At 36.1% G+C, this 72,089-nt stretch overlaps 1 protein-coding gene across 3 annotated transcripts; it reads left to right on the top strand.

Moving 5' to 3' along the window:
- Positions 1–12,022: 12,022 nt before the first annotated feature.
- On the top strand, positions 12,023–38,875 carry LOC110611923 (endoribonuclease YBEY, chloroplastic). 3 transcript variants are annotated; one of them, XR_002487400.2, is made up of 13 exons: positions 12,023–12,600; positions 12,770–13,021; positions 13,103–13,198; positions 13,399–13,576; positions 14,001–14,084; positions 14,171–14,271; positions 14,483–14,575; positions 15,674–15,745; positions 16,138–16,257; positions 16,339–16,389; positions 16,845–17,033; positions 20,103–20,226; positions 38,412–38,714. XR_002487400.2 is itself a non-coding variant. In XM_021752491.2 (12 exons), the coding sequence occupies exons 1-12, from the start codon at positions 12,256–12,258 to the stop codon at positions 38,577–38,579; spliced, it is 1,749 nt and encodes a 582-aa protein (XP_021608183.1). In that variant the 5' UTR covers positions 12,024–12,255; the 3' UTR covers positions 38,580–38,875. The 3 variants fall into 3 exon arrangements, 2 of the variants coding, with proteins under 2 accessions (XP_021608183.1, XP_021608184.1); XM_021752491.2 differs by lacking the exon at positions 20,103–20,226 and having other exon boundaries at positions 12,024–12,600; positions 38,412–38,875; XM_021752492.2 differs by lacking the exon at positions 20,103–20,226 and having other exon boundaries at positions 12,024–12,600; positions 14,016–14,084; positions 38,412–38,875.
- Positions 38,876–72,089: the final 33,214 nt, after the last annotated feature.

A 72,089-nucleotide genomic window follows, 5' to 3' on the forward strand; every position in this document is an offset into this window, starting at 1 on the left:
AAATGCTAAGATACATCCTGTATTCCATGTATCGCTTCTTAAGAAACAGATTGGGACCAAAAGCGTTGTGCTTCCACAGTTACCTTTTTTTCATGAGCTTGGGGAATTAATTATGCATCCTGTAGCAATTCTGGACAGCAGAGTTCGACGCAAGAGTTGGAGGTGTTGGTTCACTGGCAAGGGTTGCCCCCCTCTGAGGCCTCGTGGGAAGAGTTAGCTAGAATTAAATCCAGCTTTCCAGATGTCCTGCTTGAGGACAAGCGAACTGTTTAAGAGGGAAGGAATGTCACGTGTCTTTAATTTAGCTTTTGAATAATTCTTACTTTGAATAAGTCTTGATTTTATTTGTATTTTATTTGGTAGTTGCTGCAGAATAGTAGTTTGTTTCCTTGTATTTAACTTAAAGTTATTAGCTTGTTGGCTATTTAAAGTGAATGAAATAAACATACCGGGGGAGAAAAAAACAATTATCAATACGTTACTTTGACGTAAAGGCCTGGTTTCCTCAATTAAACCATTTCTTCTTTTAATTTTTTCTTCATTATCAGTATAGGTTCTAAAAGTAAAAAGCAGTTTGTACCAACAACACTCATATCAGTCTTATCAGTCATGATTTTATTTCCCTTGGCATCATGGTATAGAAAGATAATATATGCATACAAATATCCTTCATGAGTATTCTCTAGTCGAAAACATGGAGGTGGTAGTCCAAGTTTACTGAGCACCTCACTCAAGATATTCTCAACATAAATTTTAATGATCATTGTGTCTAAAAGAAGAAGAAGAAAGTATTTGTAAAAGATAAAAAAAAAAAAACATTTAAAAACACATAAAAAAGTAAAAAACTACAAATATATAGCATAATGTCTATCTTTAAAAAGTTTAAAAGAATTGTTAATCCTATATATTGTTTTTTCTTTAGTAGCAGGCCTCAATGATGAGAATGTAAATTTTTTTAAAAATTAATTCTAAATGAAAATAATTTTTTCACTCTGATTTCATCTCTTATTTATCGTGTTGTCTTTAATATTTTATTTGAGTTTTATCAATCCAATTCATGAAAAACTATAGCCTTTATATATCGGTATGATATTGTTTCCTTAAACTAGAGAAAATAGCCAACTTTTTTACTGTATTTGTCTATTTAGATTTTCCTCAACATTGAGTCTCAAGAAAATCCTGTTTATGCAACACCTTTTAAGAAGCTGTTTTTTCTAGGATTTTCCACACTAAATAAGTTAATGAAAAATACATTCAAAGTATATGAAACAATAATCCAAAATAAAGGAAAATTTACTGCAAACTTTTTAATACATTAGTGCAATAGAAGAGGGGAATGCTGCAAACACTAAAAAAATAGAAATTAAAGAAAGAAGTTAAATGAAAGAATAGAATAATAAAACAAAAATGATAAAAGACATAAATTAAAAGAGATGGAGTTGTAGAGTTAAAGTCGAAAGATTACTTCACTTTGAAATGAACAACAATTAAACCCAACAACCTGGAAAAGAAAGCTACTAAAGAAGATGTAAACAAAAGACAGTAAATAACAATGAGAAGGGAGCTTAAAAAACCTAGAATTGAGAAGACATAAATAAGATTTAAAAAATGAGTGAAGCATGGTAAAAATAGTGAAAACATTATTGTTGATGCAGTAAGTTTGAACAATCCTACCACTTGAATGACATTATTGCGGCTGTTACTGTGCATTTACATCATTGCATCTCTTGAAAACTTAAAAGGTCTTGAACCCCATAGGCAATATAACCCCTAAGAGGGCAAACAAAGAGAATGATTACACTAATTTTACAGACCTATCCTATGTCTAAAAAGCTAAAATTGAACCTTCTCAATGCATGTTCACCCACTGTGGACTATGGAGATTTGGATAGACTCTCATTCTTTGACACTCATAACATAATTGTACAAATCAGGGATGTGTTATCTAAGAAATATGGTTTGGAATTCAAAGTTTTATTTCATGCACCACTTATGGAAATGAAATATTTCAATGGAAATGTGATTAAAAACAAAATACTTAAAGACATCACATTTTTCCTCTTAATTTTGATCTCATTAAACCATTAATTCCCATTCAGAATATTATATTCCATTATGTGCTACCTCTTTAAATTTATTATTAAATTTTCTTACCTTCCTCTTCAATCACTGATCACAAAAAAAAAAAAAAAAAGGAAATACTCCATTTATCATTAAAAATAATGTGTCAACTTGTGTGGCTGAGTAAATAATAGTTCTTTTGTTATCTCTATTTTTCTGCTCAATTGTAATGATGATGTGTGATCTAAACAGAAAATTTCTCCAGCCTGTCAAAAAGAAAAACATAAGCAGCAAAAACATATTATATAGTTTAATGGACAACAAAAAACGACGTCGTTTTTGACTGAGAGATAAAAACAAGAAAGTCCAAGTGAAAAGGCACACATTACGTCATTTTCTATTGAGAGGTAAGAGTAAAAAGAGTCAAATGAAAAGACGAAAATGAGTTAAAGGATAAGGAAATAAAGAGGAAATTAGAGGGCAAATCTATAATTAAGCTCACTCAAAATCAATTTGATGTTACTATACATCGTACTGTTGATAGGCAATCACCCTTTATTTATAGTATATTAACTGTTGCATTTACAAAATTATTATTAATTTATATTCTTTTATCTGAAAATTTGAATAAAATTTAAAAAAAAAACTTAAAAATGAGTAAAAATATAAACAGAATAAATTTATTTTTACTTTAAAATTCATAAATCATCTCCTTTATTAATTTATTTTTATTTTATTTGATTCACTGTTAATAAATATAATTTTAAAAAATATTTATTACTAGATATATATAATCAAAATTAAATTTATTTATCAAAAAATTAAATTAACATGTTTCTAAATTTTTAAATTATTATTATTTATTTAATTAACATGGAAATTAAAGTTTTAACAGTTTATTTAATACCATTTAAAAAAAACAGTATATTTAATAATATATACATTAAAATTAAATTCCTTTAAAAAGGTATAAAGCCTTATTTTCATGATTAATTAATTAATAATTACAATGAATTTTTATATATATATATGTGTAAATAATAAACTTAGAATACATTTGGTAACGCCGTAAAATTTCTTTTTTTTTTTTACAAATTAATTTTTTTTAATTTTTGTTATTTACTTCTTAAATATGGTTTCTATAAAAATAAATTTATAAATTTTTCTATAAAAATAAATAGTATATATATATATATATATATATTTTTTAAATATAATATTTAAAAAAAAATAAGAATATAAATGATTTTATAAATGGTTGCACATAAAAATAATAACAAATTATTTTTATAAAGTAGATAAATTACTAGTAGATCCCTATAATATAGAAAAACTCATTAATTAATCTCTTAATTTTAAAAAATATATTAAAATATCCTTATAATTTTAAAAGTATACTATTCATTCAGTCACTCTATTAATTTTAACCATTAAATATTGTAAAAATAAAAAATTATTATTTAATCTCTGTAATATAGAAAAACTTAATTAATCAATTAATTTTAAAAGATATATAAAAAATATCCTTAAAATTTTAAAAAATATAATAATTAATTTCTCTATCAATTTTAGTCGTGAAGAATTATAAAAAAAAGATTAAAATGCTCTTCATATGAAGAGATTATTTAATAGATATTTTATAAAATTGAGGGACTATTTAATAAATTTTATCATACCAAATAAACTAAATAGTAAAACACTTAATGGCTAGCTAATAGAAGGATTAATTAGTATATTTTTAAATATTTTAAGGACGCTTTAATCTTTTTTTTTTTAAATAATTAATCAACTCATAAGTTTTTTTATATTACATGTACTAAATGGTAAAATTTTCTTACAAAAACGTTTAAAATGCCTTCAATATAAAGAAAATAATTAGTAAACATTTTTATAAAATTAGAAAGTAAATTAATAAATTTTTTTATATTATAGAGATTAAATAGTAAAATATTTAATAACTAAAAGTAATAGAAGGACCGATTAGTAGATTATATTTTAAATTTTAAAAATATATATATTAAAAATTAAAAATTTAATAAGAATTAAATAGTAATTTTTTATAATATTAAAATAAAAATATATTTTATAAATTAATTGAATATATATATATATATATATATATATATATATATATATATATATATATATAATTGATGAAAATAATTTTTGAAATTATTCATGATAATTTGATAAAAGTTACAAATAAAAATAAAAATTTGATAGAATTTATAATAAGAATACAATATTTAAAGATTTTAGGTTGTGTTTGATAACACTGTACAATTTCTTATTTTTAATCAAAATTAAAAATATTTTTTTTATTATTTTTATTATTTAATTCTGGAAAAATATTTTCTAAAAATTATTTGCATAAAACTAATTTTATACTTTATTATATAAAAAAGTAAGTAACAAAATATTTTTTTTTGAAATATCATATAACTAATTTTATAAATAATTGCACATAAAAATAATATTAAATTATTTTTATAAAATATATGATATTATAATAACAAATTATTGTTTGGTTCCTTGATATGATAAAATTTATGAATTAGTCTATTTATTTTTCAAATACATTAAAATATTTTTAAAATTTAAAAATGTTTACTAATTAATCTCCATTAATTTTAATTATTAAATATTACAGAAATAAAAAATTACTATTTAGTTACTGTAATATATGAAAATTCACTAATTAATCATTTAATTTTAAAAAAGTATATTAAAATATTTTTGAAATTTTAAAAAATATATTAAAATATTTTTAAAATTTTAAAAAATATATTAATTAATCTCTCTATTAATTTTAACTATTAAGTATTACAGAAAGATTTAAATTGCCTTCAACACAAATAAATTAACTATTAGTTACTTTATAGTTTTTAATTATTAATGTAATAAAAATTTTATATAATTATTCATGCATTTTTTAAATCATATCCATTTATTTTGATTGATTCTCCTTAACTTTATTAGAAGTTTAAGTTTAAGTTTTAGAATTTTTTATTTTATTCTATTATTTGGTGTTTTTACTTAATATTTAGTGTTTTTTATAGGTAAAAAAAGTTTAAGCAATGAGGCATTTTGGAGAGAAAGTAAGGAAAGTTTAGAGAGATTTGGATAAAATAGACAAAAATATGAGGTAGTCCTATATTTTCTAGGTTGCCCATGTTTTGCCTTCGTACTCCATATTTTATCTTAGACAAAATTTTGAAATTCGAATTATACCGTGAAAAATATAGGTAGACCCGTATTTTTATGATTTACCCCATGTTTCTATCTCTTCCACATGTAACGCCTTATATTTTTACCATAAATCCTAATTTTCTAAGTTTTTCCCTATGGCTATGGTTTAGAAGTCTCAATGATGTATAAATACATCATATTTGAGAAACTAAAGGACTTTTTGTCCATTTTTAAATACATATATACGGCGAAAATTGTAAGAGATTCAAGGAGGAAGAATTGGAAGATTTAAAAGAAGAAATCCACATATCTAAAAGGAGAAATCCACACATTTAGAGTTTTTATTTCTTCTTTTATTCTTTTAATTTGTTATTCATAATTAATTTAAATGATTTTGGATAATTTTTCAATTGAGTTTATTTCTGGATTCTTGAACATGAGCTTTTGGTAGGGAACTTAATATAGTTTGAATTATTGATTTTTTTAAATTTATTTGAGTTAATTTTTTTTACTTTATCTATTATTCAATTCGTGAGATTAATATTGTTGAGTACTTACGGGATATTTGAATGATTTTATCTTAGATTAATATTAGGAGGGAGCGTTTAAGGATTGAAGAGACAGTTGAATATCACATGAGATTTGACTTGGGAGCCTTAAACAAAATAATCACAGCATTTAAAAAATTAATTAAAATATTATCAAATTATTGAGGGATAGTTGATAATCTTTAATTAATTAATTTGGTCTTATTATGGAGAGAGAATAAATTATTTTAGGATTATTTGCTCTAGATTTGATAATTAAAATTAGATTATTAATCAAATAAATTAATTAAATCAGATTCAAGTAAAATGAAGGTATTCTAATATTTAATATTAATTGTTTCTTGTTTAGTTTAATTTTATTGTCTTATTTTATTTTAATTTTATAATCATCTTCATAATTGATAATTTAAATAATATATATATATTAATACTTAATTTTCAATCTTGTGAGTATGATACTCTATTAATTTTTTATTATTTGAGACGATTTTATATACTTGTGAATGTCACTGCTGTCAATTATACAAGTGAATAATATATTAGTAAATAATATAATTTATATATTTGTTATACATGCATCTTTTAATTAAAATTTTATTATTCATAACTATATGTAAAATAATATAATGTTGAAATTTGTACATAATATATATTAATAATAATATTATTATTATTTAAATGTTATTATTATTATTTTTATTATTATTTAAAAAAAAATTCAAAAATACTATGATTTTATTTGAAAAATTAAGATTTGAACGATTGTTGAAACCAAAATTAAAATTTAAAAAGAAGCAAAACAAAAATATGAATTGAACGAAAATCATACTGAAATTATTTAGAATTATACTAGAATCATACCAAAATTTGGTTGTTAAATATAAAAAATTGGAGGTTTACTTTCAATTCTAGTTTTAGCAAGAATCATACTAGAATTGGAATCGAGCAACCTTAATCAAAATGAAGAGTTTGAAAAAGCTTCACATATGCATCTACGACATGATATGAAAATGGTTCATGCTAAAAGAGGGCATTTTCACTCAGTTTTTAAGCATGGTCTTTATTTTCAAAGGAAAAGAAGGAGAAAAAAAAAGAGGAGAAAAAAAGAGAGAGAGAAATGAAAATATCAAGAGAGAATGGAATTTAGAGGGGAGCAAGTGGTCCTTTCTTTTTAAATACAGGTCCTTAATATCCGCAAATAAATGGACAACTAGGAGTTAAATTTAAAAATCAAAAGACTTATGTTTAAGATTTGAAGCTTGCATTTATACATACGTATTCATTATATTTTATTGCATCTAGAATCCTTTCTTCGCAACATTCTTTAATCAAAGTTTGAAAACATGGTTGAGCAAGCTTAAAAATGAATTTGAAAAATGCTTGAACAAGCATCAAATGAAAGAATGAGTTTCAATACATACTTAAGCAAGTATAGACACAAGAAGAAATATATGCTTGAGTAAGTATAGAAAAAGAAATGTGATTGGAGATAGGGGAAGTATAAAAATATACCTTGTGATTACACGAATTTTTAAATTAGGGTCTAAGTTTACATTTGTGATAAAGTGATACCTTATGATAATATGTCGATAACAAAAAACAACATTTTTTTCAAAAGTTGTTTATATTTATTGACGTGGAAATAATAATAATAATTTAAAAAATATTATCATAATATTATTTTAATATTTGAAACTTTGAAAACAAAAATTTTCTATTTATCCCTTTTCTTTGTTAAACCTTTTATCTTCTTACCAACGGCTTCATCCTCATAATTCATTTTTATTTATCTACAAAACTAGGCTCTCATCATTCATTTGTGCAATGAATTCCAAATGAGAGACTTATACTTTTACTGTAAATCAGGGATCATAATTAAAGAATTATCTGTAAAAAAGAAAATAAATGTACAAGGGTAAGAAAGAAAAGTCGAGCCATCGATCATTCAATTCACTAATATCATCATGCTAATTTATTAGTTGGTGCCGAGGAGCTTCTCGTGAATGTAGATGATGAAGAAGAAATTATATACGAGTCTAGCAAGGCCACTATTAATTCAAAAACCTACCCAAGCGATCTTCTCATCTTCAATTCACCAAAACTAGTCCAATTGACATCACTAAATTTATGAGAAGGAAAGGAAAAAAAATTAGAGAAAGGAAATACTAGGAGTTAATTGTTCAAATAAAAAAGGAAAACTGCATTTGTTGTATTTGTTTATTTTTTAATACTCTATTCAACTCAATATATACATTGATGTGTTCATTTTTTAATACTCCATTCTACTTTATTTTTTTAATAAAAAACAAAGTTGCAATATATACTACAATGTATGGTCATTTAAAAGGATTATATGCCCATGAAGTGAAATATAATTCATTGTGCCTATGAGTTAATAAAGAAAGGCTCTACGAGGTATTTACTTGCTATTATTTTAATTAGATGGATGGTTCATGTGATGAAAATAATATCTCAGTTATCGTTAGTCCAACTCTAAGTTTTTTAACAATTTATTTGATAAAGTAGTAATCAATAGGCAAGAGAAGTTGTGATGCCATCTTTAATGGTAGACTGTTTTTTTTTTTTTCTTTTCAAAAGCAGACTGGTGATAAAATGCGAGTGTGATAGTTGTAGTTTACATAATAACTAGAAACAAATTTGACAAAGATGCACAAAAAAAGACGAAGATGTAGTTACGTGCCTTTGTTCATTTTGATATTATATAGTTTTTCCAAACAACAAGCTCATAACCATTTTTTTTAGTTTGGTAGTGACGACACCCAATAAAAAACAACCTCCATGGATGATGGCTGCACACTAAAAAGATGGTTGGAAAGAAGATGGTTGGAAAAAAAAAGAGATAAATAAGAAGAAATGGAAAGCGAGGTACTCATAATTCAAATAAAATGATTTTTTATTAAATAATTTATGAAACATCAACAATTTTAACAACGTTAATATGATAAACCTCAATTTGTTAACGCGTAACTATGAGAATCATTTTGACACAAATTGAATTTCAGACTGTAAAATGAAATTCCGATAAAATCACAAGGTATTTTTTATACTTTCTCCTTGTAGATATACTCGAGTGAGCATAAACATAAAAATGAATACACACTTGAGCAAGCATGAACAAAAGAAATGATATGGAAAGGTATGCTCGAGTAAGCTTACACCTAAGAATGCATTTGGAAATATGCTCGAGCGAGCATGAACAATATAATGAATTTAGAAACATGCTTGAGCAAGCACGATAATTGAATTTTGAGAATAGTCTTGAGCAAGCGTAGACCTAAGAATGAATTTAGAACATATGCTTGAATGAGCATGAGTGTGAGGATGAATACATGCTAGAGCAAGTATAGACAAAAGTATCCAGAAATGTGCTCAAGTGAGCATGAACATGAGAATACATATTTGTTTGAGCAAGCATAAAATAAGAAAAATGCTCAAGTGAGCATGGAGACAAAGTAGTTCCTACATCTTGCTGTCTTTGAGACACATCATACATCCCACAGATATCTCTAGGATACAAAATGCACCCCCAAACATCTCATATCATCTTATGTTTTGTTAAACTACATGAGGGTCAGATTTTCCTTCACGGAAGATGCATACGAACCTAGGAGAATCTAGATGTGAATCTTCAAAATCACAAAGTAGTTATTTTGTATTTTCTCAAGAGTTATAAATTACAAAGCACACCTTAGAGTTTCTCCACCAGACTTAGAATAGACCGTCTAAATTTTTTAGAACTACATGAGAGTCTGATTCTCCTTTACAAGAGATACATAGGAAACCTAGGAGAGTTTAGAAAGACAAATCACACAATCATTTTTTTTTTTCCGAGAATTTTAAGGTATAGAACATGTCTTAGAGCTTTTCCACTAGACTTAAGATAGGTAGTCTATTTCGAACTATGTAAGTATTTGATTCTTCTAGAATGGTAGATACATAGGGAGAACTTAGGTGCAAATCTCGAACACAATTATAGTCACTGTTGAATCAGTTGCACAAGTTCTAACATGTTCCAAGCAAGCCAAGTGAGTTAGAGAAGGTAGCGAGCTCAAACTTTATATTGCATTAGGATACTTTAATAAACCCAAGATAACATCTAGTCTTGGCTGAAGTGGGAGGCAAATTATAGATTGATTTTGTACCATATGTATATACACATTTAAAGTAATAAGGGTCCGGTGATGTGAATCACATTATAACCTACTACACTTAAAATTAATTTTTGGTGTTGTAGAAAATAATTAACTTAGGCAACAAAATTAAATTAAATTAATAAAATAAAAATAAAAGGGAGATTTTTTTCCTTTTTCATTCTCTTATCTATTTAATTTCATTTTTCTCCCCTAAAATAAATTAATTTATGCATTTCACCTCATATGCACGTAATTGAACTAGTAAATAAGGTAACTCACTTGCTAATTTTAAAAGCAATTTTGTCATGATAGAGATATAGTTTTGCATATTTAGAGTGATTTACACTTCAACATGAAAATGACTAAATAGTAATAACTTTAAGATAAGATGACTATAAAATTTGACTTTAAAAATGCATGCTTAGAAACCTAGTGAGATTTTTTTTAGCTATATGCTAAATATAAATATAAAAACTATGCATGATTAGGTTTTCCTCACTTTAGTGAAAATTGGTCAATGGCATGAAATGAGCTTAGAAACATGATAAATTAAGGCAACATGGTAACTCTTCTACCTTAAGTTAGGTAGAAACTTTGCATGCTTGGACTAATGAATATGTATGAAATGGATGTTTTGTATGATCCATGTGCATTTAATAATTGATTGTACATTGTCTGAAATGAATTTTCTAATAAATACTCAAAGACATGATATACGAATTAATATAGGGGGCCGAAACTCATTCTCAAGTAAAGTCCAAGAGAATAGTGCTTAACACATTTCCTTTTTCTTACCTACTATCCCGAACCTATACATTCAGTTATGAATTAAGAAGGATAGTAGACCCTTACTAAGAGTAGGTCGTGCACTCATTTTCTCGATTCCTTATTGAGCTAAAATATATGAGTGTGTCATGGTAATATCATGGGAAGACAAGATCTTAAGTAGTTATGGAGAATTTATACACACACATATATATGACAACTTTTTAAAATGTTGGTTGAACTAATTTTATTTTCATTTTTTTTATTATGCAAGCTGTGAAGACAAAATGACATCTTTTTCATTTAGTTGTGTTGTTTTCTATCTTTGCAAATTTTTTTGCCTTAGGCAAAGCTTTCCTTACCCTAAAAGAATTAAAGTCTATCATCTCCTTCATTCCACAATACGAGTGCTATGGTCACTTTTGGCTTAATATTGTTAAAGGAGACTTTTCATTCTGCCAATTCTCGATTTTTTTTGTATAGAAAGGAGTGAAAGCACAAGTTAAAATAACTATTGAATCTAATGATTTTTTTTTGTATGGAAAGAGGTGAAAGTACAAGTTGAAATAACTATTGAATCTAATGATTTTCGGATTAAATTGCAATTTAAATTTTAAAAAATTAATTCTTCTATTATTATTTATTTTTATGGTCCTTAGAGCCTTTTAGTGTATTGAACTCATTTGGTGTTGGGTCGAGCCTTTTACATCCCTAAATCTGTGGCCGATGTTTGAATGCAATGAATTTTAACTCTCAACAAGAAAAAAAGAAAAATTGTTCTCAAAGATTGTTGCATCGTTTTCTTCGTTACTCAAATCTTTGCTTTAACCTGTCTCCCTTGGCATTATTCGTATCAATTTCTATACATGATGACTATTTTAGGTTATTGGAGTAATTTACTCTTTTTTTTCCCGATTGCTTTTATATTTGATTTTCGTGTAGAACTAACATCGTGTTTTATAGTTTCTCTCTTTTGTCCTCCTCTTGGTGCTCTGCATATTCTTTTGAATATTCCAATTCCAACTGTTTTTTTTTTTTTTTTAAAAACAAAACAACACTACTTATATGTTCAGCAAATCAAGATAATACATCCATTACAATGTCTTGATTAAGGATGGGCTTTTTCAATTTTAGACTTTTAAATTTTGAATCAAATAGTAAATATTTTTAACATTTTAAACTATCAAAATTAATATTTTACAATATAGAAATTTTATTTTATTTTATTTTATTTATTTTATTTTATTTTATTTTATTAGGAAAAATGGGGTACTCATCAAGCTTTAAATGTAAGGTGTGAATTTATTGGATCGAGAGATATTTTTTGTTAAACAGAAGCAACTCAGGGGTGCCATGTGAACGTTTAAAACACTGCGAGGAGTTTGGCCGTTTGGCCGTTGAACCAGAAGCAAAGCCAACTCGCCAGGTGCCAACTGTCCTTCACGTCGCCGTTGAAACGGCCTTTATGCTCCTTCGCCTTTCTCTTCTCTTCTCCTCTCCTCCTCATTCACCATTCTCCCTTTCGTTCCTCAGTTCTAATGGCGCGTCTTCTCTCATGCTCCACTTCTCTCCATCTCTTCAATCCTCTCCCAACAACTGCAATCTCCTCCATTCACTCTTCTTCAAACCTATTCTTCTCTCCCAATTCTAACCGCTTCACCGTCCCTCGGTCGGAACGTTCCACTTTTGGTAAAGAGTTGCACGCTTTGTGCGGTGAAGGCGATGGGAGGCTTCTGCCGCCTGTAGGAGAAAGCGTTTGGGCGGGCCAGAGAGGATACCGGAAAGTGAGGAGGCGGGCGGTGCCGAAGAGTAAAGATGCAGAGTTGGCGCTCAATGTCAGCATTTGCATTGAAGAAGAGATGCCTAATGATCCTGAAATTTTGGTACATAAGCTACTTATCTAGTTTGTAATTCTTGTTTAGAAGATATAGCCTGGAAATTGTTATGGTTAGGATTTGTTTATTGAGAAAAGGAAGCATAATTCAAGCAAAATTATTGTCTTTCTTATTATGATTGGCAATTGGGCACATTCGTTTGTATTTATGTATGCAGAGGATAGCAGAATTGCTTCGTCTTAACGTGCCAATGGCAATGAAGGTAGCGTTTGATGGCTTAAAAGATTCAGCTTATAAAACGAGAGATATGGCTGTAAGTGATGTTGGAGGATACCAAAGTGTTGAGTTGTCTGTACTTCTTTGCAATGATAAATTCATTCGCAAACTTAATAAGGAGTGGAGAGGTGAAGACCATGCTACTGATGTTCTCTCCATGTCACAACATGTTCCTGAACTCAAGCTTCCAGTTGTAAGTAATATATCTCTCCACTAAGGAAGAATGCATCTAGATTGCAACAAGTTGATTTGTTTTTTTGGTACTTCTTTACAGCTTATGTTGGGTGACATTGTCATCTCTGTTGAGACAGCTGCACGACAAGCAGAGGAAAGAGGGCATGCTCTTACTGATGAAATTCGCATCCTCCTGGTGGGTGGCAAAACTAAAATTTCATTCCTTCACTACATGCACACATTTGCATCTGCTAGTGGCATGGTTTTTCGTTTTGCTATAAGTCCAATGAATATCACGAGAAGCGTCAATTACCTACAACTTTTTCTTGGTATCTTAGAGAATCACAGATTGACATTCATGACAGGCACCTAATAATTCCTTAATTCTTTTTGCAGGTTCATGGTTTGCTGCATCTTTTAGGATTTGATCATGAGATAAGTGAAGAGGCTGAAGCTGAAATGGAGAAGGTGGAGGAGCTTCTGCTAAAGAGTTCTGGGTGGAAGGGAAAAGGTCTAATTCAGAATGCATATGATGCTGAGACTACCATGAATCTTCAAACAGAAAATTTAGATGGTAATTATAATGTATTATTGTTTGTTGATAGAAGGCTATGCATTCTATGTTTATTTTGGAGCTATAAATGCTACAAATATTTTGGGACGTTCTCGTCGCAAGCTGAATCGGATACAATTCCTAAACCAGGATCGAGCCCCTTGGGTATTGTGGATCGCTAGTGCTTCGGATGGTTCCATCTCGTCTCGCACGAGTAGCTCTTGCCTCACAGGCCCACTAACTCCGCATAATTTTCTGACTCAGTGTGATTCTGATATCGATCGTAACAATCCGGTCCAAACTGATCCAAACAATATTTGGATCCATTTTTCACTTGGCTCAAGATAGTTAACTTAAATTGCTTATTAGTTTTTGCTAATTTATTTATAAACCCACCAATTCTCCAATAAACAATGGATGTGGAACACTAATGATAATCTTACAGTTTCCATGTTATCAGGAAGGAAGAGAGAAGGCAGTCTTCAATTCTATAAACCAAAATTCAGCTATATCTTTTGTGACATGGATGGTGAGATCACATTGATGGAGTTGAATGTTCTGCAGGTTTAAAATTTCGCTTCTGATGTTTTTTCCTTCTTTCTATCTGGATGCAAGGAACATTGCTGAACAGCAAAAGTCAAGTTTCCTTGACAAATGCAAAAGCTTTGAAAGAAGCATTGTCAAGGGGAATAAAAGTGGTGATAGCAACTGGAAAAGTAAGAAACTATGGGATCTTACCCCTTTCATTTCCAGTTAATTGATACCAGGAAATTTTCTTCGGTCATTTTACTAGGAAATTTATTTTGCTTGTGGTTATTTATTGCTGCAATGGCTGTTGTTCTCTTTGTTCTTTTTTTCCTTCACTGGATATGATGTGTATTCCATGAAGGTTCTAGCTGGTAGTTGTTGATTTGAAATCTGGAACAGGCCCGGCCTGCTGCAATAAGTATTTTGGAGATGGTGGATTTAGCCGGTAAAGATGGTGTTATCTCAGAATTCTCTCCTGGAGTGTTTTTACAGGTTTCCTTTTTTTTTTTTTTTTTTCCTTTACATTGATTTTTGTTATCTTCATGCTTTTATTTGTTTTCAACAGAAGTCCCATATTTTCAGTTGTACAGCTTGAACATCAAGATTTGTCAAGGACATTGTCAGACTGCATGTAGAGCTCTTGTTGTTTATATCTGTGTTTCCATTTTGATAAATACAATCATAAGCCTTAAGTTTTCTTAAATTCAACTTTTTATGGTACATATTTAGCTATTGACAAATTGGGTTACATGTTCTTGTATCCTGGTTCTCCAAGAGCACAATGTGACGATTGGTCTTTCTTGTACAAGTTGCCATCTAGACGCAAAAGAGGGCTTTACTAGTCTTCAGGCTACTTTATATCCCTCTTCTGGAAGCAAATATTGATTTCATTTGAGCTGAGGTGCTTGAAGGCCAATCACTTTGCATGGAGGAACCTATCAGTATTGGCGACTACAGCCTGAATGGATCAGTTAATTAGAATCTCTTTAACAATCTCCACTTCTTGAAAGGTCTAAGATATGAAATGAAAAATCTTGCATATTTCTTCTTTCTTGCTAATATTTCATCTTTACTGTATCAATACGGGCAACAGGTCTAACCTAGTTTGAGGTACACGTTTGCAAAAAATTAAGGTGCAAATTCCTACAGTAAATTAATGGCCTTTGGCATTCTGAATTTTTTTGTAAGAGGCCCAGTTAACCATATCAAATTCCTGGGAGCTGTAAAAACAAACAGCAAATTCTTGTATTGATAGATCTATGGATGCACAAACAGACAATGTGTCCTTAAGATGCTTCTTCTTTAAAGCTTTCTTTTATACTCTAAACCTCCTAGTTATACTCTTCCTTATATGCTTTAGTTTTACTTTCTACTTACATATTTCTTCTCCTTATTCTACCCAATCAAACAAATTACTTCTCGTAGATATATGTTAACACTACACTCTACACCAATAATGAAAATCCTCAAGGCCAGTGAGTAGCTAACATACTTTCTGCTTGCATGTGATGTTCTTTGTGTTTAGTCTAGCTGTTGATCTAATTTCCATTTAATGTATCTTATTTTCATTTCTTTTTTACTTAATTCCAGGGGCTGCTTGTTTATGGTAGACAGGGTCGGGAAATTTTTAGAAGAAATTTAGATCCAAGTGTTTGCAGAGAGGTACTAGTTTGCTTTCTAAAAGTTTATTTGATTTGCAGCTTCTGCCTAATGCATTCATATACTTCAGTTTTAGCATCAATTGAAATCTATTTTAATTGAGCAAGAAGCTTTACCACTGATAGTTAGGGCAAGTGGTTTGGCATGAAGCTATAAGTTCATGTGTGTTTGTCGCTTCTGCCCTTTTGAAAAACTCTTAAAATGCTGTGTAGTTAATAGAAATTAATTTTCATCTATTGAAGAAAAAATGGAAATTAATAAAGCTATCCAGAATATGTTTTGTGTGTTCTCTCTTCAGGAATCAGGATGGGGCTGTGACGTACACATGCAACCATGAATGGTTTTAGTATTTTCCTTCTTCTTGTTTTTGACCAGGTTGCAATTAACAATTGCAGGCATGCCTCTATTCTTTGGAGCACAAGGTTCCTCTTATTGCATTCAGCAATAACCGTTGCTTAACACTATTTGATCACCCGCTTGTTGAGTCATTGCATACCATATATCAGGAGCCAAAGGTGCATATATGGTAACACTACTCTTGATATTGCTTGAACAAGTTGCGTAATGTAAATAGTTAATGAAAAGAATCTTTACAGGCAGAGATCATGCCTTCAGTTGAACAACTCCTGGCTGCCTCTGACATACAGGTATGGTCACAAAAATTATTTTGTGCTTGTTCCAAAGCATCAGAAGGGTAACCGTATAGATGTATTATGCTCGATAGGTGCTCGTCAAATAGTTACATTTATAATGGAACAAGAAAAACAGGAGGGAGAAATACAAAGAATTAAGGTTGACTGTGTGGCAGATGGTTTGGGTTTATGGGTATTAACCGAGTTGTTGCATTTCCACTTTGAATTTGGTTATGTCCATAATCTGATTGTGATCCTTGGAAAATCAGTTCACATTGCAGTGCATCTAACGAAAATGCAAATAATTCGACTTTTACTTGTAAATCAGAATCCAGAACTGTGAGCAATGCGTTCTCTCTTATTTACATCTATGCTTGTACATGTGTGTGCACTTCAGAAAATGGATATAAATCAGGAGTTCAGGTGTTCATTTTACCCCCTTTTGACTTTTCCAATCTTTGGATTTACAGAAGATGCTCTTTTTTGACACTGCTGAGAGTGTGTCTACTTCATTGCGGCCATACTGGTTAGAAGCAACAGGGGGTCGTGCCAATGTTGTCCAAGCTGTTCCGGACATGCTTGAACTTGTTCCACGTGGAACGTCAAAGGGGAGTGGAGTAAAATTGCTGCTTGATCATTTGGGTGTCACTACAAAGGAGGTATTTGACATTTATGAATAGAACATATTCTTTTTATTTTTAATAAAAGTAAAAATAAATATCACCCGTGATAGTTGCTGTTGTTATCTTGCCATTATGGACTACATTGTGGTGCATGTTGTTTTGGAATTTTGATAGGCTTCAGTCATAAAAATACATCAATAACATAAACCTAACCATTGTCTCTGGGAGAAATGAAAGTATTCCAGTAGAACAACTTAAAATTTGCATGGTAATGTTGAAACATTCATGCTGAATCATCATTAAAGAAGATTATTAATTAAGAAAGGTTGTTGTATCTGCTTATATTGTATGATATTAGGAAAACAAAGTAAAAAAAGATGGAACATGAGGAATCAAGATTAATTTATCCTTTGTAACTTGTAAATCTGGCCATTTTAGGACAATTCAAATTTTCAGGTTCAATTAGGGATGAAACATTCAATTTAAGACCTTTTTTTTATACAAGTTAATTTATGATTAAATTTCAATTATTATCTACTTGGATAAGTTTAACACATATGTCTCTCAACTTTAAATTGTATTACAAAGATCTCCATACCTCAAATTAATATATATTGACCAATATAGAAGGTTCATAATTAGGAGGATTCAGATATTTGGGATCCTAATTATTCTTAATCATAGAAATTTTATTTTTTCAACATTTATTATAAATATTCCTAATTAGGTGTGTAGTAAATATTCCTAATTAGGTGTGTAGTAAATATTCTTAAATTAGGTCGATTTTTTATGTATAAATACTAAAATATTGTAAAGATCAATTTAGTTGGAATACAATACAAAATTTCTCTCAAAATTCTTCATGGTATTAGAGCCCTAAACCTGATGGTTGGGTTTCAATTTGAATCAATTTCAATTTTAGGGTTTTTGGAACCCTAACTCCTTGAATTGGTACTGCCACACCTAGGAGCCTCCCTTTGACTCATCGCCACCACCAACAGTGTCGCCGGCCAGTTCTCAAATTCTAACACCGAATCTTTGAGCACGTGAGCCTCATGCGCCATTGTGTTGGTGTGTGAGCTTCTAGTTGCGTCGGATTTTTCTTTCCAGGCTTTGTCGGTGATTCTTTTGCCTATTTCCAGCCACTTCCTATTGCTTCTTGGTTCTCTTGGTGTTTACAATTTCTATTGAGTTATTTTACAAGTTCTATTTGGTTAGATATATTGTTTCATTGTTGTTTTCTAGCCTGAGCAAAGTAGACATGAAAGCAGCTAGTGAGGGTAATGTAAGTGCTTCTCATAATGCTTCGTCTCTTAATAATATTCCATGAATTATTGATTTTGATGCAAATAGACACATGATGGGCTCTTCTAAAGACTTCCTTAATTATCTTCCATGTCTACAAAAGGACATTGTTAGAATAGTAGATGATTCTTTCACTCTTATCTCTAGAACCAATTCTATTTTTTATACCTCAAATATCAAGTTATCCTCTGTCCTTCATGTTCTTTATTTTCTTGTTAATCTTTTATATGTTAGTACTCTCACCAAAGCACTTAACTGTAAAATTAAATTTTTTTCCTAACTATTATGTTATTCAGTACCTTCAAACTGGAAAGAGGATTAACAATAGTAGATTGCACGATAACTTATATATGTTGAAAGGGAATCTGAGTTTGAATTCACATCAAGCTCTTTTTGGAAGTGTTAGAGTGTGAATATAATCTGTCCATAATCATAGGAGATTACATAATTATAGGTTAATTGATTGATAGAGGATTCTTAGGAATTGCCTTAATAAGACTTTGTAATTTGTATATATACACACTCACTTCAATGGAGAAATATACTGAAATTGCCCAAGTATTCCTTATCTTATTACATGGTATCAAAGCCATTCCCATAAAGATTTAATTTTTTTCTCTCCAGTCGTGTTTTAAATTTTTTGGAGATGTAGGGCTCATGTTCTTTTGGATTATCCATCTAGGGTAATATTTGTCTCTCACCGCCCACCTAGGGAGGACGCTGGAGTCGCCTTGCAGCCTCCTTGTCAAATTTGTGGTTTGTTTCCCATTTGATTGTTCGGTGGAGGTATTTTTGATACTGTTCATGTCGGGTATTGTTCACGATGACTACTGTTCACGATGGCTACTGTTCACTGGATTACTTTTTGTTATCTTCCTTCAATTCGTTTGAAGGCATAGGAGTATAGGGTTTTAGTTGAAATGGTTTATGACACTAAAACTCATATTATTAAAATTATCCCAACATCTTCAGTAGCGGCTGAGACAGTAAAACATGTCTTATTTCCTCTTCATTAAATGGGTCATTGATTCTGGTGCCACGGATTACATGACAAGTAATCCTTATATTTTTACTATTTCGATTTCATAAAACGCCTTCTCTTGTTATTATAGCTGATGGGTCAACTTATAATGTTGAGGGCTCTGGGACTGTTAAATCTACTCCTTCTATTACCCTATCATCTGTACTAAGTTTATCTAATATTGCCTTTAGTTTAATTTCTGTGAGTAAACTTACCAAAAACCTAAATTGTTGTATTTTCTTTTTTCCTGATCATTGTCTCATTCAGAAATTTATGACGAAACAGATTATTTGTAAAGGATATGTATCTGGGGGTCTCTACATTTTGCATGCATGGGTGCTTTAGTCCGTTGCCTACTCCAGTGTCGTGTCTCCGTTTGAAACACATTGTCGGTTGGGACACCCTTCTTTGCCGGTTTTGAAGAAGCTATGCCCTCAATTTCATGAGGTATCTTTACTAGAATGTGAGTCATGTCATTTTGCAAAACATCATCGAAACTCTTTAAGTCCTAGGGTCAATAAATGAGCTGAGTCTGCTTTTAAATTAGTTCATTCAAATGTTTGGGGCCATGTCCGGTTGGATCTAAGACTGGATTTAGGTATTATATCACTTTTGTGGATGATTACTCTAGAATGACTTGGATTTATTTTATGAAGCATCGTTCAGAAGTGTTTTCTCATTTTTCTGCTTTTTATGCTGAAATCAAGACTCAATTTAATGTTTCTGTGCAAATTTTGTTGAGCGACAATGCTAAAGAATATATGTCAAAATCATTCCAGGCTTATATGACTCAACATGTATTTTTCATCAATCGTCATGTGTTGATATACCCGCTCAATATGGAGTAGCTGAAAGGAAGAATCGACATCTCCTTGAGACTGCTCGAGCTCTGTTGTTTCAAATGTAAGTTCCTAAGCAATTTTGGGTTGATGTTGTCTATACTACATACTTTCTCATTAATTGCATGCCCTCCACAGTACTAAACGGTAATACTCCTTATAATATTCTCTTTCCTAAGAAACTATTATTTCCTCTTGAACCACGACTATTTAGCAGCTCTTGCTATGTTCGGGATGTTAGACCTCAGGTGACTAAATTTAATCCTAAAGCTTTGAAGTGTGTTTTTTAAGGATATTCTCGCCTTCAGAAGGGGTATTGGTATTACTCTCCAGACCTCAATAAACATTTGGTTGGTCTCAACAGATGTAGCCTTTTCTGAGCAAATTCCTTTTTATCTTGTTGCACAAACCTCACCTGATCAAGAGGAGGACGTTGAATGGCTCATCTATAAAATCATATATGATGGTGGGACCTCTTCGAGTATGCCTTCTATTGTACAATCCGATGGTAACATTCCTCCTAGTACTCAACATCCTGTTAAATCATTAGTTGTTCAAGTTTACTCTCGGAGACCAGTACCCGATGATACATATCCTGAACCAGAATCTTCTTCGCCATCTGATCCACCATCGAGTGACATTGACCTCCCTATTAGTCTTCGTAAAGGTAAACGACAGCATAAATCTACCTATTCTGTTGCTAACTTTTTGTCTTATGATCACCTGTCTCCTTTTTCTACCTCCTTAATTGTCTCTCTATATTCCATTTCTTTCCCTAAAAAAGTTAAAGAGGCCTTGGCTTATTCTGGATGGCGTGATGCAATATTTGAGGAGAATGCTCTAGATAAAAATCATACTTAGGAACTAGTTGATTTACCCTCTGGCAAGAAGGCTGTAGGCTGTAAATGAGCTTTTGCCATCAAAGTCAATCCAGATGGTTCCATAGCGAGGCTTAAGACCCTTCTTGTAAACCTATGACTTTGACTATTCTGACACTTTTTCTTCTGTGGCAAAAATGTCCTTAGTTCGCTTGTTCATCTCCTTAGTTGCTTCTCAGCATTGGCCTTTACGCCAATCAGATATCAAGAATGCATTTTTACATGGCGACCTCCAAGAGGAGATGTATATGGAGCAACCACCAGGGTTTGTTGCTCATGGGGAGTATGGAAAAGTTTGTCATTTGAAGAAATCTTTGTATGATTTGAAGCAAAGTCCCCATCCATGGTTTGGCAAGTTCAGTAAAGTTGTTCAAAAATTTTGATTGGAAAAAAGTAAGTGTGACCATTCAGTCTTCTATAAAAATTCAGATACTGGTATTATTCTCCTTATTGTATATATTGATGATATTGTCATTACCGGGAATGATAGTACAAGGATCTCTTCTTTCAAAAACTACTTGCATGCGAGTTTTCATATCAAAGACTTGTGTCAACTTAAGTATTTCTTAGGAGCCGAAATCTTGAAGAGTAAAAGGGAAATTTTCTAATATATGTTTTACAAAGGATGATAGAGACCCTTATAATGATCCAGAGAGGGGTACAGGAGGTTGGTTGGAAAACTGAACTACCTTATATTCCTAATATATGTTTCGCAAAGGATGACAGAGACCCTTATGATGATCCAGAGAGATACAAGAGGTTGGTTGGAAAGCTGAACTACCTTATGGTGATGACTCGATCAGATATTATTTTTGCAGTAAGCGTTGTAAGTTAGTTCATGTCTGCACCTACGGTGAAACATTGGGCCACTCTAGAACAAATTCTATGTTATTTAAAAGAGAATTCTAGACTCGATATACTCTACAGTGATCATGGGCATACTGCACTTGAGTGTTTTTCTGATGCTAACTAGGCGAGATCTAAAAGTGATAGAAGGTTGACTACAGGCTACTGTGTATTTGTTGGAGGAAACCTAGTATCTTGAAAAAGTAAGAAGCAAAATATGGTATCCAGATCCAGTGCCGAGTCAGAATACAGGGCCATGGCTCAATCCACTTATGAGATTCTGTGGATAAATCATCTGTTGAAGGAAGTTGGTATGGATGTTGCGTCACCCGCAAAACTTTGGTGTGATAATTAGGTTGCTCTTCACATTGCTTCCAATCCAGTATACCATGAACGGACTAAGCATATTGAAGTTGATTGTCATTTCATCCATGAGAAGATTCAAGAAAATTTAATCTCCACCAGTTATGTGAAGACAGGAGATCAACTTGGTGATCTGCTCACCAAAACTTTAAATGGGCCTCGAATAGAATATCTTTCTAACAAGTTGGGTATGATAAACATCTATGATCCAATTTGAGGGGAGCATTAGAGTGTGAACATAATATATACATAATCATAGGAGATTACATAATTATAGACTAATCGATTGATAGATGATTCATAGGAGTTGTCTTAATAAGGTCTTACTTCAATGGAGAAATATACTGAAATTGCCCAATTATTCCTTATCTTATTACAGGAAGAAATCAGAATGTCAACCAGAAAATCATATAGTGGCATCAATGGTTAGAACATCCATCCTTCTTTGTTTTAGAGAAACTTTATCCTAATTTATTTCTCAAGCTTCAGTGTGATTCTTTAGTTTGTGATGCTTGTGAGTATGCTAAGCATATAAGAACCTCTTATCCCTCAAGTAATAATAGGAGTACAATTCATTTTGTGACCATTCATTCTAACGTTTGGGGACCTATTCAAATGGTATCACTGTCTTATAATCGTTGGTTTGTTATTTTTATTAATTGTTACACTCGCATAACTTGGGTTTATTTGATAAAGGCAAAGAGTGATATGTTTTCTTACTTTTAATCTTTTCACAAGATGGTTTGTACTCAATTTAATACTAAGATAAAAGTTTTGAGAAATCATAATGGCACAGACTACATGGATAGTCATTTTTCTGCTTACCTGGAGTTAGGGCTGTAAATGAGCCAAGCTATTCGTGAGCTACTCGAGACTCGACTCGATAAAAACTCGATCGAGTTCGGCTCGTTTTTTAAACGAGCCAAGCTCGAGCTCAATTTTGAGGCTCGTCACTTAAACGAGCTGAGCTTGAGCTCCATAGTATTCGGCTCGTTAAGGCTCGCGAACTGGCTCGTTTTTAGGCTCGCGAGCTAGCTCGTTGAGAAGGCTCGCGAGCAGGCTCGTTGAGAAGGCTCACGAGCAGGCTCGTTAAATAGGCTCGTGAGTAATATTGTTTAAATAAATTGGTGAACCAATTCATTAAATAAATTTATGAACAAATTCATATATTATTAAAAAAATAAAAATAACTATAAAGTTATAAAATTTAAACTATTATAAATACTTGAAAATTATAGTATTGAAAATTACAAATAATTAAGATTAATTATTATAATTAATATTCTTTAAAATTAAATTATAAAAATCTTTTGTATATAATTATTATAATAAGATTCCATAAAATTAATGTATAATCACAAATAATTAATATTAATTATTATAATAAGTATTCTTTAAAATTATAGTACTACATGATAAATTGAGTTGTAAAAATTATATACATTTTAAAATTAAAGTATAATTATAAAAAATTTTTTTTATATAATTAAGCATACAATATAAAAGATGATAATAATTATCAAAGTATATTAATAATAATTAATTAAGGTTATATGGATGTTGAAATTGAAATTCAAGTTAACTAATTGAACAAGTATGAAGATGATTATGAAGATAATTAAATTATATTAGCTTGTTTCAACTGTTGGAAGTTGGAATCAACTTTATTCATTTGATATTAAACTTTGTGTGTAATCTAATTTTATTATGTTGTTGAATTTATATTTATTTGTGTTATTTTAGTTATAAATTGTGTTACGTAATTTTTTTTATGTACACTCTCTTTTTTTTATATTATTTAAATTAATGATGATTAAAAACTGATTAAAGTGTAATTATTAATTCGAGCTCGAGCCTGAACTTGAGCTCAAACCAAACTTTTTAATTTTGAGCTCGGTCTCGAGCTTTTTTAACGAGTTTCTTAATCGAGCTTTTCGAGTTCGAGCTCGAGTTTTATTAACGAGCTTCTTAATCGAGCTTTTCGAGCTCGAACTCGAATTAGGCTCGTTATTAAATCGAACGAGCCTTTCACGAGTCGAGCTCGAATCGAGCTCGATTATAATATTTAATTCTCGAGCCGAGCTCGAATCAAATATTAGAGCTCGAGTCGAGCTCGAGCTTCCAAACTTTTTTAATAAACGAGCTTGAGCTTTACAAAGCTTGGCTCGGCTTGGTTCGATTACACCCTTACCTGGAGTCTAATGGGATACAACATCAAATTAGTTGTCCTTACACTAGTGCCTAAAATAGTGTTGTTGAAAGGAAAAATAGGTACGTGTTGGAAGTAGCCAGATCTCTCATTTTCATCATAAATCTTCCAAAAACCTATCGATGAGATGCAGTCTTAGCCGCAACTTATCTCATTAATAGAATATCTCTCAAAACTCTAGTCTTTAAAAGTTCCTTAGAGTTGCTACAAGAGAAAAATGTTTATACTATTCCATCAAAGGTGTTTGGGTGCACGTATTTTATTCATACTAGGATAGGTAGAAAGCTCAATCCGAGGGCTCTTAAATGTGTGTTTGTTGGGTCCTCTCCCACACAGAAGGGTTATAAGTGCTACCATTCTCCACTTAGAAAATATTTTGTCAGTATAGATGCTATATTTAGAAAGATTGAATCTTACTTCAGTACTAATCTATCACCTCTCCATGGGAGGACAATGAGAGAGAAGAGATGATTTATTGTTCTATAACTCTAGAGCATTTTATTCAAGATGAGACTACTATATAGGGGAGGACTATTGGTGATCAGGAAAAAAATAATTGGGCGTTTTGATAACTTAAATTTAATGAGATACTCAAGAAAAGACAAAACAGTAGTAGAAAAAGCCATTGTGCAGCCTACTCAGTGTCATAAATCTTCCTCTTCTCCATCTGGTGAGTCAACTCTAAACTCTAAGCCCATTAATGATCTAAATAAATCAATTGCTCAAAGAAAAGGAGTTAGTTCTTGCACAAAACACTCTATTTAGTTCTTGCACAAAACACTCTATTTAGTTCTTGCACAAAACACTCTATTTCTAACTTTCTCTCTTATGATTCTTTGTCTCAATCATATAAAGCATTTGCCTTGTCTATTTCCTCTGTGTTTATCTCATAGGATTGAAAGGAAGCTCTCAAAGATTCTAATTAAAATGGAGCAATGGTTGAAAAAATGAAAGTTTTGGCTAAAAATAAGACCTGGGAGTTGGTGATTCTTTCACCTAGAAAAAAACTAGTTGGCTGCAAATAGGTATTCACTCTGAAACACAAAGTAGATAGATTAATTGAAAGATTTAAGGCCAGATTAGTTGCCAATGGATACACTCAAACCTATGGAGTAGATTACCATGAGACATTTGCCCCTGTTTCCAAAATAAATTCAATAAGAGTTTTGTTATCTTGCGCTGCCAATCTTGACTAGGACCTACAACAATTTGACGTGAAAAATTCATTCCTCCATGGAGACTTAGAGGAGGAAGTATACATAGATCCCTCTTAGATTTGCTAATGAAAAAAAACCCAAGGAAAGGTGTGCAGTTAAAGAAGGCGCTGTATGGATTGAAACAGTCATCTAGAGCTTAGTTTAACCGATTCAACTAAGCTATAATTTCTTTTAGCTATCAATAGAGCAATGTTAATCATACTCTGTAGCTCAATTAAAGAAGCTTCTAGCTCAGGAATTGGAAATTAAAGATCTAGGAAAACTTCAGTATTTCCTGGGAATTGAGGTTGTTAAATTGAAGAACAGAATCTTTATCTCTCAGAGGAAACACATTATGGATCTCTTAGAAAAAACTGGTATATTAGGTTGCGAATTAGTAGAAACTCCTATTGAGAGCAATCACAAATTGCAGGCTGGAACTAGTGAACCAGTAGATATTGGCAGATATTTGAGATTGGTAGGCAGATTAATATATCTCTCATATACTCGACCTGATATAGCCTATGCAGTCAGTCAATTTATGAATGATCCTCGTGAACCCCACATGCAAACTGTCTTTTGCATTTTGCGATACCTGAAGTTTGCTCTTGGAAAAGGCCTCTTATCTTCCAAACATGGCATCTCCAAATAAATACATTCATAGATGCAGATTGGGCTGGATTCCTTGATGATAGAAGGTCAACTAGTGGTTACTACACATTTGTGTGAGACAACCTTGTCACTTGGAGAAGCAAGAAGCAAGAAGCAAAGTGTTGTTGCTCGATCAAGTGCTAAAGCGAAATATAGAGCGATAGCACAAGGTGTTTGTGAACTCTTATGGTTGCAAAGGTTGCTGAAGGAATTGAAACTGCTAGAGTGGGACAAATTGCTCTTTTACTATGATAATAAAGCTTCCATCAGTATAGCTCATATTCGGTTCAACATGATCGAACAAAGTACATAGAGATTGATCATCACTTCATTAAAGAAAAGTTAATAAATGGTATCTTGAGATTAGATAATATGACTTCTGATAAATAGTTAACTGATATGTTTACCAAAAGGCTCAGCAACAAGACCTATCATGCCTTGGTTTGCAAGTTGGGTATGTGTGATATCTATATACCAACTTGAGGGAGATTGTTGACCAACATAGAAGGTTCATAACTAGGAGAAATTAAATCTTTGGAATCCTTATTATGCTTGATTATAGGGATTTTATTTTTCTACCTTTATTGTAGGTATTTCTAATTGGTTGTGTTGTAAATATTTCTAAATTAAATTAATTTTTTATATATAAATACTTAAATCTTGTAAAAATCAATTTAATTGGGATAGGATAAAAAATTTATTCCAAAATTTTTCGATATGTATTATATGGACCCTTATACTTCAATTTAATACACTTATAATTTATTACAAAATATGCTCAACAATAAGATTGCATACACTATTTTGGTAATATAAAAAAAAAAAGAAGAAAAAAGCTATTACCAACCTGCATAAAAAGGGAAATCATCATGCTTATTAGAGTTTGGATGTAATTGAAATAAAGTAAAAGAATATATATTCTTAAATTTTGCCTTGCACTAAAATAATACTAATTGAAATCAAGATAAGTTAGATGTGATGAATCATTTAGATTAAATGTCAAGTTTACTTACTATTCAAAATGCACCTCTTCACTTAAAGATTAAATACTTATGAATTTATTGAAATAAAAAAATAATACTTGTGTAAACAACTTGTATTTAATTAATTTAGAATGAGAATTTTATTTAATTATCTTAAAAGTTATGGTGAAAATTTAATATGTTCAAAGAGGATTTAATTAACACTTATCAATTCTGAACGAGATTTACTAGAAACTTCTTACTTTTGCTAATAGGCTTCTTATTAATTTACTCTATGTATATTACACAATCTCCAATAGTCTTGAATTTGTTAATCTCGTTTTTCTATTATTATTAATTACACCGACAAGCTTCTCAGTATTCCATCATCTTTCTTTCTTTGTTTTCTCAACTTTTTAGCTCTTTCAAGAACATTTTCCTTCGCTTTATATTCTTTTGTTTATTACAAGCTTCTTCATCCCTTTTCTCAATTTAAATGGTGATTCTAGTGAGATTTTTACAGCTCCCTTCTCCCTTCAAACGTGATTTCTCAACCCTTATACCTTCCTTTTCTATTTGAGAAGAAAAAACAATGTTCTTTTAGTTATTCTTGTCATCTTGAGAGAAAATAATGCTCTTTATGTAACGACCCCAAAATGGACCGTCACCGGCGCTAGGATTCAGGTCAGCTTAAGGCCGCCAGAACGCGTAGCAAGCCTGCTATACTCTCTGTGTACTTGTCATACTCATACATGATCATACATTTTCTGTGAAAATAAAAACTCTTTGCTGAACCAAGACTTAACCTGTGCATGCACTATCTCTGTACTCTGTACTCTGTACTCTGTACCCCTGACTAGAGCTTGCTCTAGATGGGTAATTCATACCTGTTAAGCCTGGTTTTTCACATACAAGAAAACAACTATACATATACAGATCATGGACAACATAAACATCACTAAGTCAAGCACATTTCTAACTTTATACACAACTATTACATCTCTTTCAAATTACATGTCCACTCTACACTATTACAATTCTCTTTACTCTTTTTGGTACTCTGCTGATCTCCTCTCTATACTGTACACTGAACCTGCAAAACTGGGGTTAAAGGAGTGGGATGAGCTCTATAGCCCAGTGAGTAGAACAGTAAAACATCTCATTAAAATATGAACTCATGGAATGCGTCATAACACAGACAATCCACATCAAGAGTAAACCTGTCACCACATAGTCCCAGTAACTCTGTGCCAGGGCGTAGAATCAAGCACCTGGTCTTCCTGTCATATATGTATATGTGTATATAACACCTATGTACTTACCATTGCCAGGGCGTAGTCAAAGGTTCCTGGACTTTGCTATACCTGCCAGGGCGTAGTCAAAGGCTCCTGGACTTCTCTATACCTGCCAGGGCGTAGTCAAAGGCTCCTGGACTTCCTGTCTGTGACTATTGGATCATTCAACATTTACCCACATCAACAAATAACTATGCAATGCAGCATATTCGTGGATTCTAATGCAAACAACCTACTGTATACTCATGATGCATGAACTATGCTAAAAGCATTGTAGTTCTCAATTAAAAACATTAAGTTTAGTTCCACTCACCTCTGGCTCTGGACTGACTCTGCAGGCTCTGTAAACTCTGGAGCAGAACTCACTGCTGCTCACTCTGGTTCCTCTGGTCTGTACCTATACAGATGGACTCAACTGAGGGACCAAACTAGCTTATGAATACCTCTATTAAACTCCCCAAGAATCCCCTTAAACTCACTCAACTAGCCATGCAAAGCATGCAAGAGAAGGCTGGACAGAACACTTTCGGCGGCAGGTTCGGCGGCCGAAAGTCCTCTCCAGAGACGAAACTCAAGCACCTTCGGCGGCCGAACTTCCACTTTCGGCTGCCGAACCCTTTCGGGGGCAAGTTTCGGAGGCCAAAAGGCACTCCAGAGACGAAAGTCTCTAACCTTCGGCGGCACCTTCGGCGACCGAACTTCCCTCCAGAGCCGAAAGTCCAAAAGCTCGGGGGCAAGCTTGGGCAGCCGAAGCCACCTCCTCACACCTCCTCAGGGGTTCGGCGGCCGAATGTACCTTCGGCTGCCGAACCTGAGTTCATCAGCAGGGCAGAAACTTGCCCTGCCTCTCGCCAAATGCACCAAACTCCTCTCCAACTTCACACCACACTTCCTCCACCTGCATACACTTATGTATATGCTCAAAGGGGTCAACAACTACCTAAAAACCCCAAACACACAACACAAACAACACAGAAACAAGCTCTATGCACAAAATCATCAAAACCTCTCAAATAACCCTATTCATGCAACTCTCTCCATAAACCCCATAAAACCTTCAGAAAACATAAAAACAAGTTTAGGATCTTTCCTTACCTCTTGAAACCAAGTAGATGAAGGATCCTAACGTGGAGTTTTGGAGCAACTTGCCTTCAAACTCTCCAAACTTCACAACTTTGAGTTTTGACCTTAAAACCTTCAAATAACCATGAAAACTAATCAAATCTTTGCATGATTTAATGAAAACATGAAGAAATACTCACAAAGGACAGAGTTTCACCTCAGCAAGTGAAAGAAACGGTGCTCTACCGCTTCAACCAACTGAGGGCCATTTATAGGTGGCTGGCCAGACCACCTTCGGCGGCCAAACGTGAAACCGAAAGCCATGTATGTTCGGCGGCCGAACCTCAACTTCGGCGGCCGAACCTGGCTTTTCTGCCTTGGTTCATTTCATTAAAAAAAAACTCATTGTCTTATGCTTAAAACTTAATGACCATATCAAAACATTTAAAAACAAACATAAATCAAACCCTTCTAGAAACGTCCGACATCCAACACTCCATCGGGAAAGTAGAATTCCGATGCCGGACTCTAGCCGGGTATTACATTCTCCCCCCCTTAAGAACATTCGTCCTCGAATGTTCCTAAAACAAACAACGAACACATAATAAAAGGAGGAAACTAACCTCAAAACAAATATGGATACTGCTGAAGTATAGACTCCCGCGTCTCCCATGTACACTCTTCTAGATTATGGTGGTTCCACAGAACTTTCACCATTGGGATCTCCTTGTTCCTTAGCTGTCTGATCTGTGTGTCCAGAATCCGCACTGGCTGCTCTATATAGGTGAGATCTGTAAGAATCTCCACCTCAGGCTCACTCAGAACCTGATTCGGATCTGACACAAACTGCCGGAGCATAGAAACATGAAATACCGGGTGAATTCTCTCCATAGAGGCAGGTAAATCCAGCTTAGACGACACATTCCCGATCCTCTGCAAAATCTCAAAGGGTCCTATGTATCGTGGAGCTAACTTACCTTTCTGCCCAAAACGAACCACGCCTTTCATTGGAGACACTTTTAGCAATACCCAATTACCCTCCTGGAACTCTAACTGTTTTCTGCGCACGTCTGCATAACTTTTCTGTCTGCTCTGAGCTGTTCTGATTCTCTCTCTGATCATAGGCACCACTCTACTGATAATCTCTATCAATTCTGGCCCTGCAAGAGCCTTTTCTCCTACCTCTTCCCAGCAAACAGGTGATCTGCACTTCCTCCCATATAAGGCGTCATAAGGAGCCATTCCTATGCTAGCATGATGGCTGTTATTGTAGGCAAACTCTACCAAAGGTAGATGCTGCCGCCAAGAACCGCCAAAGTCTAATACACACAATCGAAGCATATCTTCTATGGTCTGAATGGTCCTTTCTGACTGTCCATCAGTCTGTGGGTGGAAAGCAATGCTAAAATCCAATCTCGTGCCCATCGCACTCTGCAGACTTCGCCAAAATCTAGAAGTAAACTGAGGTCCTCTATCTGAGACTATAGACACTGGGACTCCATGTAGTCTCACTATCTCATCCAGATAGACCTGAACCAACTTATCCACAGAATAGTTACTCCGAACTGGAAGAAAATGAGCAGATTTCGTGAGTCTGTCCACAATCACCCATATAGAGTCTATCCTGTTGGACGCTGCTGGTAAACCCACAACAAAATCCATAGCGATGTTCTCCCATTTCCACTCTGGAATCGGCAATGGGTTAAGCATTCCGGCTGGTTTCTGATGCTCTAGTTTCACCCTCTGGCAAACTTCACAGGCTGTCACAAACTGCGCCACGTCTTTCTTCATGGCTGGCCACCAATAAACTCTTTTGAGATCCTGATACATCTTGGTGGCTCCTGGGTGAACACTATACCTCGCATTATGAGCTTCTCTCATAATGTCTGCCTTCACATTGCTACTATCTGGTACATAAAGTCGACTCCCACAGCGAAGGATCCCTTTGCTGTCAAATCTGAACTCTGCACTGTTGCCTGACTGAACAGTCCTGGCAATTTTCATCAATTCTGGGTCCTCGTGTTGTCTCTGAGCTATCTGCTCCAGAAACACAGGTGTCACTCTCATCTGTGCTATCAACGCACCTGTACCAGACAACTCTAGCTGTAACCCCTCTTCTAAGAGCTTGTAAAGCTCCTTCACAACCGGTCTCCGCTCTGCTGCTATATGGGATAAACTGCCTAGTGACTTCCGGCTTAGAGCGTCTGCCACAACATTCGCCTTACCCGGATGATACTGGATCTTACAATCATAATCACTGAGCAATTCTACCCATCTTCTCTGCCTCAAATTCAGCTCTCTCTGACTCAAGATGTACTGTAAACTCTTGTGATCGGTGAAGATCGCGCATTTAACCCCGTAGAGGTAATGCCGCCACATCTTAAGTGCAAAGATAACTGCTGCCATCTCAAGGTCATGGGTGGGGTAATTCAACTCGTGCTTCTTTAACTGTCTAGAAGCATAAGCTATCACCCTATCACTCTGCATCAAAACACAGCCCAATCCCACGCGAGATGCATCACAGAACACTGTGAAATCCTCATTACTGACAGGCAAAGCTAACACTGGTGCTGTTGTCAATCTCTTCTTGAGCTCCTCAAAGCTTTCTTCACACTGGTCTGACCAGACAAACTTCTGGTTCTTCTGGGTTAGTTTGGTCATAGGAGCCGCTATCTTTGAGAAGTCCTGAACGAACCTCCTGTAGTAACCTGCCAGTCCCAGAAAGCTTTTAATCTCAGTTACTGTCGTGGGTCTGGGCCAGTTAGCTACAACCTCTATCTTCTTGGGGTCTACCTCAATACCCTCTGCTGATACCACATGTCCCAAGAAGGAAATGCTCCTCAACCAAAACTCACACTTTGAGAACTTGGCATACAAACCATGCTCTCTCAGTGTATGCAGAACTATCCTCAGATGCTGGGCATGCTCCTCTGCATTTCTGGAATACACTAAAATATCATCGATGAAAACAATGACAAAGTGATCCAGAAACTCACTGAAAACTCTGTTCATGAGATCCATGAATGCTGCAGGGGCGTTAGTCAACCCGAACGGCATCACTAAGAACTCATAATGCCCATATCTGGTCCTGAAAGCTGTCTTAGGCACATCTGTCTCTCTAACTCTTAACTGATGATACCCGGATCTCAGATCTATTTTCGAGAAACAACCTGCTCCAGCTAGCTGGTCAAATAGATCATCAATCCTAGGTAGAGGATACCTATTCTTGGTAGTGACCTTGTTCAACTGTCTGTAGTCGATACAAAGTCTGAGGGATCCATCCTTCTTTCTAACAAAGAGCACTGGAGCACCCCAAGGTGAGGTACTAGGGCGGATGAAACCTTTATCTACCAAGTCCTGTAACTGCGTTTTTAACTCTTTTAACTCTGCTGGCGCCATCCGGTAGGGAGGAATAGAGATAGGTCTGGTATCAGGTAGCAATTCTATTTCAAACTCTATCTCCCTACCAGGTGGTAGTCCTGGAAGTTCGTCTGGAAACACATCGAGAAACTCTCGGACTACTGGTACTGTGGCTGGTTCCCTAACCTGACTGGCTAGCTCTCTCACATGAGCTAGAAACCCCTGACAACCCCTCCTAAGCAAACGACGAGCCTGAAGGGCTGAAATCAAACCTCTGGGTGTACCTCTCCTGTCTCCTCTGAAGATACATTCTGATCCATCCTGGTCTCGAAGACTAACTATCTTCTCTCTACAGTCCAAAGTAGCACTATATGCAGATAGCCAATCCATCCCTAGAATGACATCAAAATCTGTCAAGTCTAGAACCACAAGGTCAGCTGGAAGGCATCTACCCTCTATGAACACTGGACTGAAACGACAAACTGACACTGCCACTGATGGATCACATTTAGGTCCACTGACCCAGAGAGGATACTTTAACTCAGACCTGATCAAACCCAACCTCTCTATGGCTCTCGAAGCAATAAAGGAATGAGAAGCACCGGGGTCCATCAAAGCATACACATCTGAACACCCAATGATGAGATTACCTGACACCACTGTGTTCGACGTGTTCGCCTCCTCCTGTGTCACTGTGAAAATCCGTGCTGGGGCTACCGGATTTCCACCTCGGGAACCTGCTGCTGAAGTAGAGGCTGCCCCTCTCCCTCTACCTCTGCCACTACTCTGAGGCATGACTGGAGCTGCTGGCCGTACAACTGGCTGTACTACACTGCCTGAACTCATCTGCTGGGATGGTGCAAACGTCACCTGAGGACAATCCCGAGCAATATGCCCTTCCTGTCCACATTTAAAACAAGCTGTAGATCCCAACCGACAAACTCCGCCATGTGGTTTTCCGCATCTTCTGCAGACTGGAGCTGTGCCAGAGCTTGAGCCACTACCTATTCCCAGACCTAACTTAACTTTACTCCAGAACTTACTCTTTGTTCCTTTTGCTCTATCCCATCTCTTGCTGCCTGAACTGGGGGCCTTAGAACCCGAAGCTTGTGCCTTTGATTGTTTCTGAATATTGGCACTAGCTTCCCTTTTCCTGGCTGCATCTACTATCGTGTGAAAACTCTCCTTTTCTGCTGGAAGAATCAAGGAAGAATACCTGGGATGCAATCTCATAGTATATCTCCTTGCCTTCTTCTGATCAGTATCATAGACTTGACCCACATACTGAAGCAAATCCAGGAACTTATCTGTGAATTCATCAACACTCATTTCATCTGTCTGTCTCAACTGTTCGAACTCTATTACTTTCATCTCCCTGGAGCTGTCAGGAAAAGCCCACCCTGCAAATTCATTGGCGAACTCTCCCCAGGACATGCTGTTCATCCTAGGCTCCACATAATTCTTGAACCATTCTCTGGCCTTCTTACATTTAAGTGTAAACCCTGCCATCTCAATGGCTCTCCTATCATCTGCTCCCAATTCACTGGTTATCATCCTAACTGCTCTGAGGTAATCAAATGGATCATCTCCCGTATTGTATTTAGGAGCATCCAATTTCAAGTACTCCGTCATTTGCACTTTACCTCCAGATGAGCTAGGTTGATGTCTGTCAACAACAGGGGCTACTGGTTCTGGTGGTGGTGGTACTGGGTCATTTAGCTCTGGGTGTGCTGCACTTGGATGGGTAGGGGAGGGTGGATACATAGGATATGGTGGGTAATAAGGAGGATAAGGCATATATGGCATATAAGGAGGATATGGGACAAAACTAGAGTACTTCGACATACCTCCCATCGAATACTCTGGGTCCTGCGGAAAGGCTGGATAGCCAAAACCTGAGGTTTGAGCGCCTCCCTGCGACTCTCCCATACCTTCCTCAAATCTGCCTATACCCATGCTATCATCTCTAGACTGGTCAATCTCCATAGCTTCCCTCCTTTCCTCTGATCTTTCTCCTTTCGCTGTACCTCTTCTGCTCTCGTCTATAGACCTTCTAGGGTCTATTGACGTACCTTCCCTGCTAGATCTCTGAGACCTTGCCCTTGGCAATGCAGGAGGACGAGCAGTTGGTCTCTCACTTTCTGGTGGGACTCCAGTCAATCGAGCTGATCGACGAGTTCCTCTCATCTTTACTCTGGAAAACATCACAACATAGAGCACTTTAGCACATAAAACATCACAGATCAATACTGCACATGCATACATCATGGCATTAAACGGATAGGACTCAACACCCTATCCTAGTAGACATGAATTCCTATTGTGCTTGACCACCTCTAGCCTCTATGAGCCCGACACTGTCTCTATAGGTCCGATCATGTGAACCTAGGGCTCTGATACCAATCTGTAACGACCCCAAAATGGACCGTCACCGGCGCTAGGATTCAGGTCAGCTTAAGGCCGCCAGAACCCGTAGCAAGCCTGCTATACTCTCTGTGTACCTGTCATACTCATACATGATCATACATTTTCTGTGAAAATAAAAACTCTTTGCTGAACCAAGGCTTAACCTGTGCATGCACTATCTCTGTACTTTGTACTCTGTACTCTGTACCCCTGACTAGAGCTTGCTCTAGATGGGTAATTCATACCTGTTAAGCCTGGTTTTTCACATACAAGAAAACAACTATACATATACAGATCATGGACAACATAAACATCACTAAGTCAAGCACATTTCTAACTTTATACACAACTATTACATCTCTTTCAAATTACATGTCCACTCTACACTATTACAATTCTCTTTACTCTTTTTGGTACTCTGCTGATCTCCTCTCTATACTGTACACTGAACCTGCAAAACTGGGGTTAAGGGAGTGGGATGAGCTCTATAGCCCAGTGAGTAGAACAATAAAACATCTCATTAAAATATGAACTCATGGAATGCGTCATAACACAGACAATCCACATCAAGAGTAAACCTGTCACCACATAGTCCCAGTAACTCTGTGCCAGGGCGTAGAATCAAGCACCTGGTCTTCCTGTCATATATGTATATGTGTATATAACACCTATGTACTTACCATTGCCAAGGCGTAGTCAAAGGCTCCTGGACTTTGCTATACCTGCCAGGGCGTAGTCAAAGGCTCCTGGACTTCTCTATACTTGCCAGGGCGTAGTCAAAGGCTCCTGGACTTCCTGTCTGTGACTATTGGATCATTCAGCATTTACCCACATCAACAAATAACTATGCAATGCAGCATATTCGTGGATTCTAATGCAAACAACCTACTGTATACTCATGATGCATGAACTATGCTAAAAACATTGTAGTTCTCAATTAAAAACATTAAGTTTAGTTCCACTCACCTCTGGCTCTGGACTGACTCTGCAGGCTCTGTAAACTCTGGAGCAGAACTCACTGCTGCTCACTCTGGTTCCTCTGGTCTGTACCTATACAGATGGACTCAACTGAGGGACCAAACTAGCTTATGAATACCTCTATTAAACTCCCCAAGAATCCCCTTAAACTCACTCAACTAGCCATGCAAAGCATGCAAGAGAAGGCTGGACAGAACACTTTTGGCGGCAGGTTCGGCGGCCGAAAGTCCTCTCCAGAGACGAAACTCAAGCACCTTCGGCGGCCGAACTTCCACCTTCGGCGGCCGAACTTCCACTTTCGGCTGCCGAACCCTTTCGGGGGCAAGTTTCGGAGGCCAAAAGGCACTCCAGAGACGAAAGTCTCTAACCTTCGGCGGCACCTTCGGCGGCCGAACTTCCCTCCAAAGCCGAAAGTCCAAAAGCTCGGGGGCAAGCTTGGGCAGCCGAAGCCACCTCCTCACACCTCCTCAGGGGTTCGGCGGCCGAATGTACCTTCGGCTGCCGAACCTGAGTTCATCAGCAGGGTAGAAACTTGCCCTGCCTCTCGCCAAATGCACCAAACTCCTCTCCAACTTCACACCACACTTCCTCCACCTGCATACACTTATGTATATGCTCAAAGGGGTCAACAACTACCTAAAAACCCCAAACACACAACACAAACAACACAGAAACAAGCTCTATGCACAAAATCATCAAAACCTCTCAAATAACCCTATTCATGCAACTCTCTCCATAAACCCCATAAAACCTTCAGAAAACACAAAAACAAGTTCAGGATCTTTCCTTACCTCTTGAAACCAAGTAGATGAAGGATCCTAACGTGGAGTTTTGGAGCAACTTGCCTTCAAACTCTCCAAACTTCACAACTTTGAGTTTTGACCTTAAAACCTTCAAATAACCATGAAAACTAATCAAATCTTTGCATGATTTAATGAAAACATGAAGAAATACTCACAAAGGACAGAGTTTCACCTCAGCAAGTGAAAGAAACGGTGCTCTACCGCTTCAACCGACTGAGGGCCATTTATAGGTGGCTGGCCAGACCACCTTCGGCGGCCAAACGTGAAACCGAAAGCCATGCATGTTCGGCGGCCGAACCTCAACTTCGGCGGCCGAACCTGGCTTTTCTGCCTTGGTTCATTTCATTAAAAAAAAACTCATTGTCTTATGCTTAAAACTTAATGACCATATCAAAACATTTAAAAACAAACATAAATCAAACCCTTCTAGAAACGTCCGACATCCAACACTCCATCGGGAAAGTAGAATTCCGATGCCGGACTCTAGCCGGGTATTACACTTTAACTCTGCTTTTCATCTTTAGAAATCTTTATCACTCGAGTATCCGGATGCATGAATATGTCAAACACATCATCCATGTTCCTAATATATCCAATTAATCCCCATTCGTCACTCATAAACTAAGTAACGTATAAGATAAATCAAAATATAAAAGCCCCTATATAAAATTATTTATTTATTTCAAATTAAATGATTACTTATACAACCGTCACTTGAGTAATCTATAAACACAAGTTATTCTCTATATGAATTTCTTAAGTGGATCAATTAAGTACACTTGTTTATAATATAAGTATCACATATTGTTCTAGATATCTCACATATCTCAACCTATAATATCAGTCGCTTCCTCTAGAAGAAAATGACATAATATGTATTAGTCTGAACAGTTCTAATCATTATCCAATTATAATAAGAATATCGACCATAAACATTTAGAGACATTACTTAAATGCAATAGAAATCTCATAGTTATAACAACATTATAATTTGTTTTGCACATTAATATAGTTTTATGGATTTTATTTTTACTCGAGATTCAATTAAATTAACACTAAAGATAAATAGCAGACTATATAATTTATTTAAATACTTAAAATACATAAAAAAATAATAATATCCAACTGCAACTTTTAATTTATTTAAATACTTAAAATACATAAAAAAAAAATAATATTCAACTACAACCAAAATATTGGTTGTAGGTCATATTACTAACATATGTTATATAATTTTCAGGTAATGGCTATTGGTGATGGGGAAAATGACATTGAGATGCTTGAGTTGGCCTCTCTTGGCGTTGCCCTTAGCAATGGATCAGAGAAAACAAAAGCTGTGGCAGATATAATTGGTGTCAGTAATGATGAAGATGGTGTGGCTGATGCCATTTACCGATATGCATTCTGAGCTTGCAGGTTCGAGCATGAAATTTAAAACAAAGATCACATTACATGATTTTTATGATCTGGGACTCAAAACATCCCAATCTTGATTGTTGTTATATTGTTCTTTCTGAAGAATGATTAGGTGAGCAAAATAGAGTAGAGGAATTTTCTCTTATTTATTTATTGATTGAACGAATAAATATGGCATAACCGATGGGTGATCCTGTGAAGCAAGCAGGGTCTCTGATTGGGTCATCTGAAATCCAAATTCTGAATACAATTTATCTCACTTCATCAAATGTAGTATTTCAACTTAAATAGAGATTCTTACGAGGATCTTTGGACACAAAACTGTTGCATTCTTTATTTATATGAGATTTTTTTTTTTCTCTTCTTTTTCTTTTAAGAAAAATGAAAGGAATAATATGATTTTTATGAAAATTGAAGTACTAAAAATGCTTCTTCCATGTGGTCTGCAGAATTGCTGTGTTTTCCAAGTAAATATTGTTAGCACTCTGCAAGCTTTCATTTTTGAAGTCTACAATAACAATATAAAAAGAAAAAAAAAAGAAAAAAAGAAAAATCAGGATGCAATTGTTAACTAAGGCTAAATCGACAAACCCCAAGTGTTTCTTCTCTCAGGACTATTGGATTTTCATAAAAGAAATCCAATCTACGTTTTTATCTTGTTAAAAGCTGATACATATTGCGAGTTTTCCTCACAACACGTTGCTGGTTCTTCTTCTTATTCTTCCATGTCAAAACCCAAAACACAAACAAATCTCTCTCGGATGGTCTTAGGTCCCCTCCATCCAAGCCTAGCAGTTGTCATTAGTATCATCTCAGTTATGCTCTCTATAGCTTTCCTCATACTTACCTATGCAAAATTCTGCCACAGAAACATAACTGATGAACACACCTTGTTCTTACTCGGTCAAGGTCTAGATTTTCTAGTATAGATGCTTAGAGTGTGCAGTTTGCCTCTCAGTATTCCAAGACACTGAGATTCTCCTATTGTTACCCAAGTGTAAGAGAACTGCATTGACCAATAGCTACAAAGTCACACTAGCTGTCCTCTCTATAGGTACAAGTTCGACCCAAAATTCCTCATGGGCCTCAGATTTTCCAACAATTTGAGATGCCAACAAAACCTAGTCTAACTGAGGATCGCAAACATGCTCTTTGTCTCGAGAGAGCAAGATCATCATGGGTCATCAACATGGTGGAGATTAATTCAAAACTTTCGGCTGCCAAACTTGTTCTTTAGCTTTTAGTTTTTAGTTCTTACTCCTTGATTTTCTGAATTTTAATCATTAAAATAAATTGTAGGATTTTTTTTTTTGGAATATTTGATATTTAGTTAAAAGTTTTAGTCTTGAATTTTGTTGTGCAAATCCTATTTAAAGGCATGAGAATTCAATCTCTATGGAAGGAGATTTCATGTTCATTTTTTTCTTTTCTAAGTCGTAGTTGTTTCCAGTCTCATTTCCCTTCATAATACCATGAATTCTATGCTAATCCAAATTCTCAAGGTATTAGAGTTTTAGATCCTTGAGGGGTTATGAGATTGAGTGATCAATAACATAAAACTCTTTTGGCTGCCAGCGATTCAACAACACTCTCACCCCTAATTTTCAATAGTGAATATTAAAAAGTATGGGCTGTCAAGATGAAGGCTCAACTAAGAACTCTTAGCTTGCTACAATGGGCTGAAGATGAAAGGATTTTACCACCTCATGGAAATAATCCAACACTTAAATATATAAGGGCTCATGACGAAGAAGAAGCAAAAGCTCCAAGAGCTTTATCTATAATTCATTCTGTTGTCTGACAAATAATTTTCATAAGAATTATAACTTGTAAAACTGTTGAAGAAGCTTGCAATACACTGAAAGAACAAGAAGGATGCAAGTTTCAAGACTTTGATCATAAAAGAGACCATATAAGAATATTTTGATTGGTTGATGATGGTGGTGAATAAAACTCGATTGTTAAGAGAATATCTATCTGACAGGAGGATCGTAAAGAAGATGTTTATATGTTTACTTGAAAGATTTGAAGTAAAATTTTCATCTCTTGGATCTTCAAGAGACATCAATGAAATAACTTTTTAAAATTGGTTAATGCTTTGCAGGTTTAAAACTATTAAAAAAAAAAAAGCTATGAGAAAAGAGAGAATTAAACATATGGTTGAAAGAACTTATCTTATTAAGGTTGCAAAGAAAAAAGGAAAATTTTCTTAGTATAACTATTGCAAAAAGCCTAGTCCTAAAGAGAAAGACTATCGGCACAAAGAAAAGCCATAATGTTTTATGTGTAAAAAATTTGGGCATTTAAAATAATTGCAAATTTAAAAATGAAGGACTTGCAAATTTGGTTGAAGTAGCTAAAGAAGAAACTCTTTTTTTGAATTAGTTGATGAGAAGTGCACCAAGAAGATTTTTTAAAGAAGCACTCAACAATTGAAAGATGATGAGAAGTATATCATATGGTGGAGAGAAGTGCTTCACAAATCTAAAATTTAGAGTTAAGTGTTCTATAGAGTTTGAATTTTCTTGAAATTTTAAATTAAGGAAGAATTTGAAAATTGACTCAAAAATTTCAGCTCCAAAATTAGACTTGGCCTTTAGTTGTTAGTTTTTTGGTTCTTACTCCTTAATTTTTTGAATTTTAATCATTAAATAAATTGCAGGATTTTTTGAAATATTTGTTTTTAGTTGAGATTTTTAGTTATTGAATTTTATTGTGTAAAATCTATTTAAAGGCATCAAAATTCATCTCTATGTAAGGAGTTTTCATGTTCATTTTTCCTTTTTATATCTTCAATTGTTTCCAACCTCATTTTCTTTCATAATACTGTGAATTTTATTCTAACTTGAATTCTAACATGGTATTAGAGTTTTAGATCCTTGAGCGACTAAGAGGTTGAGTAAGCAATAATATAAAACTCCCATGACTTCCAACAAGTCAGCAACTCTCTCACTCTCAATTTTCAATGGTGAAAATTACCAAATATTGCTATCAAAATGAAAGCTCATCTAACAGGTCTTGCCTTGTGGCAATGGATTAAAGAAAAAGGGAATTACCATCTCTAGGAAATAATGCAACACTTAATTAGATAAGAGCTCATGATGAAGAAAAAAGTAAAAGTTCAAAGAGTTTTATCTATAATTCATTGTGATGTCTCAGAAATAATTTTCATAATAATTATGACTTGTGAGACTATTAACAATGATAGAAGAAGAAGGATGCAAGTCCTAAATCTCAAAAGGGATTTCGAGACTTTGAGCATAAAAGAAAAAAAGACCATACAAGAATATTATAACCCCTTGACTGTGCGATTGTCGAAACAGGTAAAAAATAATCTTTTTTATTATCCACAATTTTACAACTGTAAATAGTGGTAAAAGGATAGAATCCACAAGAGATTGATATTCACCTATTTTTCTTATCAAGACTAAGTAAATAAACTAAAAAAAAAATAAGGAGGTTTTGAGATTGATGAACTAGACTAGAATTAAAAGATATAACGTAAAGCAAATAATAAAGTAAAGAGAATTCAATAATGAGAAAAGTCTAGTTGAAGAATTGGATCTACTTCAGTTGTTGGGATTGATCATTGACACTTATATTTTTTTATTTGACTCAATAAATTAGTTATGGAGGTGGAAGACGCTTCTCACCACCATATCCCTCCTTAAACATAAATTAACTAGAAAACGTTCTCTAATTAATTACTAATCAACAAGTTGTCAAAGAACGTCCTTGGGGCTTTAGATTCATTCAACTGTCAATCACATTAAGAAATAGAGAGACCTAATTCTAGCTAACCAAACGTATGGTGATATTGCTAGATTATGCAATCTCCTTGGTTTTTACACCAATAGTTACTTGTGTTTGAATAATTCAAGCAATTACGGACTTAAACTACCCAAACTAAAAAATTATTACTTTGCAATCAAGAATCAATGGGTCTTATTGATCTAAACAACAAATCAACAATAGAATTAAGCATGAAATTGCATAATAATTGATAAATAAAAGAAGAACATAATAAGTTCAGGTCTCCCAATCCATAAATAAACTGAAGTTTCACCTAATTTTCAACTAGAAAAAGGGTTTCAGCCATTTATGGATGAAACTAACACAAAAATAAAAGAAAGAAAACAAGAAAGAAGAAGAGGAAGGGTCGGCTGCGCGGCGGCTGTGGCTCGCGGCTGCTGTGTGATTTCCAAAGATAAGATTCTTCTTTCCTTGCTGGTTTGTTATCCTTTTATAGCTGAATAGGCTACCCTAAGTTCCCTTAATTTGTTGAAATTCTTTTCTTATTTGGAGTTAAATTCTTTGAAAGCAATTAAATCTTCTTGAGATTTTGCTTCCTTGATATGTGGGTAGAGTGCTGAGATATCTTGAAAACTTGTTGAGCTGTCTTCACATGTTTGGAGAGGGAAAGACTTTTTAAAGGCTTGAATTCCAAGTTTTTTGCGTTTCTGCTGTCTGCTATCGCAAGTTCTGTTTGTCCGAATTGTTTGGGCAAACAACTCGGTCAAACAGTCTATCTTGGTGCTGTCTATCACCCTGCCTCTGTTCTGCAGGTCTGTTTGCCCAAGTTGTTTGGACAAACAATCTGGTTAAACAGCAAGTCTGTGTTGTTCTTCATCCTTCTCCTCATTTCAGCTGCAACTTGGTTCGGGCAAATCGACTTGAACAAACCAGGCTTGATCTTTTCTATTCTCTTTTGGGCAGTTTTAAGGTCATTTTCACCAAATTATCTTTTTACACCATTTCTTGCAAAATAAGGTCAAAATTACAAAATTAAGTAGAAAATGTGTAAATTAACATAAATAACAACATGAAAAATGAATCTAAATTTGACTTGATCACCTCTTGATGATGATGGTGAGTAAAATTTGGCTACTAGAAGAAGATCTGCCTGATTGTAAGATTGTCGAGAAGATGTTTATGAGTTTGCTTGAAAATTTTGAGAAAAAATTTCCTCTCCTGAAGATTCAGAAGACATTAGTGAGATAACTTCACTAGAATAACTTAATTCTTCGTAGGCTTAAGAGCAAAGATGAATATATGATTGAAGGAGCTTATCTTGTTGAAGTTACAAAGGAAAAATGAAAATTTTCTAAGTGTAACCACTGCAAGAAGTCTTGTTATGAAAGGAAAGAATATTAGCATAAAGAAAAGCGATAATGTTTTAAGTGCAAAAAATTTGAGCATTTAAAAAATTAAAAATTTAAAAATAAAGAACATTTAAATTTCATTGAAGTGCCTAAAGAACAACTTTTTTTTTTTGTGAATTAGTTAGTGAGAAGTACACCCAAAAGATTTTTTAGAGAAGTACTCGGCAATTAAAAAATGATGAGAAGTGTATCATATAGTGAAGAAAAATAATTCACAAATCTGAATTTGGAGAGAAGTGTTCCATTGGAGATGGATTCAAAATTTTCAGCTGCCAAAATTAGACTTGGTCTTTAGTATTCTTTTTTTTTTTTTTGTTCTTACTCTTTGATTTTCTGAATTTTAATCTTTATAATCAGTTATAGGATTTTTTTATATTATTTGATAATTAGTTGAAATTTTTAGGCCTTAAATTTATTGTGTAAACCTTATTTAAATGCATCAGAATTCAATATCTATGTAAGGAGTTTTCATATTTATTCTTCTTTTCTAAATCTTCAATCGTTTCTAGCCTCATTTTCTTCTATGAATTCTACACTAACCTAAATTCTCAATATGGTATCAGAGTTTTAAATCTTTGAGGGATTGTGATATTGAATAAATAATAACATAAAACTCTCACGGCTGCTAGCAATTCAGCAACATTCTCACCTCCAATTTTCAATAATGAAAATTTTCACAAGTTTTGTGTGAATAAGAATCTTTATTTTATTTATATGGCTGTAAACTTTATATACAGGTGTATCAACTTTCTTTATTCACGTGTTGCATGCTAATGACAGCTAACTACTCTAACTAAATAAGTTAGGTTAACCAACTAGCTAATCAATCAGCTAACTATGCTCAACTCTACTATACAAATCATCTTGTTACTTCCCCTCAAGTTGGACATATATATTGTTTATATTCCACTTGTTTAAAAGGTAGTTAAAATGTCCCGGATGCAGTGCTTTAGTGAATAAGTGTAACGACCCAAAAACCGGGCCGCTACCGGCGCTAGGATCCAGATCGACTTAAGGTCGCCGGGACCTGTAGCAAGCCTACTATATATCCTGAACATCTGATGAAATCCCATACATGATTATACTTTTGCATAAAAATTTTAAACTTTCAATACACCAAACTTGACCTGTGCATGCACCACAACTGTAAACATAAAACCCCACACTAGAGCCCTCATCAAATGCTCTAGTGGGGCAACATATCATATGTCAAGCCTGGTTCAACATATCTCATCATTAAAACATATACATAGAGATCATGTACAACAGGAATTTACAAAAAACATTAGGGCCAAGCACAATACTAATCCTCATTACATTACTTTACATTACATCATTTTACATTTCATGTCCACTACTAGACTATTACATAACATAGCCATAGCCATTACCCTTGCTGACTCCCTGAGCTATCTCTGATCCTGCAAACCTGGGGGTTAGGGGAAAGGGGTGAGCTACAAAAGCCCAGTGAGCAGAACAGTAAAAACAGTTCATTAAACATATGCCATCATGAAATGCATCACATCACAAACAATTCACATCAAGGATGGACTTGTCACCAATAACCCTCTACATAATCCAATTGTGCCAGGGGCGTAGTGCAGGCCACACCTGGTCTTTCTCTTACATATAACATATCATAATATATTCAACCGTGCCGGGGGCGTAGTGCAGGCCACACCCAGACTTTCTCTTACATATTGCCAGGGGCGTAGTGCAGGCCACACCTGGACTTCCACATCATAACATAGCATATCATATCGAGGGCTAGTGGGTCATCCAATATCCATCTACATCAACAGCAAATTATGCAATGCATCATATTCGTGAATTCTAATGCAACAACCTATAAACATGGCAATCGTGATGCATGAACATGCTTAAACGTTTAGTCACTTTTAAAAAATAAAAGTAGTTCTATTCTACTCACCTCTGGCTGACTCTGAAACAGCTAGCACTGTTGGCCTCCTCGGTTCCTCGGGTTCGATCCTACATAGGTGGACTCAAATAAGGGACCAAACAAACTCTAACATGATTCTAAACATCTCCCCAAAAATTCCCTAAAACATCATCAAAACATGCATAGAGAACTAACAAAGGAAGGCTGGACAGGGGACTTTTGGAGGCAGGTTCGGCGGCCAAAGGTCCCTCCAGATCCAAAAGTCAGGCACTTTCGGGGGCAAGGTTCGGCGGCCGAAGGTCCTTCCAGATCCGAAATTCAGGCACTTTCGGGGGCAAGGTTCGGCGGCCGAAACTCCCCTCCAGAGCCGAAAGTTCAAACCTTCGGGGGCGAGCTTAGGCGGCCAAAACTGCCTCCTCTAGTAGGTTCGGCGGCCGAACCTGGATCCTTATGGGTGGCAGAACCCGATTCTGCCATCCCATATCTAGCCTCTCAAAACCCTCCAAACTCAAACTCAACACTCAAAAGCATGCATAAACACATATTCAAGCATATAGGGGCATAAAACTAGCCTAAACCCTAATAAACAACAACATATCATCACATTTCTCATTAAACTAACATAAACCCTAACATTTTACACCTACTCTAAACATGCATCAAACACCCTTAAAACCCCTCAAAACTTACTTAAAACATAAGAAAAGGTAAGGATCTATGCTTACCTCTTGAAGATCGAGAGGAGAGGTGATCCAAACTTGGAGATTGGGAGAAATCGATCTCCGGGGATCTCCAAGCTTCAAAAACTTGATCTTAGCTTAAAAATCTTCAAAACAAAGTAAAAACCCATCAAAAACTTGAAGGGATTGAAGGAAAATAACAAATCGACCATGGAAGGGTGAAATCTCACCTATGCCCGAAAATAGAGAGAGAAAGCTTGCCCATTTTCGAAAAAGGGGCCTTTTATAGGTGGCTGGCCATACCACCTTCGGGGGCCAAAGGTGCTTCCGCAAGCTCCCCATGTTTGGCGGCCGAACTTGAGGTTCGGTGGCCGAACTTGGGTTTTCTCTCCTTGGTCTTTTCTTTCAAAACTCAATTTCTTTCTTCATTAAAACCATAAAAACATATAAAAACATTTTAGAAAACCTTTATTTTACCCTTCTAGAAGGTTCCGACATCCGAGAATTCTGAATTCCAACGGAGATTCCGCTGGAAGGTAAGAATTCCGATGCCGGGGTCTAACCGGGTATTACAATAAGTCTACTATCTACTCCTTATTTCCAATGTATTCTGGTTGAATGAACCTAAGTATTACCTTTTCTCTAATGAAACGACAATCTATTTCAATATGTTTAGTTCTTTCATGGAGAACAAGGTTCTTGGGGATTTGAATTATAGACATACTATCATAAAGGAGCTTCACTAGATGAGGTATGGCAACATTGAAATATGTTAATAAGGATATTAACCAAAGTACTTCAGAAGTCACTATTGCCATAGATCTGTACTCAGCTTCTGCAGAGCTTCTGGAGATTGTGGCTTGTTTCTTCGATTTCCAACAGATTAAGGAATTTGCAAGAAAGACACAAAAACCAAGTATGTACCTTCTTATTTCTATACATCCAGCTAGTCACTATCTGAGTATACAGTTAGCTTTAATTTTGAACTTGTAGCTAAGAACAAGCCTTGTCCGGGAGCATTTTTCAAGTATTTCAGTACCTTATATGCTGCATTGAGATGTGTTTGAGTTGGCTTATCCATAAATTGAGAAAGGATATGTACACTGTAGGCACTATCAGGCCTGGTCAACTGAACATACATGAGCTTGCCTATTAATTGTCTATAGACATTAGGATTAGAAAGTAAGTCTTCTGAGGAGTGCATTAGCTTGGCATTAACTTCAAAGGGAACTGAACTTGGTTTTACAGCTAACAAACCATATTCTTCTAAGAGTTCTAATACAAATTTTCTTTGAGAGATTGCAATCCCTTTACTAGATCTGGCTACATCAAACCCTAAGAAGTATTGAAGAGTTCCTAAGTCTTTTAACTTAAAATAATTCTGCAAACAACTTTTGAATTTCTCAATCAACTTCTTATTACTGCTGCCAATCATAATGTCATCCACATAAACTAAAATAGCTATAAATCCTTCATTCTCAGTCTTAGAGAAGAGAGAAAATCACATTTAGACTAAATAAAACTTACTTGAAGCAAACATTCAGTAAACTTTAGATTCCATTATCTTGAAGCTTGCTTTAAACCATACAAAGACTTTTGAAGTTTATAAACAAGCTTTGATTGATTCCCATACTCCCCCTTAAGCTTATAACCCAAAGGAATATCCATAAAAATATCTCCATGTAGATCACCATTGAGGAATGCATTATTGATGTCTAATTGAGATAAAAACCAACCATGTATAGCAGTAAGTGCTATGAAAGTTCTTACTGTGGTCTGTTTAGCAACTGAATTGAATGTCTCTTGGAAGTCAAAACCAGCCCTCTGAGTATATCCTTTAGACACCAACCTAGCTTTGTACCTATCAATAGAGCCATCAGAGTTAAACTTCACTTTGTATACCCATTTACATCCTATAGACTTGGCTCCTATAAGCAATGGTGTGAGAATCGAAGTGTGTTTTGCCTCTAGAGCTTGAATTTCTTCCCTCATGGCATGCTTCCAATGATCATATTTAATAGCTTGACTGTAAGTGTGAGGTTCATAAATGGCAGACACATTTAAAATGAACCTATCATAGGAGAGGTGATTCTGTATCGGGTAAGTACAAACTGAACTAGGAAGGGATGACTGAGATTGAAGTCTGAAGTGAGATATGGTAATCATGAAGATAGTTTGGTAGTTTAGTGTGTCTAGTGCTTTTCCTTTGGACAAGGAGTGGAGATGAAACAAGGAGAGTGGAAGCAGGAGAAGGTGCAGGAAAGGCTAGAATTTCATTTCTAACAGGACATGGAGAGGATGAAATGGGCACATCACTATTTGAAATCTCAAGGAACACACTTGGATCAGGAACTGTAAGCAACACCATTGTAATACCCGGCTAGACCCCGGCATCGGAATTCCTATTTTCCGGTGGAATTTCTAATGTCGGAAACCTCTAGAAGGGTAAAATATATTTTTCTAAAATATTTTCATGTGTTTTAAGATTTTAAGTAAGAAAGAAATTGAGTTTTGAAAGAAAATGTTTGGGAGGAGAAACCCAGGTTCGGCCGCCGAACCTCATGTTTGGTCGCCGAACATGGTGGAGTTGCGGAGGCACTTTTGGCTTTCGAAGGTGGTCTGGCCAGCTGCCTATAAAAGGCCCCCTGTTCGAAACTGGGCCAGTTTTCTCTCTCTATTTTCGGGTAAGGTGAGTCTCCGCCACCCTTTTTGTCGATCTTGTGCTTTCTCCTCAAATCCTTCAAGTTTTAACAAGTTTTAGCTTGGTTTTGAAGATTTTTAAGCAAAAAATTGAAGTTTTGAAGCTTGGAGACCCCGGAGCTCGATTTCTCCCATCTCCGAGTTTGGATCACCTCTCCTCTCGATTTTCAAGAGGTAAGTGGAGATCCTACCCTTCTTTTATGTTTTTAGTAAGTTTTGAGGGGTTTGAAGGGTGTTGGATGCATGATTAGGTTAGTTATAAAATGTTAGGGTTTATGTGAGTTTAAGGATGAAATGCATGTTAAATGTGTTGCTATATGATGTTTGTTGGGGTATAGGATAGTTTGAGACCCCTATATGCTTGTGTACATGTTTATGCATGTTTGGGAGTGTTGTGCTTGAGTTTGGAAGGTTTGAGAGGCAAAATGTGCATGAGAGGCTTGAGTTCTCCCATTCTGGAAGAACTCAGGTTCGGCTGCGGAAGCCATGTTCGGCCGCCGAACCTGCCTGGGGAGGCAGTTCGGGCTGCTGAACCCTGCCCCTGAAAGTTTGGACTTTCGTTGTAATATCCGGCTAGAGTCCCGGATCGAAATTCTACTTTCCAGTGGAATCTCGAATGTCGGAACCCTCTAGAAGGGTCGTAGATCTATTTTTATCCGTTATTTAAGTATGTTTTAAGGTTTTAAGGGTAAAAGGAAATGTTAAAAGAAAAGCACCAAGGAAGAAAAGCCAGGTTTGGCCGCCGAAGGTGAAGTTCGACCGCCGAACATGCATGGCTTTTGGTTTCACGTTAGGCCGCCGAAGGTGGTCTGGCCAGCCACCTATAAAAGGCCCTAGGTCGGTGAATGGATAAGATTTTTCTTTCCATTCATAGACAGAGGTGAGATCATGCTCTTCCTTGGGTGATCTTCATATTTTCTTCAAATCTTGCAACGTTTTGATGGGTTTTCTGTTGTTTTGAAGGTTTTGAATTAAAAACCCAAAGTTGTGAAGTGTGGAGACTTTGAGGGTGAGTTGCTTCATATCTCCACGTTGGGATCGTTTATCTTCAACGACCCGAAAATCGGACCGCTACCGGCGCTAGGATCCAGGTCGACTTAAGGTCGCCGAGACCCGTAGCAAGCCTGCTATACTCTCTGTGTACCTGTAGAATCCCATACATGATCATACGTTTTTTTTTCTGTAAAAACATAAAGCTTTTCTCTGTACCAAGGCTCAACCTGTGCATGCACTATCTCTGAAACCCCTTACTAGAGCTTGCTCTAGACGGGTTGAACTCATACTATGTTAAGCCTGGTTTTCACATACACATCAAGAAAATATTTTCATACTATAAACAGACCATGTATACAAAAGGGATTTACAATACAACTAGGTCAAGCACCATACTAGTACATCTCTTCACAATAGTACATGTCCACACTAAGCTATTACAAAATTCTTTACTCTTCCTGTACCCTGCTGACTTCCCTCTGACTCTGATCCTGCAAAACTGGGGTTAAAGGAGAGGGATGAGCTATACTAGCCCAGTGAGTAGAATAGATAAAACATGTTAATAAAACATGCTCACATGAAATGCATCACATCAAAGTAAATTACCCATCTCAGACGGACAGATTCAAAATTCCCTCTGTTCTGTGCCCGGCCCACGAAGGAGCTACTCAGGACTTCTCTACGCACCCTATGGTGCTCTGTCCCCGGCCCTCTCAGGGCTCCTCAGGACTTTACTCGGAGGGCTAGTGAATCCAAAACTATGTCCGATCCGTACAAGCATAGAATAATGCAATGTGTCATATAGTACATGTCCACACTAAGCTATTACAAAATTCTTTACTCTTCCTGTACCCTGCTGACTTCCCTCTGACTCTGATCCTGCAAAACTGGGGTTAAAGGAGAGGGATGAGCTATACTAGCCCAGTGAGTAGAACAGATAAAACATGTTAATAAAACGTGCTCACATGGAATGCATCACATCACAAGTAAATCACTCATCTCAGACGGACAGATTCAAAATTCACTCTGTTTTGTGCCCGGCCCACGAAGGAGCTACTCAGGACTTCTCTACGCACCCTATGGTGCTCTGTGCCCGGCCCTCTCAGGGCTCCTCAGGACTTTACTCGGAGGGCTAGTGAATCCAAAACTATGTTCGATCCGTACAAGCATAGAATAATGCAATGCGTCATATTAGTGTATTCTAGTGCACTCAACCTATTACATATCATGATGCATGGAACATGCTAAAAGCATTTAAGTTCTCATATGAAAAGATTTAGTTTAGTTCCACTCACCTCTGGCTGACTCTGGACTGACTCTGCAAACTCTGAAGCAATGCTCACTGCTGACCTCTTTGGTTCCTCTAGTCCGTTCCTACACAGATGGACTCAAATGAGGGACCAAACTAGCTCAAGAAAAACTCTATAAAACTCCCCAAAACCCCCCTAAAACATCCTAAAACAATCACATGAAACATGCAAAAGAAGGCTGGACAGGGCACTTTCGGCGGCAGGTTCGGCGGCCGAAACCCCCCTCCAGAGCCGAAAGTCCAAACTTTCGGGGGCAAGCTTGGGCAAGCTTAGGCAGCCGAAAGCACCTCCTTAGCATGTTCGGCGGCCGAACCCTCTTTCGGCGGCCGAAACTGGATTCTCCAGTAAGGCAGAAACTTATTCTGCTTCATGCAAATCTCACCCAAACTTCACTCAAACATGCAACCACAACTCCACAACCTGCATATACTCAAGTATAGGCACAAAGGGGTCCAAAACTAACTTAAAACCCCAAAAAACAACACAACTATACACATACGCATGCTTTGACCACAAATCAACCAAAACCTCAACTTGCCCTACACATGCATCTCTACCCATAAACTCCATAAAGTCTTCCTAAAACATGCAAAGAAGGTCAGGATCTTCACTTACCTCTTACAAAGAGATGTACTAGTATGGTGCTTGACCTAGTTGTATTGTAAATCCCTTTTGTATACATGGTCTGTTTATAGTGTGAAAATGTTTTCTTGATGTGTATGTGAAAACCAGGCTTAACATAGTATGAGTTCAACCCGTCTAGAGCAAGCTCTAGTAAGGGGTTTCAGAGATAGTGCATGCACAGGTTGAGCCTTAGTACAGAGAAAAGCTTTATGTTTTTACAGAAAAAAAAATGTATGATCATGTATGGGATTTTACAGATACACAGAGATTATAGCAGGCTTGCTACGGGTCTCGGCGACCTTAAGTCGACCTGGATCCTAGCGCCGGTAGCGGTCCGATTTTCGGGTCGTTACATTTGACTCTAGAAGGGAGTCTCGGCCGCCGAAGGTGCATGAGTTTCGTCTCTGGAAGGGACTTTCGGCCGCTAAAGGTGCCGCCGAAAGTGGCTGAGTTTCGGCTCTGGAGGGACTTTCGGCCGCCGAACCTGCCGCCGAAAGTGCCCTGTTCAGCCTTCCTTTGCATGATTTCTGTGATTGTTTTATGATATTTTAGGGGGTTTTTGGAAAGACGTTTAGAGTCATGTTTACGTATGTTTGGTCCCTCACTTGAGTCCACCTGTGTAAGTTCGGACCCGAGGAACCGAGGACACCAGCAGTGAGATAGCTGCTTCAGAGTCTTTTCAGAGCCAGCCTGAGGTGAGTAGAATGGATCTTTATGTTTCAAAGCAAATAAATTTTGAGCATGTTCATACATCACGAGTGCCATGATATATACTAGGTTGTTTGCATTAAAAATCACGAATATGTTGCATTGCATATTATGATGTTGATGTGGATGGATATTGGATGACCCATTAGTCCTCGATATGATATGATGACGATGATACGGTACGGAAGTCCAGTGAGGCCCATTCTATGCCCCTGGCACAGAGTAAGAGAAAGACCAGTGAGGCCCATTCTACGCCCCTGGCACCATTGGAATGTGTAGAGGGCTATTGGTGACAAGTCCATCCTTGATGTGGTTTGTTTGTGATGTGATGCATTTCATGAAAGCATGAATTTTAATATACTGTTTTACTATTATGCTCACTGGACTCTAGTAGCTCACCCCTTTCCCTTAACCGCCAGGTTTGCAGGTTCGGGATAGATCAGGAAGTCAGCAAGAGTAAAAGTTTTATGTATGTAATAGTTAATTGTGGACATGAAAGATAATGTAATGTAATGTAAGATATTGTATAAAATTGTATTGAGGATTAGTATTGTGCTTGACCTTAGAGTTTATGGTTAATCCCCTTTGATACATGATCTTTATGTAATGTTTATTAATGTGATGTAAACCAAGCTTGATGTATGTAATGTTGACCCAGCTAGAGCATTTGATGAGGGCTCTAGTATGGGGTTTGTATGTTTAATGTTATGGTGCATGCACAGGTCAAGCTTGGTGTATGAAAAAGTTTAAGTTTGTATGAAAATGTATGATCATTTATGGGATTTATCAGGTATGACAGGTTTTATGTTAGGCTTGCTACGGGTTCCGACGACCTTAAGTCGATCTGGATCCTAGCGCCGGTAGCGGTCCGATTTTGGGTCGTTACAACCATATTAGGATCATCAAGAGAACTTGAATTAAGTGGTGAAGAGATGTTCTAAAAGGGAAAGACTGTTTCATGAAATAAGATATCTCGGGAGTTAAAGCAAGAATTTGTGTCCAAGTCATATAACTTGTAACCCTTCACACCTGTTGGATACCCAATAAAGACACATTTTTAAGATCTAGATTGAAATTTGGTTTTGTAAGCTATCAAATTGGAAGCGTAACATAAGCAGCCAAAATATTTCAATTGTGAATAAGCAGGGGCTTTGTGAAAGAGCACTTTATAAGGAGACTTGTTATTGAGCTTGACTAGAGGAATTCTATTGATTATGTGGCTGTGAGGACTGCACAACTCCAAAAAGATATAGGAAGTTGAGATTGAATAAAAGAGCTCTGAAAACATTTAATAAATGTTAATGTTTTCTTTCAACCACCCCATTATGCTGAGAGGTATAAATGCAACTTGTTTGATGTATGATACTACTAGAAGCAAAAAAAAAATAAGGAAGAAAGAACTCACAGCCATTATCAATCCTTATTTGCTTGATAGATGTGTGAAACTGAGTATTAATAGATGCATAGAACTAAGGCACAATAAATGAAACTTCTGATTTTGATTTCATAAGAAAAGTCTATATAAATTTGGAAAAATCATCTACTACAGTGAGAAAGTAGAAATTTTTATTGATATCACATTGAGGATAGGGTTCCCACACATCCATGTGAACCAATTCAAAAATAGAAGTAGCGGCAGGAACATGTTCAGGAAAAGGCAACCTCCTTTGCGTAGCTCTTGTATAGGCCTCACATGGATAAGTATTATTAGAAAGAAACTTTAACTGTGACTGTAAAGAAATCATCCTTTCATTAGAGGGATGTCTTAGCTTATGATGCCAAATATCAAAGAAAGAATCTTTATGAGATCGTGTAAGGACAGCAATTGAAGAGAGACATATGGGCTTATCCTTTAGGATGAATAATCCACCTTCTTGCTTAGTCAGTCCAATCTTTTTCCATGAAGAAAGATCCTGAATATTACAATGATTAGCCATGAAACTGACATGGATATTTTCAGCATCAATCAACTTACTGACTCGCGGTTGTCGAAACCGGTCAAAAATAACCTTTTCGGTTATCAATAATATTACTACTGTAGATAGTGGTAAAGGATCGAATCCACAGAGAATTGAAAACTTATTTATTTTTCTCAATAAAACCAAGAGAATTAACTGAAAGCGCAACTGAAAGCGGAATAAAAATAAAGTGCAATAAAAGTAAAAAGAGGGGGTTTGAGATTGATTTGATTAGCAACTACTGAAAGCAATTAAATAAACAATTAATTAAATAAAAGAGAAATATAATATGAGAAAGGTCTAGTTGAAGAGTTGGATCCACTTTGGTTGTTCGGATTGATCATTGAAACTTATGTTCTCTTGATTGATTCAATAGATTAGTTATGGAGATGGAAAACACTTCTCACCACCATGTCTCTCCTTATGATTAAATCAATTAGAGAACGTCCTCTAATTAATTACTAATTAACAAATTGCCAAGGAACGTCCTTGGGCCTTAGGCATCAAAACAATTGTCAATTGCATGAAGAAATAGAGAGATCCAATCCTAGCTACTCAAACGCATGAGATGTTGCTAGATCACACAATTCCTTAGTTATTACACCAAGTGTTCTTATGTTTGAATAATTCCAACAATTACGGACTAAAAATTATCCAAACTAACAATCAATTACCTTGCAATCAAGAATCAAGTGGCCAATTTGATCCAAACAACAAAGTAATAATAGATTCAAGCAACAAATTGTATGAATATTGAACAAACCAAAGACAAATAGTTTATGTTCAGATCTCACAATCCATAAAACAACCTTAGTTTCAACCAATTTTCAACTAGAATAAAAGGTTTCAGCCACTCATGGCTGAACCAAAACAGAAAATAAAAGAAAAGCAAGCAAGAAGATGAAGAACCGGATTGAAGAAGCTTTGGAGAGCCTTGGTCGAATGGTGTGTGTCTTCCTCCTTGCCTTGTGCGGCAGCCCTTAAGGATGAATTTATAAGGTTCTTAAGTTGCTGTCTTAGGGTTTCTTTGCTGTCCATGAATCTTTAAGAGGCTGCCTAAAATGCCATTGGTCTTTACTTGCACTTTACCTTGCCCCCCATGCATATGTGTGAAGGAGGGAGGCGTGTGGCATGTGTGGCTTGTGCAAGAGTGGGTCTTTTGTTCTTTGCTTGCTACCCTAGTGTCTTCAAGATACTGCCCAAGGTGTCCAAGACTTGCCTTCACACCATCCTTGCCGCCCATGCACAAATAAGGAAGGTGGAGCCTCCTTTTGCAATTTGAATTTTGAATGTGCAAGGCATGAGGTGGCAAGCATGTGATCTTTGGACTTACCTTCCTTAATAAGCTGGATTTTGAAATTCGAAATTTGAATATGAATCTTGAAGATTTGAAATTCAAAATACTTTCCTTATTTGGCTTTTTATTTATGGCAACTTGAGACTTGACTTCTTGAATAAGGAAAAGGCTACTTGGAGATTTGAAATTTGAATTTCAAATTGCTTTGGCCGAATGTTCTTTTCTTCTTTTCCACTTTCCTTATTTAGAACTTTCCTTATTTAGCTTCACTTGATTTCAACTTGGTAGGCTTGCTCTCCTTTGCTCTATTTAAGGCAGTTTTAAGGGAATTTTCTCCAAAATATCATTTTTCACCATTTTCTGCAAAATAATATCAAAAGCACTAAATTAAGCAGAAATCATGTAAATAATCATCAATAATATCAAGATAAAATGGACTAAAATATGCTCTATCACTTACTTACAGACATCAGGTTAAAATTGAATTCTAAAACAAATAACACATTATGAAGAATAAGTGAATGATTGATGGGTGTCGAAGCTACAAAAAATAGCCTATTAAAAACTAACAATTATGGATTGTGTATAGAGAGAATAGGATCGAATCCACAGGGAGTTGACATTAAGAATTTCCAAACAATGACTAAGAAAATAAATAATAAAAATAAAATGAGGGTTTTGATTATGAGTAAAATAAAATTCAAAGTAATTAAAGAAAGCGATAATTACAAGAGAAATAAACCAATATAAATAAGCTCTAGTTGAACTGTAGGATACATTTCAATTTGAGAATTGATCATCAATACAAAAATACTTTTATTCGTTTCAATAAATTAGTTAAAGTTATGGAAGACGCTTCACATAACCAATCTCTCCTGAGATTTAAATTAATTAGAAAACGTTCGCTAATTAATCCTAGACAACAAATCACCCAAAGAACGTCTTTAGAATTTTATTTATCAACTGTTTTAAGCATTAGAGACACCTAATTTTAACTGACCAGCCGCATGGAGAGTTTGAGTTAGATTATGCAATTTCTTAGTGATTCCACTAATTATTATTTATTGTTGAATAATCTACATAATTACGGCCTTTAAGCATCCAAACTAACAATTTATTGCTTTGAAATTAAGAACAATGGGCCCTATTAATCAAATAGCAAAGCAATAATAATATGAAGAACAAAATTTGTGTAAATATTGAAGAATAAAAGATGAACAATTGAGTTTAGATCTCTCAATTCATGTATAAACTGAAATTTCACCCTAACTTCAACTAGAGAAAAAGAGTTTAGCCACCCATGGCTTTCCAAGAAAATTGAAGATGATGGATCGATGCTGGTAAAGAGAGATATATATGCTGCAACTGTCCTCAATGCTTGATTTTTATAGGTGCTTAACTCTAGCAAAGTACTTTTAGGAATGAGAATTTTTCTTTGTTTTGAATTAGGAATCCTTCCTTTAATATGTTCTTCAAGGATAGAACTCCTTATCTTGAGGAAGACATGACGCCGCACTAATGAAGGATAAATCATGTGCGCCCCGTAGCTTTTAATGAGAAGACCTGGTCTTCTTACTTTCAAATCTGAATTTTTCTCGCTCACTGTTTGATTTTGTGCAATCTGTTGATTTGCCCTAGTGGTTTAGGCAAGTCGCTTGGTCAAATCCATCATCTGAAAATGGTTAACTCAGCCTGTGGGTTTGGACAATTCCTGGCTTCTATGCAGTATGATCTCTGGAGGTTTGCCCAAATCGTTGGTCAAGTCAATTTTAGTGCTTTTAAACCACTCTATCAAATCTTCTTCTCTTTTTACTTTTCTACGAAATATAGCCAAAAGTACAAAATTAGTCAGAAAAATACTCAATATAATACTAAGAATAGTATGAAAAATGTGTTGAAATCATGTTCAATCAAATATCTCCACACCTAACTTCTTACTTATCCTCAAACATAAGACAATCTAGACAATCAAACCCCTTTTCTATTTGATCCTTATGTCCACTTAGTTTACTACCCTAGACTCCTAAACAGAAGCATCACAGTGTTGTGTACAAGCACTAAGGTTATCCCTCCCTTCTTTGTTTCTTTTCACTGACAATGGTTCAAAGGTGCCTTTCTCAAAAGAAAGAGAATTAATATTTTCATTCATGCACAAATTTTCTTTGGTTTGACTATTGATAGAACATATTTTAGTCCATTTTATCTTGATATTATTGATGATTATTTACATGATTTCTGCTTAATTTAGTGCTCTTGACATTATTTTGCAGAAAATGGTGAAAAAAAGACATTTTGGAGAAAATCCCTTAAAACTACCTTAAATGGAGCAAAAGAGAGCAAGCCTGCCAAGTTGAATTCAAGTGAAGCTAAATAAGGAAAGTTCTAAATAAGGAAAGTGGCAAAGAAGGAAAGAACATTCAGTCAAAGCAATTTGAAATTCAAATTTCAAATCTCCAAGTAGCCTTTTGTAACAGCCCGGACGTGATCCCCGGCACTGTTACCGTTCACGGCCCAGGGTTATCCCTCGCCTGGCCTCTTGCCACCTCGGGCTTTCCACTGGCCCCGTGAACAGCTCTTAACATCCATTCACCCTCACGGATTCCTGGCAGGATTTGTCCCCTTGGGTTCTTGAGGGATGGAACAATTGGTACTCACTCTCACCAGACTATTCCCTTAAAGTGGGAGGTCAAGGGTTCGAGTAGTAGGGGAGGCGACCTAATTTTCAAAGGGAAATTTGGGCCAAATCCACTTGGGGAAGGATGCACTCGATGCAAGAACCCAAGGGGACAAATCCTGCTAGGAACCCGTGAGGGTGAATGGATGTTAAGAGCTGTTCACGGGGCCAGTGGAAAGCCCGAGGTGGCAAGAGGCCAGACGAGGGATAGCCCTGGGCCGTGAACGGTAACAGTGCCGGGGATCACGTCCGAGCTGTTACACCTTTTCCTTATTCAAGAAGCCAAGTCTCAAGTTGCCATAAATGAAGAGCCAAATAAGGAAAGTATTTTGAATTTCAAATCTTCAAGATTCATGCTCAAATTTTGAATTTCAAAATCTAGCTTATTAAGGAAGCCAAATTCAAAGATCACATGCTTGCCACCTCATGCCTTACACATTCAAAATTCAAATTGCAAAGGAGGCTCCACCTTCCTTATTAGTGCATGGGCGGCAAGGAGAGTGTGAAGGCAAGTCTTGGGCACCTTGGGCAGCATCTTGAAGACATTTGGACAGCAATCAAAGACCAAAATACCCTCTTGATAGAGCATAATTTAGTCCATTTTATATTAATATTATTGATGAATATTTACATGATTTCTGCTTAATTTAGTGCTTTTAATATTATTTTGCAGAAAATGGTGTAAAAGGACATTCTGGAGAAAATACCTCTAAAACTGTCTTATTTGGAGCAAAAGAGAGCAAGCCTGCTGTAACAGCCCGGAAACCGATACCCTGCCGTAACGGCTCCAAACTGTTCGGCACTAGGATCCAGATCGGCTTAAGGCCGCCGGGACCCGTAGTAAGCCTCTATACATCCTGAACTCTAGGTATAATCCCGTGCATGATCAAACTTTTTCATAAAACTTAAGCTTTGGTCTCATAAAAACCTTTAAACTTGTTTTCCTTACCTCAGCTTGACCTATGCATGAAAACATAGAACCTCATACTAGATGGGTCATCAAGCTTGCCTTAAAACATATCCGCTTTGGGTCAAGGGATGGAAACCCTTTCTTCCCTCACGGGCCATTCAAAACTCATAACATTAAAACATTTTCTCAAGATCATGCATAACAAAAAGGGATTTACCAACACTCAAGGCAAAGCACAATTCTATACATCTCATGCTACAACACATGGCATATCTATACTTTTCTTAACTTGGCTCTATCTCTTTATAACATTACTCTTTCTATTCTTTCATATCCCTTACATACATGAGGACCATACATCAAGTCCATCTAACATGTCCATATGTCATCATTATCATCATGTCCACCACTAAGCTAAACAACATACAAAACATACATAGCATTACATAACATATCATCTCTTCAACAACTTCCTTACATATACATCTAACAGATCTTATACATAACAGTACACAACTAAACTATTACAACCAAACATGGCAACCCATGCTTGAACCTCTTCTATCCCATAGTTCTTCTGACTTACTCTGGCTGGACATACTCTGGCCCTGCAAAACTGGGGTTAAGGGAATGGGGTGAGCTACAAGAGCCCAGTGAGTAGAAACAGAGAAAAAAACATTTGATTTAGTTCCTCCATTTTTAGGTATATTATTATGCCTTTTATTGTTCCACCCTTTTTATGTATTTTATTATAAAGACATTTTATCAATTATACTTCTTATTCATGCATTCATGAAATGCGTCATAACACAGAGAAATCACATCATCTTGTCCGTCTCGGGGCTCATGCAATAAATACTCCCCACGGACCCTGGTTTCTGAGAGTCTGTCTTTTTGCATGCATCTTTCCTCTCAGAGGATGGACATGACATCAAAAATCCCTCTGTCAGTGCCCGGCTCCCCCATAGGAGCTCACAAAGGCCTGTAACATACATGACATGGTGTCTGGTCCACAGAGAGCTCACATGGACTTTCCTACATGTACTTGTCCGGCTCTTAAAGGACCAGACAAGACGCGTGACAGATATGGGCTATTGAAGTCGCCTCGGTCCACCCTTTCTGAAACAACATGAAAATAATGCAATGCGTCACCTTCGTGAAACTAGTGCAATCACCCTATCACATATAAACATGATGCATGCATATGCTTTAGGCATTATATTCCGTACATAAAAGATTAGGTTTAGTTCTACTCACCTGAAGCCACTGCTCAACAAATTCAGGGTCAACTAGCACTGAAGCTAGACACCTCTCCTCAGGTCCAATCCTACACAGATGGACTCACATGAGGTACTAAACACATTCTAACAACTCATAAGAAACTCCCCAAAAACCCCTCTAAACATCACTGAAACATGCATAGAAAACAGCCATGAAAAGGCTGGACAGGCACTTTCGGCGGCACCTTCGTAGGCCGAAAGTCTCCTCCAGAGACGAAACTCGGGTAGGTTCGGCGGCACCTTCGGCGGCCGAACCCTCTCTCCAGAGACGAAAGTCAGGCACTTTCGGCGGCCGAATATTACCTTCGGCGGCCGAAAGTCTGCTTTCAAGCCACAACTCAACTTTCGGGGGCAAGGTTAGGCGGCCAAACCTATGCATCCAAAGGCACGTTCGGCGGCCGAAACCACCTTCGGCGGCCGAACCTGAGTTTATCCAGAACTCAGCCTTCGTGCACACCAGCCTCCAAACCTCACAAAACACCCCAAACCTCACATACTCTCTCCCAAGCATGCATACACACTCCCACAAGCAAAGAGAGCAAAGAAACTAACTTAAACTCCTCAACACATCATCACATAACATACATTGGGCATAAAACCCACATAAACCCTTAACATGCATATCTACCCATTCTAACATAAAACCTTCATAAAACTTACTTAAAACTTCATGAAAACTCAAGGGAAACAAAGATCTACACTTACCTCTTGAAGATCGAGGGTTGGTGCGATCCCTAACTCGGAGGTGTGGAGAATCCAAGCTCCAAAAGCTCCAAGCTCTCAAAACTTCTATTTTAGCTTCAAAACTTCAAACCAAGGGTAGATCTTATGAAAACTTGAGGGATTTTGAAGAGAAGACACACAAGCAACCAAGGGAGGGCATACACTCACCTGAGCTCGGGAATGGGGAGAAAACTCGCCCATTTCCGATCTGAGGGCTCTTTATAGGTGGCCTGGTCATCAACCTTCGGCAGCCTAACGTGCCCCCTAACCTCATGCATGTTCGGCGGCCGAACCTCACTTTCGGCAGCCGAACCTTGGCTTGCTCCCACAAGACTTTCGGAGGCCAAAGGCGCTCCCGAAGTCTTCACATGTTCGGCGGCCGAACTTCACTTTCGGCGGCCGAACCTGGCAAACGCCTCCTTGGTCTTTCTCTTCAAAAGACTCAACTCTTTTCTATTTAAAACCATAAAACACTTAAAAACATTTTAGAAAACCTTTCCTTTACCCTTGCTCTACCCCCCAAAGAGGATCCGACACCCGAGATTCCACCGGACGGTAGGAATTCTGATGTCTGAACGAGCGGGGTCTTACACCTGCCAAGTTGAAATCAAGTCAAGCTAAATATGGAAAGTTCTAAATAAGGAAAGTGGCAAAGAAGGAAAGAACATTCAGCCAAAGCCATTTGAAATTCGAATTTCAAATCAGCAAGTTGCCTTTTCCTTATTCAAGAAGCCATATCTCAAGTTGCCATAATTGAAGAGCCAAACAAGAAAAGTATTTTGAAATTCAAATCTCCAAGATTCATATTCAGATATTGGATTTCAAGGTCCAGCTCATTCAAGAAGTCAAATCTTGAAGATCACATGTTTCCCACTTCATGCCATGCACATTCAAAATTCAAAATTCAAAAGGAGGCTCCACCTTCCTTATTAGTGCATGGGCAGCAAGGAGAATTCCAAAAAAGACTTCTTGGATATCTTGGACAGCAACTTGAAGATCTTGGGCAGTAATTAAAAGACCAAAGAGCCCCCACTTGCAATTCAAAACATGCTCCACGTTTTTGCCTTAGCACATGGACAAAGAAGGCACATGTTCAACCAAGGGCACTTTAGGAAGTCTCTAAAAGATCCATGAGCTGTCAAGGGACCTTGGGCAGCCTCTCAACACCTATTTAAAGGCCTCAAGAACACAAGAAGAGACAGAATTCATCCTCCCAAATTCGGCCAAGCAAGGGCAGCCCCTTCTCCACCTTAGTTCTTCATCTTCTTGCTTTCTTTTCATCTATTTTCTGTTTTGGTTCAACCATGAGTGGCTGAAACCCTTTTTCTAGTTGAGGATTGGTTGAAACTAAGGTTGTTTAAAGGGTTGTGAGATCTGAACAGAAACTTTTGTCTTTGATTTTATTCAATATTCATGCAATTGATGCTTAATTCTAAGATTGCTTTGTTGTTTTGATCAAATTGGCCACTTGATTCTTGATTGCAAGGTTAATTGATTGTTGGATTAGGATATTTGTTAGTCCGTAATTGCTGGAAATATTCTGTCCACAGAACACTTGGTGTAAAAATCCAAGGAATTGCATGATCTAACATCATCTCTTGCGTTTGAGTAGCTAGGGTTTGAATCTTTCTTGTTCTTCATGCAATTGGCAATTGTTTTGATGCCTAAGGCCCAAGGACGTTCCTTGGCAATTTGTTGATTAGTAATTGATTAGAGGACGTTCCCTAATCAGTTTTTTCATAAGGAAAGACATGGTGGTGAGAAGCGTCTTCCACCCCCATAACCAACCTATTGAATCAATCAAGATAACCATGTTTCAATGATCAACCCAAACAACCAAAGTGGATCCATATCTTCAACTAGACTTTTCTCATATTGATTTCTTGTTTTATTTTGATTATTTGCTGTTTTAATTGCTTTCAATAGTTGTTAATCAAATCATCTCAAAATCCCCCCTTTTTACTTTCCTTGCATTTTACTTTTGTTCTATTTGCAATTACTTGCTTTCTATTATGTTTCCAATTAGTTTTCTTGGTCTTGATTGAGATAAATAAATAGGTAATCGATTCTCTGTGGATTCGATCCTTCACCACTATCTGCAGTTGTAAATTGTAGGTAACCAAGAAGGTTATTTTTGACCGGCTTCGACAACCGCACCTGTCAAAAATTGGAGCCGTTGCCGGGGGATTGATTTTACTTGTTTGTTTATTTTCTTTCATGACCAGATCTGAGCATAGGGACACTCTGCCCTTTGATCTAGAAATTGAACGCACTCTCAGAAGATTAGGAAAGCAAGCCTCTGCGCCTGAAGGACATTCCGCCCAACCTTCGGCCGCCGAACCACCCCAACATTCGGCCGCCGAAAGTCCTCTACTCCAGCCGCCGAACTTCATCAACATTTTGCTGCCCATCATCTCACCCAAGTAAGTCACCATCACTGAATTAAATCATGGACGAGGCAAGTACACCTTTTCGCCTTATGGAACTTTATGAACAAATCGCTGCTGCAAGAAGTTTTATTATAGACCAAGCTGAACAAGCTCTTGAAGTACGTCCATGTTAGGGAGACCAACCAAATTATGACTATGGAAGGGATAACTACTACAAAAACTATCAAGCCCAAGCAATACCTGAAGATCGCTGAACTAAACTTTATAAAATGTTGGAAACTTTGCAAAATGTCCAACAAGAAGTGGATCGAATAGCTGCCAAATGGAGGGCAGACATGGTAAGAAAAGAGGAAGAGCTTCAAGCTGATGAGACAGATGATGAAAGTTGGCAAGTGCAAGAACGAGTTGCTGAAGAGACACAACCAGAAAACTGTTTGTCCAAACAAACTGATCAAGCAGAACTTGTTGATAGTCTTGATATTATTGATCGTTTGAGCCAAGATGTGTTTAATGAAAATCAAAATTGTATTTTGAATGATGATCTTTGCAGGACTGAAAATCTGAAACTGAAAGAAACCATCTGCAGCATTCAGCCAATAGAGGTTGCACAAACAGAAGATATTCGGCCGCCGAACTCCATCTTTCGGCCGCCGAACCTTGTTCCACAGATTCTAACGCAGATAGTCTTCCACCTCAGTTAGATCCTATGCAAAAGGAGGATACTGAACCCAATTATACCATCCATCCAATGCAAACAGTCCATGCTCACAAGGAATAAATGGAAGGCCAAGAGCCCAAACCAAAGGAGCATGCAGATCAATGCCTTCCAAAACCTCCGAATAAGGTAGAATTTGTTTTGCCAGATCTTAGTACCAATTTGCAGCTACACATGGAGAAACATGAATTGGAGTTCAAAGTTCTGCCCAATCATCTCAAAAATGCAAACATAAGGGCTAGAAGCACACCTCATCTGAAAGAGGAGAAGTTAATCATGTTACTTCATGAGTACATGGAGAAAGTAGGATGGTTCATGACTAAATCAAAAGGAGTGCTACACTTTTTGCTCAATACAGTTGGGACGCTTTTTCCTTCCCCAATTACTTGAGCCTTGATCAAGTGGATGGCACCATGCACACCACACCCAGGGGAGTACTCAGTTTCCTTTGTTCTTTTATGTTTCTTATACATTGAGGACAATGCATGATTTAAGTGTGGGGGTGCATATCTCTGAATTTTTAATTTTTACTTTTAAGTTTATTTTTGCTTTAATCTTTAGTTTGCTTGCATTAGGAAAATTTTTTTTCATTTTTGTTATTTCTGCTTTCAATAAAACACACACAACCACAACTTTCTTCTTCTTTTGCTCTACTCAAACTGATGAACTATGTTGGATGAGTTTTTCTTTCCATGACCCCATTGATGTGATAACTCTTTAAACTTATGTTGAATCAATTGCAGTGAGTTATATTCATGTTTGAGAATTGCCTTTTGAATTGAATCTTTGAGTTTTTCATGGTGAAAAATATATTGATGACCCTCAATTCATGAGAATAAATTGAAGTTGTGTGAATGAACTTAATGTGACTTGATTTAGCAATTGGTGTTGATTTGCCCAAATCATTGAGAGAAAGAAAATTCAGCAAAGGCAAAGACCTCAAAAGCACAAATTCAAAAACTGTTCCAATGGTCAAAAGACTATGAACAAGGCTAGTAGCCACTTGGATAGGTGACCAACTGAAAAATATAAACCATGACATCAAAAATAGGTTGGTGACCTTTCCAAGCAAGATCTAAAGTGCAAAAGCCTGAATAAAGTACTTCAAGGTAAGGGCAAGTCACACCAAAAGCTAGAAAAAGTCTTAATAAATTAATGTGCATGTCTCTCTTGAGGAAAACAAATCCTAGCCATGGTAAGCAAAGGGAAACAAGAAAAGGAGGTAAGTAATCTTCATGCATATATTCTTCACTGCAATGCTTCAAAATAGGTGTCTTGAGTAAGAGTTTAAGTGGTAATAAGGATCTAGAGCAAAGAAAGCTTATTTGACTATGTTTGTTTGCTTGAGGACAAATAAAAGGCTAAGTGTGGGGGTATTTGATAGAGCATAATTTAGTCCATTTTATATTAATATTATTGATGAATATTTACATGATTTCTACTTAATTTAGTGCTTTTAATATTATTTTGCAGAAAATGGTGTAAAAGGACATTCTGGAGAAAATACCCCTAAAACTGCCTTATTTGGAGCAAAAGAGAGCAAGCCTGCCAAGTTGAAATCAAGTCAAGCTAAATATGGAAAGTTCTAAATAAGGAAAGTGTCAAAGAAGGAAAGAACATTTAGCCAAAGCCATTTGAAATTCGAATTTCAAATCAGCAAGTTGCCTTTTCCTTATTCAAGAAGCCATATCTCAAGTTGCCATAATTGAGGAGCCAAACAAGAAAAGTATTTTGAAATTCAAATCTCCAAGATTCATATTCAGATATTGGATTTCAAGATCCAGCTCATTCAAGAAGCCAAATCTTGAAGATCACATGTTTCCCACTTCATGCCATGCACATTCAAAATTTAAAATTCAAAAGGAGGCTTCACCTTCCTTATTAGTGCATGGGCAGCAAGGAGAATTCCAAAAAAGACTTCTTGGATATCTTGGACAGCAACTTGAAGATCTTGGGCAGTAATTAAAAGACCAAAGAGCCCCCACTTGCAATTCAAAACATGCTCCACGTTTTTGCCTTAGCACATGCACAAAGAAGGCACATGTTCAACCAAGGGCACTTTGGAAAGTCTCTAAAAGATCCATGAGCTGTCAAGGGACCTTGGGGAGCCTCTCAACACCTATTTAAAGGCCTCAAGAACACAAGAAGAGACAGAATTCATCCTCCCAAATTCGGCCAAGCAAGGGCAGCCCCTTCTCCACCTTAGTTCTTCATCTTCTTGCTTTCTTTTCATCTATTTTTTGTTTTGGTTCAGCCATGAGTGGCTGAAACCCTTTTTCTAATTGAGGATTGGTTGAAACTAAGGTTGTTTAAAGGGTTGTGAGATCTGAACAGAAACTTTTGTCTTTGATTTTATTCAATATTCATGCAATTGATGCTTAATTCTAAGATTGCTTTGTTGTTTTGATCAAATTGGCCACTTGATTCTTGATTGCAAAGTTAATTGATTGTTGGATTAGGATATTTGTTAGTCCGTAATTGCTGGAAATATTCTGTCCACAGAACACTTGGTGTAAAAATCCAAGGAATTGCATGATCTAACATCATCTCATGCGTTTGAGTAGCTAGGGTTTGGATCTTTCTTGTTCTTCATGCAATTGGCAATTGTTTTGATGCCTAAGGCTTAAGGACGTTCCTTGGCAATTTGTTGATTAGTAATTGATTAGAGGATGTTCCCTAATCAGTTTGTTCATAAGGAAAGACATGGTGGTGAGAAGCGTCTTCCACCCCCATAACCAACCTATTGAATCAATCAAGATAACCATGTTTCAATGATCAACCCAAACAACCAAAGTGGATCCATATCTTCAACTAGACTTTTCTCATATTGATTTCTTGTTTTATTTTGATTATTTGCTGTTTTAATTGCTTTCAATAGTTGTTAATTAAATCATCTCAAAATCCCCCCTTTTTACTTTCCTTGCATTTTACTTTTGTTCTATTTGCAATTACTTGCTTTCTATTATGTTTCCAATTAGTTTCTTGGTCTTGATTGAGATAAATAAATAGGTAATCGATTCTCTGTGGATTCGATCCTTCACCACTATCTGCAGTTGTAAATTGTAGGTAACCAAGAAGGTTATTTTTGACCGGCTTCGACAACCGCACCTGTCACCTCTCTTGCACAAGCCACACATGCCCCACGTTTTTCCCTTCACACATGTGCATGGATGGCACATCTTAGACCAAAGGCATTTTGGGCAGCCTCTTGAAACCCTAAGACAGCACCTTAAAACATATTTAAAGATCTCAAAGAGGCCATCCAAGGAAGATTGGACAGCAACTCCTTCTCCCCCATCCGGCCAAGCAAGGCGCACCATCTCCATCTCCAATTCGGTTCATCTTCCTTTGTGTTCTCTTTCTATTTTCTATTTTGTTTCAGCCATGAGTGGCTAAAACCTTTTATTCTAGTTGAAGATTGGTTGAAACTAAGGTTTTTTTTATGGATTGTGAGATCTGAACATAAACTATTTGTCTTTGATTTGTTCAATATTCATACAATTTGGTGCTTGAATCTATGATTACTTTGTTGTTTTGATCAAATTGGCCACTTAATTCTTGATTGCAAGGTAATTGATTGTTAGTTGAGATAATTTTTAGTCCGTAATTGCTGGAATTATTCTAACATAAGAACACTTGGTGTAACAACTAAGGAATTGTATGATCTAGCAACATCTCATGCGTTTGAGTAGCTAGGATTGGATCTCTCTCTTTTTTCATGCAATTGACAATTGTTTTGATGCCTAAGGTCCAAGGATGTTCCTTGGTAATTTATTAGTTAGTAATTGATTAGAGGACATCCCTAATTGATTTAATCATAAGGAGAGACATGGTGGTGAGAAGCGTCTTCCACCTCCATAACTAATCTATTGAAACAATCAAGAGAACATAAGTTTCAATGCTCAATCCGAACAACCGAAGTGGATCCATCTCTTCAACTAGACTTTTCTCATATTGAAATTCTCTTTTATTTTAATTACTTGCTCATTTAATTGCTTTCAGTAGTTTTCTAATCAAATCAATCTCAAAACCCCCCCTTTTTACTTTTATTGTACTCTACTTTTATTCCGCTTTCAGTTACTTGCTTTCAGATTCTCATTCAGTTTAATCTCTTGGTCTTGTTGAGAAAAATATATAAGTTTACAATTCTCTGTGGATTCGATCCTTTACCATTATCTGCAGTTGTAAAATTATTGATAACCGGAAATGTTATTTTTGACCGGCTTCGACAACCGCGAGTCAAAAATTAGCGCCGTTGCCAAGGAATTGTTCTAACTTGTCTATTTTTCTTTCATGACCATATCTGAACGTAGGGACACTCTGCTTTATGATCCGGAGATTGAATGCACCATCAGGAGACTAGGAAAGCAAGCCACTGTGTCTGAACCTTTTGCCACACATTCGACCGCCGAACTTCATCACCATTCGGCCGCCGAACCTTCCCTTCTCTAGCCGCCAAACATCTCACCAAATGGCACAGTCACCATCGCAGATCTGAATCATGGATGAGGTAAGTAGATCTGATCTTTCTTTTCTGACATCTTTTATGAAAGATTTTGCCATAGGAATAGTTCAATAGGTTCAAGCACCCCAGCCACCAAAGGCATGTAGGATCTGTGGATATGTGGGACACCCAACTGATCAATGTCCCATACTTTATCAGTATGACCAACCAGTGCATACATTTGGAGGACTCAATAGCCAGCCTAGACATGCATATGGAGGATTCTATGAACAGCCAAGACATGATCCCTACCATAACACATACAATCCAGATTGGGGATCCTATCTAGACTTCAGTAATGCAGAGGCTAACAACTACCAGGACTATCAAAGGAATCAAGCCTAACCAGCACCTCCAAATTCCATCCAGCACCTTGAAAAGATGATGGAAACAATGGTAAATGCCATGCAGGGCATGCGACAGGACATAGGACAATTGGCCACCTCAATGAAAGCAAACATGTTAAGAAGAGAGGAAGAGCTTCAAGATGATAAGGAAGATGATGAAAGTTCACAAGTTCAAGAACAAGCTGCTGAAGAGAAACAACCAGAAAATTGTTTGTCCAAACAAACTGGTCAAACAGAACCTGTTGTTGATTTAGATGTCATTGATTATTTGAGCGAAGATGTTTTTTATATGAATCAAGATGATATACTAAACAATAATCTTTGCAGGGAAGAGAGCCAGAAAGAGCCAGAACTGAAAGAAACTGACTGTTGCATCCAACAGGTGGACTGCAGCCTTGCGCAGAATGAACAGAAGCAGATCGCACCACTTCAGCTTGGTGCGCAGATCAACCTTGCGCAAGACAGTCCTACAACACTTCAAATTGCACCTCTTCAGATCAGGCTTGCGCAGACTGAAACCACCACCTTTCGGCCATCGAACTCCACCACCTTTCGGCCGCCGAACTCCACCACCTTTCGGCTGCCGAACCTCTCACCACAGCTTCCAATGCAGATCAGTCTTCCACTTCAGGTAGGTCCTGCACAGAAGGAGGAAACTGAAATCAATTCAGCCATAGATCCAACGCAAACAGACCATGCTCACAAGGAACAAATAGTATTCCAAGCACCTAAACCAAAGGACCATGCGGATCAATGCCTTCCCAAACCTTCGGATAAAGTAGAGTTTGTTTTGCCTGAATTCAGTACTAAATTGCAACTAGCCCTAAAGAAACATGAATTGGAGTTCAAAATGCTTCCCAATCATCTCAAGAATGCAAATATGAGAGCTAGAGGCACACCTCATCTGAAAGAGGAGAAGCTAATCATGTTACTTCATGAGTACATGAAAAAAGTAGGATGGGTTATGACCAAATCAAAAGGAGTGCTATACTTTTTGCTCAATGCAGTTGGGACGCTTTTCCCTTCCCCAATTACTTGAGCCTTGATCAAGAGGATCGCACATGCACACCACACCCAGGGGAGTACTCAGTTTCTTTTGCATTTTAATATTTCCAATACATTAAGGACAATGCATGATTTAGGTGTGCGGGTGCATATCTCTAAATTTTTACTTTTAAGTTTATTTTTGCTTTAATCTTTAGTTTGCTTGCATTAGGCAAAATTTTTTCAATTTTTGTTATTCTTGCTTTCAATAACACACACACACAACCACAGCCTTCTTCTTCTTTTTGATTTGCTCTACTCAAACTGATGAACTATGTTGGATGAGTTTCTCTTTCCATGACCCCATTGATGTGATGACTCTTTAAACTTATGTTGAATCAATTGCAATGAGTTATATTCATGTTTGAGAATTGCCTTTTGAATTGAATCTTTGAGCTTGCCACGGTGAAAAATATATTGATGACACTCATTAGAGAGAATAAATTGAAATTTGTGTGAATGAACTTAATGTGACTTATTTTAACAATTGGTGTTGATTTTCTCAAATCATTGAGAGAAAGAAATTCAACAAAGGCTTAGACTTCAAAAGCACAAATTGAAAACTGTTCCAATGGTCAAAAGACTATGAACAGAGCTAGTAGCCACTTGGACAGGTGACCAACTGAGTAACTGGGGGTGGGTATCACAAATATATACCTTCACGTCAAAAGGTTGGTGACTTTTTCAAGCAAAATCAAAAGTGCAAAAAGCCGAATAAAGTACTTCAAGGTAAGGGCAAGTCACTCTAAAAGCTAGAAAAAGTCCTATCTGAACAAATAATATGTGCATGTATGATCTCTCTCTTGAGTAAAACAAATCGTAGCCATAGTAATCTTTGCATATATTCTTCACTACAATGATTCAAAATAGGTGTCTAGAGTAAGAGCTTAAGTGGAAATAAGGATCAAGTAGCAAAGAAAACTTATTTGACTATGTTTATTTGCTTGAGGACAAGCAAAAGCCTAGGTGTGGGGGTATTTGATAAAATATATTTTAGTCCATTTTATCTTGATATTATTGATGATTATTTACATGATTTCTGCTTAATTTAGTGTTCTTGACATTATTTTGCAGAAAATGGTGAAAAATGACATTTTGGAGAAAATCCCCTTAAAACTGCTTAAGGAAAGTTCTAAATAAGGAAAGTGGCAAAGAAGGAAAGAACATTCAGCCAAAGCAATTTGAAATTCAAATTTCAAATCTCCAAGTAGCCTTTTCCTTATTCAAGAAGCCAAGTCTCAAGTTGCCATAAATGAAGAGCCAAATAAGGAAAGTATTTTGAATTTCAAATCTTCAAGATTCATATTCAAATTTTGAATTTCAAAATTCAGCTTATTAAGGAAGCCAAATCCAAAGATCATATGCTTGCCACCTCATGCCTTGCACATTCAAAATTCAAATTTTAAAGGAGGCTCCACCTTCCTTATTAGTGCATGGACAGCAAGGAGAGTGTGAAGGCAAGTCTTGGGCACCTTGGGCAGCATCTTGAAGACATTTGGGCAGCAATCAAAGACCAAAAGACCCACTCTTGCACAAGCCACATATGCCCCATGTTTTTCCCTTCACATATGTGCATGGATGGC

This window comes from Manihot esculenta, chromosome 3 (assembly GCF_001659605.2).
Source record: "Manihot esculenta cultivar AM560-2 chromosome 3, M.esculenta_v8, whole genome shotgun sequence".
NCBI lineage: Eukaryota > Viridiplantae > Streptophyta > Magnoliopsida > Malpighiales > Euphorbiaceae > Manihot > Manihot esculenta.

What these genes read in the sequence shown, in the direction of transcription:
- LOC110611923 (XM_021752491.2), top strand. Translation starts at nt 12,256, where the DNA reads ATGGCGCGTCTTCTCTCATGCTCCACTTCTCTCCATCTCTTCAATCCT. An exon ending in CTCCTGGAGTGTTTTTACAG is followed by an intron (nt 14,576 to 15,673) that starts GTTTCCTTTTTT and finishes ACTTAATTCCAG; the next exon opens with GGGCTGCTTGTTTATGGTAG. An exon ending in CCATATATCAGGAGCCAAAG is followed by an intron (nt 16,258 to 16,338) that starts GTGCATATATGG and finishes GAATCTTTACAG; the next exon opens with GCAGAGATCATGCCTTCAGT.